The sequence below is a fragment of the Leptodactylus fuscus genome, chromosome 2 (assembly GCF_031893055.1).
Source record: "Leptodactylus fuscus isolate aLepFus1 chromosome 2, aLepFus1.hap2, whole genome shotgun sequence".
Taxonomy (NCBI): domain Eukaryota; kingdom Metazoa; phylum Chordata; class Amphibia; order Anura; family Leptodactylidae; genus Leptodactylus; species Leptodactylus fuscus.
The window spans coordinates 136759733-136817513 of record NC_134266.1 but is presented as its reverse complement, the minus strand read 5'-3'; the positions used below and the strand labels follow the sequence as shown (position 1 = coordinate 136817513).

Sequence of the window (57781 nt, the reverse complement as noted above, 5' to 3'; positions counted from 1 at the left end):
AATGCTTTTGTCACACAGACACACTGTACCTGGGTGGTTGTAAACGATCACCAGTTGTTCCATCAGGCTATAAATCTCTCTAAAAGCTAACATTACTGGAACAATACTGTATTATGCATCCATACTGTATCCGATATAGCAACTGCCCTTTTTACCACTCTTGGGCATCTATTAGGCAAGCTGAGCAGTCCTCTAAACCATGGGATGTATTCAAATACTACACCCATCTTGGCGAGTGCCTGATACTTCTGAAGCTCTCGGTCAGTATAAAACCAGCAGAGAGAAAAGTTCTCCTTGCAGGGTTTTTCTGTCCGTCCAATTTAAGTGTAATCTTCAGCTGAGTCTATTACAGAAACTCCAACGCAGATGTGAACCTAGCCTTAGCAGGGCTGCACCATTATCTCTTAAATCACATTCGAATCCAGCCAAGGACAATATCTTCAAGGAATTTGTATGTTCTCCACGTGTTTGCGTGCGTTTCCTTCAGGTACTCTAGTGTCTTCCCTTATTCCAAAGACCTACTGATAGGGTATTTAGATTGTGAGCCCTACAATATCAATTTCCCTGTAAAGTGCTGTGGAATTTGCTTGCGCTAAATAAATAAATTAATGATTAATTGAACACTTTACCTCGATGATTATTTTAAGACTCTCCCCCTTTTCAATGTCTTGCCACTATTTATATGCCAGTTTTTTTTTATTCACATATAGGCAGTCCTCTGACTCCCCACAACATGGCTACAGGTTCACCTTGCAAATGTCACTTGCTGCTTCAACCCAGATGATCATTTACGGCAGTAAACTGTGGAAAATTTATATTAAATCCACCACCAACTATAATGCCACTTTCTTGAAAGTGGTAAGGGAGGTGCAAAATCGCAAGTTGCAAAAATTATTTGCATTTAAAATTTTACAAACCTAAGTGTTTGACACTTTTTCACTCTAGATATGTGTAAAATTAATAAATATACCTCGAAGTATGGGTATCCTGTTAGCACGGTATGCACTTCAGCAGATTAACTGGTGGCACAATAAATATTTTTCAGTGCATCTTACCCTATGAATTCCAAGAAGCCAAGGCTGTTGTTAAAGGGGCTCTATCATCAAAATTATGCCCTATGAGCCCCACATATGCCTGAATAGCCTTTAAAAAGGCTATTCAGGCACCGCTAATGGTATTTTAAAGGCCCTCCCATTTTAAACTAATATTCAAATCATACTTACCGTGGGCGGTTCGTGCACTGGTGAACATCCTCTTCGGTCCTGCCTTCCTCTGGTGTCTTCTTCCAGCGTCCTCCTGGGATCGCTCTGCCACGCCTTCATCATCTTTTCTTCCGGTGGGTTGTGTTTAAATCCCTCACTACTGCGCGCGTTCCGGTGCCATTTTTGTCAATGGAAGTTCGCGACCGTACTGCACATGCACAGTACACTTGCGTAGTTCTAAGAGAACTGAGTATGCTCAGTTCCCCTTAGAACCACGACAAAAATGGCGCCGGAGCGTGCGCAGTAGGGCTCCTGAGGGAGCCCTACTGCGCACGTCCGGGATTTCAACATAATTTTGATGATCGAGCCCCTTTAAAATATATGCATATAATGATTATACTGCAGATTTCCAGATCCTTTTCAGTGAATATTTCAGCTGCATGTGACATGAGAAACTCCATCCACATGCTTTCTACTGCAAATTCTGGAATCCACTCTATAAATCCACAGCACTATCATGACATGTGAACCTGGTTTCACTGCCAATAAACTTTTAAGAAAATAACATTTTATGCCTCATCTTGAACTTGGCACATAAGACTTTGTCAATGTACTTGCCAACGCTCTTGTTCTTGGATTTTGTTTTTGTCTCCTTTACTTTAGGAGTAGTTCCAATACAGGATTGTCAAGTCCCCCTCTTGCTGCACAGACAGTGGTACCCCTGCGGCATTGCAAAATCCCTGAACTACCTGCAGATCGCCACCTTGTTTTTGAGCTGCAGTTATTTCTGTGTCACCTGATTGCCTTGTTTGTGCACTACATCAATATCTACAAGACTGTTTGGTGGTACCCACCATCCCACCCACCTTCACATACGTCTCTGGTGAGTAACCAACACTTAAAGGGTTTGTTCAGTTTCAGCAGGAAATTTTACTGTTTGTGTATAACAGCAACGTTTATTTTCTGATATCCTTTAACTAGAAGTAGTCTGTTCTGTTCTTTACAATATAGCCTTGTAGTCTCTAAGTAATTTTATTATTCTAAAATGCAGTTTATTTCGGTTTAAAGTTCCTTATGGTCTTCACTTCTAATTTTTCTTTTTTTTTTTTCAAAAATTAATAGTACTGGAGCAAATAAAAGAAACATATTTTTTGAAGGGAAAAACACTTCCTCCACATATCAGGCCTCCCCCAAATCTTAAACTGCTTAGTTCACTACTTAGATTCTTGTTCAGTTAAAACAGGCCCATAAAAACCTATAGAAAGAGTACTGAGTTTGACAAGTTTAGGTGATATGGGGAAAGGGGAGCCTGATAAGTATAGGAAGAAACATATATACTTTATAAGATATGTTAAAAAGTGTCTCATATTCTCTTGTCATTTTCTCATATCAATTTTAAAATGCTACACGCCTTATAGTGTACCTTTATTTATGAACCTATTATTTATACTGTTCTAACTTGATTTTTTCTTTATTTTTTTCTTCACATTTTTGTAGAACTTCCACCTGATAGATTTTAATGTTCTAACCCTCACAACAATTGTGCTTGCTCGAAGATTAATTGCAGCAATTGTGCGGGAGGTATGTCTTGTATATACCGTGATTCTAGTTCGTAAAAAGTTACATGTACTCAAACAATTGTTCAGATAACTTTTTTTTTGTCATTGTTTAGGCCTCACAGGGAGGTAAATCTTCTCTGCCACACTCATTACTGTTGGTGGCCACACGGTTTGCTGTACTAACAGGAACAGGATGGAGTTTATGTCGCTCCATAATCTTGTTGTTCAGAACACACTCGTTCCTCAACCTTCTTTTCTTATGTTATCCGTAAGTAAACAGTTTTAAAGTACACTAAATCTTTAAATACCCTTTTCTTGTATGTTTCAAACTTTATTGCATGTAGTAACACAGCACTTATTACCCAGATTAGAATTCGCTATATGTCAATAGGATTTTCAAAGCTAAAGATATATCGATAATTTTTTTTCTTAGAAGACTTCTTCAATAGCAAATTGGAGAGCCTCTGACCTTCGTGTAGTGGTCAGGGATCATATCGCTAAGCCCCCTTGCAGACGACAGTGGCTGTGCTCGGTGTGTGCTCATTTCACGGATAGCATACTGACCCATTCATTTCTATGGGCCCGTACACTTGACCATGACTTACATGGTCATGTTTGCGGGCTAACTGTCCGGCCACGAAATATAGAACAGGTCCTATTCCTGTCCTATTTTGCGGCCCTTGCTTCCATGGCACCTCTTCAGTTAATGAAAGGGGCTGCGGAAGGTGCCCGTGCCTTTTAATTCACAAGTGGCTTTCTTCACACAGTTGTTTGCAACCGGCCTAACTGATATGGTTGACCAATCCCTAGAACAGGCCCTCAGTACTTTTATTAGATGTAGGGGTTCAATAAGGAAACAGAAGGCTAATTCACTGTATAATGGCCATTCTGCAGCTCTCCTTCCCTTCATGTAAATCGGAGCAGAGTTTAAGTATTCTAACTTGGATGTTCTATTTTGTAGCCTTCTGCTTCGATTTTTGGGTGTGGGGCCCAGGTGTCTGACTGACACCATTGTGATACTGATGACATTGTTAGTCTTTGTATCATGAATTCAAAATATATATAAACATTTTCTCCTTTTTTTTTTTTTTTCCCCTTCTAGATTTGGTATGTATATCCCATTTCTACATCTGGGGTATGATTTTCGTCGGTCAAGCCTTTTTGCCCATGTACCCAACACACGTGTTGGTGGAGACCTGGGGTCTGTTGATAAAGCAGGTCGGGATTACTTGACAGTACTGCAGCACATGTGGAGGCCCAGCACAGATCCTCTTCCAACACATGCATGCTGCCTGTCGCCAGATTTAATTCGCAGTGAAGTGCACTACTTGAAGCTGGACTTCAATTGGCGTGTTCGGGAGGTGCTGCTTAGCTCTATGCTGTCTGCATACTATGTTGCATTTGTGCCTGTATGGTTTGTTAAGGTACAATTCTTATTATATCTTGTCTATGGAAATAAGTGTAGCATAAACACCAACATAACACCAACACTGTAGGGGATCAACACTGTAGGGCAGTCTTTCTCAAAGTGGGCGATAACGCCCCCTTGTGGGCGCTGGAGGCCTATAGGGGGGCAGTAAAGGGCACAGAGAAGATTGGGGGGCGTTGAAGCGGTTTAGGGGGGCGATGGCTAATTTAAAGGGGTGGTATCATAACAATGATCCTATCTATACTGCTTGTTAATGTGGATTTAAGACTTTTCCTAAATACACTGCTTCAGCAAAACTGCTTTGTTTGTCCACGGTCTTACTTTATTCACTTCATTGTGGACACTAGCACCTGGCCCCCTGCTCATTGCTGAGGGAGCCACATGACGTAGCTCCCTGCTGTGTGGGGGGAGAGAGGGCTGAGTGTACGAAGCCAGCCTGTGTCTGCACCAAACATACACATCACATACACATCACCTAGCTCCCTGCTGTGAGATAGAGGGGTGTGTGTGGAATAAGTGCTGCTTTCTTATATAAAGCAGTCTAAATCCTACTGGGCTAAAGGACCTGGTCTCTCTGTTCACTAGGATAAAGCTTTATTATATAGAGCAGGCTGCTAGTGGGCAGAGGAGCCAGGTCCTTTAGGAAACTCCGTACAAGGTAAATCCAAGTCTACAGGACCTTTTGATGACATCACAGGCCCTTCAGTCATCCCATAGGATCACGCTATGTGGTGGGCGGAGCTACATACTAATTTGGGGGCGGGGCTAATTGACGCACGCAAACAGGAACACCGCTTAGAAGGCAGATCAAGCTTCATGAGGCTACCCCTTTAAAATAGTTTTTTTTGCTTTTAACACAAACTTTACAGCTCCTTTACGCTTAACGCGCGTTTCCTCGTGTAACGCCATCTAGGGGACTAGACAGTAACTATTTCCTGTCCAAAAGTTGTCAAACTGTACCATAGATGGCGGTAAGCTCCAATGCGAAGCGAGAAGTTTCTAGTCCATTCTCGAAAGTACTAGGCCCGCCCGCTGCCTCATATAAAAGCGCACGCGCCATCATGTCACAGTCAGTCATGTCATTCGACGATATTACGAAAACAAGTGAATTTAGCGACTAGGTAAAGTGCTGTACGTGCGGTGGTGAATACTGTGAGTGGTGTCATTAGCAAGTTTTTAATACTTTACTTCGGCATTTTTGAAGACAAAATTATGTCGGAAGCAAAAAAGAAGAAACGGCAGTATAGCGCGGAATATATAAAATATGGATTTATTGAAAATCATCGTATTTGTGTGAACGTGGATTTAGTGCTGTGGCAACGTTGCTAACTAAAAAGAGAAATCGGTTGCAGATTACCGAACGCAGTAACTTACGGCTGTTTTTGAGTAAATTCGAGCCTGATATTAACAAACTTGTTAAAAATCATCAAATTCATCCTTCACATTAGATTAGTTTTAAAATTAAAATTGAAATGTTTGTTTTAATAACATGAATAAAAGTTTTCCTAATATTACAAAATGGTGTTTTACATTACCCTCATCAGAAAGTCTTATTTTCACATGACACACATAATTTAATTATTAACATAATGACTGCGATTGTGATTCTTAATATGTAGTAAAGTAAAAAAATTTTGGGGGGCGCTAGAAAATAATTAATTCTCGAAGTGGGCGGTAGACAAAATAAGTTTGAGAACCTCTGCTGTAGGGGATTATAGGGTTATAGGTTGGACTTGATGGACTGATGTCTTTATCCAACCTCATCTACTATGTAGCTATATATAAAAACACTACTGTACTCAACCACACCACAGCTACATTATTTGTGATATGTGTTTATATTTCATTCATTGTGTATTCTTTACACTTTGTTTGCATAGAGCACACAGTATTATGACAAGCGTTGGTCATGTGAACTATTTCTTCAAGTTTCCCTGAGCACTTCAGTCATCCTTACCCAGCACCTCCTGCCTGCACGGTACTGCGATCTGTTGCATAAAGCAGCTGCTCACCTTGGGTGCTGGCAAAAAGTAGACCCAGCACTATGCTCCAACATGCTTCAACACTCGTAAGTTTAGAGCCATATTAAGGCAAACATTTGCATGTTTTGTTTTGTTTTTTTTATTCTTGAAATGATCATTCAGAGGCCCAGAAGAACAGACAGACACAGACCTCTAAAATAACAGACCCCAACCGAGCCCATTTGAGTCCATTAACTGTAATGGTGTCTGTTGGGTGTCAATACCTTTTTAACTGAAATTGCTGAATGAAAAATATTTGCTTACAGGACTTTCAGCTTCAAATTTTAGATGGACATTGATGGAGACTCCAACACCAATCTGAATTTAGAAAAAGGGGTTTTCCGGCCCCAAAAGAAATTTTTATAGGCTTGACCTATCCAGCCTCTGGGTGTTGGAAGCTGCTTGTGGACATGCAAAACGTTCAGCATCGCTTCTATTCAACAGTATTGACTAACCAGTCCTGTCCACTGTATAATAGTGGTTCTGGTGAACTGCAGCACCACTTGTAAACTTTAATAGCAAGCAGGCACCACCTGTCCACTAGAAGTTTCTGGCTCCGGAGGATATTGGAGAGATGAGCTGTGTTGGTTCCAGACCTCAACAGGTCACATACGGATGACCTATCCTGTGTATAGTTTAACTGTATGAAACTTTGATTTGGGTCCAGACAAACCCTTTAATTAGGGGAAAGTTGAGAAGACGCTATATGATATAAAAAAAGGAATCCATGATATGAGGCATCAGATTGGAGAGTAAGTTTGCGGTCATACCTGCATTGAGTGACCATACGGGGCTCCATCCCCCTTTCTGCTTCAAATGTGAAGAGAGAAAGGTCTTGCAAGCAGGATTTTTCTCTCTGCCGATTTTGGGTGGAAACTCGTCGGGCACCATTGTAGTTTATGGAGTTGGTGGGTAACTGCTTTTTATGCAGATAGTTTTTGTTTTTCGTGACCCAAAGCGGACCTGAAGAACAGAAACCTGAACACTAATGTGAATCTAGCAGAAATATTTTAGTATAAAGATAGAATACCTCTTCATTTCCATTTAGTATGCACAAGATCATTCACACATTTGGGGCCTCTTTCAACCAAAGAAGATCTGAAGGACCCCATATTTGTGTATTGTGTTGTGCTACATGTAATGCTTCTCATGTTCTGCAAAGAAGACAAAATAGCCACTTGGTCATATTATTTGTAGGCCTAGAAATCCATTATTCCATTAATGTTTGTTTTGCAGGTGGATGGAGGAGTGCATGTGGCCCCAGGGAGTGTTGGTAAAACACAACAAGAATGTCTATAAAGCGGTTGGTCACTATAATGTGGCGATTCCCTCTGATATGTCTCATTTGCGGTTCCATGTAAGTGATATTAATATTAAACTTTTGGCTTTTGTTTAAAAGTAGTTTTCAGTTGTACACAGAAGAGCACCTGCTAAACACAGAAGGCACATTTGCCTGTCCTGTGATAGTGTACCTACAGCCAAATAGGAGACTTTAGAGCAGTCTGTGGGAGGCATCTTAGCAGTGTCTTGTATTGCCTTGCTCTGAAATCTCTTGCAATGACAGGAAATGAGTTTTGACCTCTCTTGTTTGGTTATAGTAACAGTCAGTTCTTATAGGTCTTGCAGTACTAATATCCCATGAATTTTCATTTCTACATCTGCTTCCTTGTCTTGCAGTCAGTTTCTGAATCTTCTATTGCCCAGTCCCTCAATTTGCTTGTGCACTGCATGCTCAGCAAGATGAGCTGGATGTTAACGCTAGGGCTGTTATATAGTGAAATCCCCACACAATACTTCTACCTCCCAGTATAATTGTAGATAGCCTGCAGAAAAAAAATCATTGAAAGCATTGCCCTGTTACAAGTGTTAGATAATAAATTTGTTGGCCGACTGCAAACTTTCATATACCTTACTAAATGTAAGAGAGTTTATTACAACTAACACAACATGCAGAAACAGACTAGATGATATCAGGGCTCTTTAGGAGCCATTTCATCTCTTTCACGACTCCTTGTTCTTCCTTCCACTATCCTGCTGCAGAGAGAGACTCCCTCATGTGTTTTTACTTTATTTTTATTAGTATCTCCTATTTTTGATGGCATTCTTGCACATTACTTCTTTTTAAAGGGATCCTATCATACAAACCCTTTTTTTTCCTGAGTAACACGTCGGAATAGCCTTAAGAAAGGCTATTCTTTTCCTACCTTTCGTTGTCTTCTCCATGCCGCCGTTACATAGGAATCCCGGTTCTTGTTGGTATGCAAATGAGTTCTCTCACAGCACTGGGGGCGGGCCCCACACTCAAACAGCACTGGGGGCGGGCCCCACACTCAAACAGCACTGGGGGCGGGCCCCACACTCAAACAGCACTGGGGGCGTCCCCAATGCTGCCAGAGAACTCTCTTCAGTGCTACCTCCATCTTCGTCAGCAGGGTCCTCTTCATCCTCTTCTTCCGGCGGTGGCTTGTAACTTCTAGGCCTCGGGCAGAGCAGACTGCGCATGCCCACAGGCCATGATAAAATGGCCACTTACAATACTGTGCAAGCGGGCATTTTCTCATGGCCTGTGGGCATGCGCAGTCTGCTCTGCCTGAGGCCTAGAAGTTACAAGCCACCGCCGGAAGAGGAGGATGCTGCTGACAAAGATGGAGGTGGCGCTGGAGATTTCTCTCGCAGCATTGGGGATGCCCCCAGTGCTGTTTGAGTGCTGGGGCTCGCCTCCAGTGCTGAAAGAGTTGGGGCCTTCCCCCAGTCCTGCGAGAGAACTCATTTGAATACCGACTCTTTTCAGCCTGCAAAAAAACTGTGTGCGAATATACCTTTAGAGATAAAGTTGCATAGATTATTAGGAGGCTAGATTCCTCCTGTAAGTACGGCTAATGTATCATCCCCAATGACAGGGGAAACCAACAAAAGTTTTGTTCTGCTTTCTAACAGTAACCTTTCAAATGAAAGATAGTTTTTCTATGCTTTATCTTAATGTTGTTTCACATTTTTTTCCCTCCTACCAGTTTTTCTTCAGTAATCCACTGCGAGTTCTGAACATTTTAACAACACTGGAAGGATTTCTCATCTTTTATCAATTATACTCCCTTCTGTCTTCAGAGAAGTGGCATCATACAATTTCTCTAGCCCTAATCCTTTTCAGTAATTACTACGCCTTTTTCAAGTTGCTGCGTGACCGGATTGTGCTGGGGAAAGCGTATTCATATACTGGCGCTTCAGACTCTGAACAGAAGCTGAATTGACTTTTGCTACACCAAAGCTCTGTATTTTTGTTACAATTGCTGTGTTTCTTTATGTAATTAAAAACAAGAGCATATTTTTTTACTCTGAAATGGTGTGGTGGTCAGAATAGATCTATTTTGGGCACGCCTGATTTATTACAGTTAAAGGGTCACTTGAGCCAAAGCTTGAATTAATTTAAATTAAAAAAAAAAACCTCTATGTTGTTTGTAAGACAAATCCCCTCATTAGTAATAGTCTTCTGCTCAGTGTCTTGTATCCCATTTCATTAAGTCGCATTGGTTGCTGTATAAACAGGAGATCACACTCTGCTCCCTGTAGCTAATATAGAGAACTACCATGTCACCTTCATTCAAGTTAAAGCCCCTTCCCACAGTTACCCCCCTCTCCCAGTCAGGTCACCCTTCTCCTATTACCTTCCCCATGGCTAGCATCAGGTGCTGCTTTACAAGAACCTGTGGTGACACAATCCAAACAGTCTCAGGTGCTATTGTAAACTCTGCAGCACTGTGCAGAAATGGGTAAAAGACATTTGAAGAGCAAATAGACATGGATGAGCATCAAAAATAGCAGATTCTGAATACACTTCAATGACCACCTTACGTAGCTTTTAAAGAAAGGGAAAAGGCTGGAGAGTCACTTTTTTATCAATGATAACTACTAGAATTGGGAAAAGGTGTAGAAAATTTGACAAACCACTTGTACCCACTTTTCCTCGGCTCCAGCGTGGCATATTAAGTAGCGACATCATGACATCCACACCTCCCATTTGTCCAACGAAACCCAATCACAGGCCTCATTGGTAGTCTCTCCCCTGTGCCATCAGCAGCCTTGGATTACGAAACCAGGTAAGGACCACATGCTGCAGTAAAATTGAGGAAACGTGAGAGTGCGTGACTTTTATCTCCATACCTTCTCTTGGCTTTAGATTATGTATAATCGGAGTTTATTGAAAATTTTTATAATAAAGAACACAAACAAAAAAGGAAAACCAGAAGCGAGACACGCAGGCCCCAATCAGCATATACACACATGGAGGGGGGAACCCCCAACCGATAGACTCAATAAGGTACAGTTGATGCTGAAACAATAAACAAAGAAGAAATAAACTGGCCACGAGAGCCATGTAATATGAACAACAAAACACAGGGAAGGGGGACAAAGCCCCGGAATTGGCTTCTGGTGACCCCCAAGTTTGTCCAAAATGAAACATACAGGCGAAACTTCCAAGGGTTGCCCATTACTAAGGATTACCTACAGGCACGATAATAAAAGGCATCAATGACAATAATACTTGGGTAATATACATAAATCTATTAATGATGCATCATTTCTATATGGCAGTTTTATATATTTATTACTACAAAAAGGCTAAGTTGTGAGCACAAATCTAACGTTTATGTAAGGAGTAGTTACTATAGGGCTGATTTCACTTTCTGGCCTTGGAGCCATGTAGATAGCCATCATCCTGTGCTATAATATGTTGTAAGAAGAAAATCAGTCTAAAGCCTAAACAATGTAAAAATGGAGTAATTGTACAGTACAGTCAAATGTTTGGACACGTGGTGGGTTTTTCAACATTGTTGATTCATATTGAAGGCTTAAATTCTGAAGAAACACATTATTGTTTATAGCACTATTAATTCCATGGTGCTTTACATTCGGGAATTAGTACTAAACAATATGTAGAAACCAGAGGTGTAGAGTCTTCAAAGTAGTCCTGTTTTGCTTTGTGCACTCTTGGCATTCTCTCAATCAACTTCATGACCTAGCCGCGTGGATTGCTTATCCAACAGTCTTAGGGCCCCTTCACACGGAGTATGCGCTGGCTGATTCTGAACGTTTAAAACGTTCCGAATCAGCATGCGCTCCCCATGGAAATGAATGGGCTGCTTTTTTCCCTATTGCTTTCAATGTGATACGCCCCAGTGGGGCTGAACACTTGTTGGCTTTTCTTTCACTCTGCGGTCCAGCTCATTCCTAAACTCTCAGTTGGTTTTAGTACAGGTGATAACAGAGGTCGTGTCATCTGGCAAAGTACTCCATTACTTGTCCTCTTGGTCAAATAACCCTTACAATAGTCTAAAGGTGCGTTTAAGGTCATTGTCACTGGCGTAACTACCAGGGTAGCGGCTGCCCCAGGGCCCGGGACAGCCGCTACCCCTGCTTTTTTTTTTTCTTAATAGGCCGTTACCGGCTAGATCTGTAAACAAGGGGTCGGGATCAGTAAGTAATGCCACCCCCCGGGTCAATGATTATTATACTCAGGGGTTTTTCAGACCCCAGAGTATAATAATCATGGATGTTTATTCTGGGGCATAATACTGTGTACTGGGGCCACTATGGGGAATAATACTGTGTGCAGGGGCCTCTATGGGGAATAATAGAGCGCGCAGGAATGGGGGGGGGCAGTTGGTCGAGGTCTTCGGTGCCAGTCAGAAGGGGGGGGCCATGTCAAAAGTTCGCCACGGGGCCCCACTATTTTGTAGTTACGCCAGTGGTCATTGTCCTTTTGAAAAACAAACAATGGTCCCATTAACCCTTACATACACCATGACGTGTACATGACTGACTGTAGCATTTGCTCTGAAGCGGAGGTAGACGTACTAGCTGCTGAATCCGTACTGTTTAACTCAGCAGAATTGCCATGATCAGAGATGACTTGGAAATGTAATCACTATGGTTATATGCACTGACTGCATCGGGTTACTTTTACTTTCCCTATCTTGTTTGGTAATACTTGTAGAAGACTTCAATAGTTACATAGCAAATCTGTCATAGAATACAATGCAATACAGTGTGTGGGGGGGGTTTGGACAGGATCTTGCCTGCTTATCCGACAATTCTGGCTGACAACACACCAGATGATTCAGCAGCTGCTGGACCAGGCAGCTCCTTTAACAGCGTTAGTCCTTCTACTAGGTCTAAAGCCACCGGTCTCCAATATGCTCCTTATGAAGTACTTCAGTATTTTCTGCTCTCCACTGGAATCCATGAAGCATCCTAGTGCAGGATACCGATCCCCTAAGTGTCAGAAGTTATTAGATCAGTGAACATTATGTTAGGGAGCGTTCACACTACCGTCGGTGTCCGCTGCTAATGTCCGTGCAAAATCTTGTGCGGACATTAGTATCGGACACTAGTTGTGTCCGTTAGATTTTGCATTGATTTAAATGGACATCGGGTGCGTTCTTTTACAGTCCGTGGGTGTCCTTAACTGTCCATTCCCAAAGATGTCCGACTTTTCAAGTGGACAGCTAAACCCGACATGTAGGTTTTTGCTCTCCACTTGAAAAGTCGGACATCTTTGGGAACGGACAGTTAAGGACACCCACGGACAGTAAAAGAACACACTCAATCTCCATTTAAATCAATGCAAAATGTCATGAATACAGCTAGTGTCCGCTGCTAATGTCCGCACAAGATTTTGCACGGATATTAGCAGCGGACACTAGCTGTCGGACACCCCCTGGTTCGAAAAGATTAATGCTACCATGTCTGATACCAGAATGCATAAAGTGTGGTCTCTCTGGGTTAATAGATCATATATCGCTGGCTTTCCTTTTTCTTGCAACTGTAACACCTGGATTGGGAGCCTCCCACACTGTACCCTTCCCCCCCCTTCCCTTAGAGTTGAGGTTTTAGTTTCCAGACTAGGGATAAATATCTACCATACCTGGGTATTAAGTTCTGAAAATCTGTAGATGCCCAAGGGGCCCATTTCAAATGGAACTATGTCACGATGATTTCAAAGCTTTTGAAGGATCTTGTTGCATGGCATTGCATCACCCTTTCTTGGAATGTAGAGTCCATTCCTTAGTCTAGATCAGCAGTCCTCAAACTTTTCAAACGGGACCAGTTCACTGTCGCTCAGACCATTGAAGGGCCGAAATATAGTTAATAAAAAAAAAATTAAGATTATATGCTCCACAGTAGCTCCCCCCCATAGTATTATATGCTACACAGCAAGCTTCCTCCCCCCACAGTATTATATGCTCTACATTATGCCCTCCACCATAGTATTATATGCTCCTCAGTACACCCCCCACATTGTATTATCTGCTCCTCAGTATGCCGTGCACACGGTATTATCTGCTCCTCAGTACACTGCGCCCCCCCCCCCACTGTATTATATGCTCATCAGTACACCCTGCCACACACATACACAATATTATCAGCTCTTCACTATGCACCTACACTCACTTATACTTGCCCATGAAGATCCGCCATGCGTTCTCCTTCACACTACAGGCGTCGGGGCAGAGGTCACGCTCTGCAGTCAGTGTAGGCCGCGGTTGCGTGGACCACGGCCTACACTGACTGCTTTCAGCTGTATTGTGCATTTGCACAAACAACTGGAAGCAGCAAAAGCTCACTAACAGGGAATCCTGTACCGGATTCCCCGTTAGTCAGCAATCCGGGTGACAGCGTGCGCGGGCCACATATGGCGGGCCGGACAAATGTCCTCAGTGGGCCGCATGTGGACTGCGGTCCGTAGTTTGAGGACCCCTGGTCTAGTTGGTTACCTTACCCTGCATACTCTTCTTCCTTTGCTATCCTTCAGAAGGAAATATTTAATTTTATTTCGGCATATAAGTTACTTCATATTCGCAGATGCATTATTTATTTCCATACAAGTGGACTGTCAGTCCCTCATCTTTATAAATACTGTGTTGTTGCTTGGCTCTCTCAACTTATTTCTACCTATAACGAAACAGAGTGCCCATAATTGGGTCACATTGGAATTGACACTGGTTGCTCCAACCTCTCTGTAAGCCCTACTTTGAACCCCAAGGTCAGCGTCTCATACAATTCCAGCAGCTTGCAAGATAACTAATTATATGCTGCAACCATAGCGGAGGGTCCATTTTAAATGTTGGTTGCAAAGTCTGGTTTCACCATTAATACCCTTGTTTCTTAACCCCCTCTTCTCTTCTGGCCTATCTCCTTACGTGTTCATTTAGTGGAGGCACGCTCCGTTTCGCCATCTCATTGACTTCCTCTGTGACTGTCAGGTTTTCACCAAGAATATTTTGTTAATGCATACTCCCTGCCTCCCTCAGAGGCTTTTAAGACTACACAGGTCTTTCATTTCCTCCATTCCCTCACCCCACTTAATCCAGAAATCTCCCCTACCGGCCTTGAAAGACTGTTTGTTCAGAGAAGCAGATAGGGGCTCTCTCTCTCTCTCTTTTATATACAGTTTACAGAATGCCCCACTCTGATACCAAACTGGACTTTATGGTGGTCTGGGAATGAGACCTTGATTCCACCTTAACTCCAGCTCAATGGATTGACTGTTGCACATCTATTAGTAAAGGAAGTTGGCAAGTCACCCTTATGGAACTTTATTTGAAGGTGCTTCATAAAACCCATTGATTGATTTACCCTACACCCCTTTGTTGTAATGCCTTAGGCACTACTCTCCATATTTGGTGGTGCTGCCCTCATGCCCGTCACTTTTGGGTAGCTATTTATAGAATGGCACAATGGTTTTTTGGGCAGTCACTCCCATTGTCAGTTACAATTTTATCTTTAGTCTTAAACCTTCTAGCCTCAGGTATACCCAATACAAATTACTTCAGTACATCCTGCTGGCTGCACTAATTCACAGTACCTTTAACTGGGAGGAGACCTTTCTCATTGACTGATGTTGTTTGACCAGTTGATCCTATAATGCTTCAAGGAAAAATTAATGCTCCCATCTCTGACACCCATCCAATCTTTGGTAGTGTTTGAACGCCATTAATACGCTCAATATCCAGGTCTGCCATACTGTTTTCAGTTATGATTAAGCAATGAGATTGAGTGTGGGGCTCATAGTCCTTCCCTCAGGCATGATCTCCCTTTAACCCAACTTCTGATGTTTTTAATATGATACTACTCATCTCCCCTCCACGACTTCCCCCATCAGTGATAGTTTTTGTTTTTTATACTTTTTTTAACCTCTTTTCTTGTTCTAAAGACATACTAAATTTGGATATGTAATTGTTTCCATGGTTTGTTTGCCTTGCATTTTTGAACTGATTTTATTTGCCCACATGGCAAAAAAGCTGTAGGATTTCTGCAAGCAGCTGCAGCAAAAAAACACATTTTTCTTCTTTTTTAACATGCAAGAATGCAGCCTTTCAGCAAATAACATAAGTACTGTTACCTAAGCTTGTCATAGTGTAGTTTAGTCAGTTCTATGAAACCTGATGGCATATATTAGTCGTCTGCTGAGGCAGGTACGGAAACCTGTTAGGGTCATATATAGGAGGCGAAAACTAGTAGATGCGAATCCTAAAGAACTAGAGTAACGCCTTCTGGTAAAACCATCTGACAGCCAGAACACAGAGCACAAAATGAACCGTCCATCGAGTTCACATCTGTAGAAGCAAATAAAACATCACTGTGCAGAGAAGGTTCTAAATAGAACCCTGTTGCTTTAAGAAATTGGAACGCACGTACAAGTCGCTGTGATACGCACGTACAGGGGGGGTTTCCTGACGTTCTCTTACGCAAATTTGCTCCGCGCCTTAGATTGTCTTTCAGAGGCTTCCGTTAGTCAGACATATTGTCCCAGAGGAGCCGGGAGAGGCCCTGACACACCGGGGGCAGCATGGGTGAGATTTCGGGATGAGATAGGATGTTGCAAATGGAAATGTGCTGATAAAACAATGTTATTTAGTAGGGCACTGCACTAACTACATGTCTATCCCCGGGAATGAGAGAAATGGGCTTAGCAATTCTACCCTGGTGCTAGAGGCTGCCTGACTAGGGGCTGTGCTATTACGTACATAAGTTTCCTGTGTGTGTTGATCCCTCGCGCCCTTGCATAGTGCAGGCAGCTTTGTACACTGTAGTGTGAAATTGGCAGCACTTCAGACCATCAGTGCCCATGATATCACTGCTCCTAAGCATACACGGGCGAATGTCAGGGCACCCTGTGTCTTCAATACATGATACGTGTTATCATAAAGCTACCCCCACCCCCTCCTTCATATTGTAGGAAGGCCCTGTCCTTAGATGTGTCATTACTGACTGGGTAATGCTAGTGTTAACAAGGGGGCAAGTTTGTGACTAGTCACCTGGATTGTCACTGCAGGTTATTGAGCTTTCTCTCTATTAAATTTTACTACCCTTTGGAACTGTTGTGGATTTCTGAGTAAGGTTTGAGGGAATAATGACAATGTTTTCTATAACAGTTCTATAGTCCTCCATAGAGCGTGCGTCACACGCCTTTGTGATTGGGAAAGGAGTTCGCCTTGAACTCCCCTTGTCAGTTTTTCATTGCAAAAAAGTACATTGTACCAAGTACTTTGAGTACTTGCTTTAGGTTAAGGACCACATGAGCTAAAGTGGTGCTAGAAAGTCACATGTCCAAGGACTACTCAATTGATCCTTGCAGGAATTTTCTCTCCACCAACTTTAAGCTGAATATTTGGCGTTTACTCGTACGGAGAACCCAACGCAGATATGAAATTAGCTGACAGCCAGCTTCGTAAATTGTATACTTTCTGCAGTGGAAAGTAAACTACATAGTGCCGGAGAAAAGTGATTTAAAGGTTTGCTTCAATGTCCCTTATAACTGTGTGTGGAACAAGTGAGCTATCTCTTGTGCTGTAGATGTCCCCTAAATGCTGCTTAGAGTTACAGTACTAACCTAGAATTCTATACATGTACAGGAATGTGATCTGTCAAGGTCACCCTCATGAAATAAAAGTAGAGTTCTACGCTTTACTAAACTTTAGGAAAAGTGAAATGCTTTTGTCACACAGACACACTGTACCTGGGTGGTTGTAAACTATGACCAGATGTTCCATCAGGCTATAAATCTCTCTAAAAGCGAACATCACTGGAACAATACTGTATTATGCGTCCATACCGTATTCGTTATATCTACTGCCCTTTTTACTACTTTTGGGCATCTATTAGGCAAACTGAGCAGTCCTCTAAACCATGGGATGTATTCAATTTCTACACCCGTCTTGGCCTACACTCATTTTGGCCTACACCCATTTTTGCTAAAAGTGTTGCAGGTTTTTTTTTTTGCCTCGCATTCATTTCAATGGGGTGTGCAAGGTACATTCTGTCTGAAGATAGGTCGTGACTAATGATGGTCGATCGAATACCCACTTGCCATAGGTATTCGTGTTATCGGGCGAACACCAAGGGGTTAAACGCAAAAACTGCTACAGCAATGAGTCACAATTTTTCCAATATGGAAACCACTGGCATTTCCGTGAATATAATTGACATGCTGCGATTTCCCAAACCGTGACTGTTTTGGAAATTGCAGCATATCTGTGTGTACTTTTTCACATTGTTTGGATGGGATTTTCTAGAATTCTATCCACGTTGCAGGGACTGTAAGACACTGCAGTTTTTGTCGTGGCCAAACCGCAGCATTTACGCTACATAGGGCCCCAGCCTAAATCTCCTTTTAATTTTCTCAAAAAAGCTAGTGGTTGAATTCCTATGAAAGTAAATATGCAGCAAGATATGTAACAAATTATGCAATATGAATAACTGTAACCTAGCTTTAAGAAATGTATTTGATTTTGAGGCTGGGCTCTGTAACCAGACTGAAAGCAAAATCTTTTAGCCACACGAAAACTCAGATATGGAGTCAAGCAGTATAAGATGATTGTACGATATCTCATGTTATTTCGATGTACCAGTTATTACCTCTTGTCAGAAACTGAGAGACAGAATCTTTAAACTGAGTGATATTTGAAAGGAGAAGTTCGCATCTCACCGAATCTCTAAATATATTTCTTTATTTCATCTTCATAAAAGGTATAGTATATAAACAAAATGTGAAAGTAGGAAAAACATACAAAAGGTGCTGATTAAAAGAATCGCTGACACGTTTCGGGGGTATTTCGCCCCTTAGTCATAGACTAAGCGATTCATTTAATCAGGATCTTTTGTATGTGTTTCCTACTTTCACATTTTGTTTGTATACTATACCTTTTATGAAGATGGAATAAAGAAATATATTTAGAAGATTCGGTGAGATGCGAACTTCTCCTTTCAAATACTACTATTTGTCTGCACTCTTCAAGTCTGGAGGCTTAGTTCTGCACCCCGAATGACTTCCTGAAGTATGTGGTAAGTGAAAGCCAAGTACCTTTTTGTATTGTTAAACTGAGTTACCTTGGTTTGTTCCTCTGGTAGATCGCTGTGTGCCTAGGCCAAGTGTTGTGTGTCCAGATGGTTGGTAGAACAGCAACAAACTTGAAAGACAAAAGATGCATGGATGTAAATCTCTGCAGAAACGGATCAACTGATTGGAAGAATGGCACCTAGTGCTCTGCAAATGGAATTGGACGTCAAATCCTGAGCCAAGGATGGTTGACATAAACTATCAGAATATGTCTGGGCGATTAATTGGAAAATAACCAAATATCAAGCAGGATAATCAATGTGCTTTTGTTCACATTGGTTATTTTGGTTTAGGTATTACAATATTTGCAGTTTCGTTCTGACCAAACATATCCGAACTGAAACTGCTATTATTATACTTTGGTGTCTTCTCACACCCCTGAGTATAATGATCGGAGCCCCGGGGAGATGATAAAACATAAAAAAAAATCACTGCTGCCTGTTGTCTGGGGGCCACTAAGGCCTGTCATTGGGCCTCAGTGGTCACGCAGCATCACAATGCTTGCGTCTATGCATCACAAAACCATGTAACACTGTGGCTCAATCGGAGGACTCGGCAGTCCTTGATGTCAGTCAGAAGCTCCGAAGACTGTAGTTAAACCTGAGTGCAGGAGAGGTGAGTAATACTGGGTCCAGTGACCTCACTCCACCACTTTCTAAGGTTTTCATGATGCATCGCAACATGGCACTAGAGGCTTGAATGGAGGTGTATCCTCTTTAGCAATGAATCCCACTTTTGCCTTGGATGCCTTGTTAGCCGGAGATTGTCCTGAAGACGCCATGAAGAAGGGAATGTTACACAAGTCCTACTCCCAGAATTTTGGTGTGGTGACATAATTACTGTAGCAGGACCTTGAGTCCTCATTTTCAGGCTAAGTTAAAAGCTTGGAGTTACACTGAAATACTCATGAAATAATGGTACTGTCATTTCTCCTGTGTCCTAGGAACTGGTTTTCAACAGGACAGCGCCAGGCTGCACTTTGCAGACTGCATGTCCTAAACGTACTGCCATGTCCTGTAGCATCTCTGGACTTGTCTCCCATCAAACACATCTGGGATGTCATTGGTTGGCATTTGTAAAGGGAGCTTCCGGCAGACTATCTTGATTATTTCCATGACCAAGTGCATTCAGCATGACATAGTAGTCATAAGAAATATATATTTTTGCATATTTCTAGTAATCCTGTGATGTTCATAATTTGAAATCTTCGCCTTTTTGGTGTTGTAATTTCAATGTTGAGGAGTCTTTGTCACATAACCACTTCTATCATTCATATCTTGTGATCACTGGGTTGTATATAGCAACAGGGATAAGACCTATATTGTTTCATTTTACTTTTCTGAAAAACTTCTAATATATCAGTATATAATGTGTGTTGTGTAATTTTGGCAAAATGGCTAACTGACAAAGGAAGTGGCCATACCATATTTAGTATTACAGTGAGAAATTGTTGAATTAATTAAAAGTATAAGATGCTGATAACTGTAACTTCTGACTTCAGATTCCATAGCGAGCCCCGGGAAGGACAACAGTCGCATGAAAAGCTATAAAAACAAAGCTCTCAACCCTGAGGAGATGCGCAGACGACGTGAAGAAGAAGGAATCCAACTACGCAAACAGAAACGTGAACAACAAGTTAGAATTTTTGTTTTTAATATTCACTGCCATAGACTAAAATGTACTTGACAGTATATGGGCCTCCCTTAAATTTGCGTGAAATGGTAGCATGTATGGTTGCCCATCCCCCTGTACAGTTCTTGTTTGGAAGGATAAGAGTCCTTTGTTTTGGTGAATGGTAGGCGTTCCCTACAAACATTTATCATCTATCCTCTGGATAGTGACAAATGTTACAGATTGGTACAAACCATTACATGCACTGTGAAATTTCAAACATATAACAAGCTCTGTGACAAATATTTTTCACTGATTCCAGAAGGATGACATTTGTTATTCAAGATGGATTTTGATGGGTTTAACTGACCATCTGGAATTTTTTTTTCTGTTGCTTTCAGTTTTAAAACAACAAACACCCATTATAGGCTTTGTATGTTACTGCTATTTTAGCAATTCACCTTGCCATTGTTCTGGTTCTCCAACAGACAAGAACAATGGTGTTTCAGCACTAGTGTAAACCTATCATCATGTGTATGGGGGCCTGACACATCTGAGAATGTTGAGCAAAATACCTGTCTTCATCCTCTGTCCAGAACTTTCTTCTCCGCTGTTTTCAGTTTCAAAACAACGGACACCTGGCAGATCCCATTATAGACAATGGGGGTTTTCCAGGCGTCCTGCCTCTCCTTTGTTCAGGTCTCCTGATGGACACTGAAGAGCTACGGTAATGCCACCGATAGCTCTTCAGTGGGGGCACAGAACGGGAAAGCCGATAGTGCGCTGAAATCAGCGCGCTGTCAGCTTTCTAGCAGTGTATTACACCGCATGTTGCCTGAGGACGTGAGAGTTCCTCTTTACATGTATAGTCTAAATTAGAAGAGGCAATTTACTGATCATCTGAGTATGTGAAGTATCTGTTTCTGTTCACCTTTTTCAAGGGAAATTGTTGGAACATGTCCCACAGATTGCTGGTCAAGAACAATCTAAGAGATTGACTAGTATTATAAAAGCTTGGTTGCTTTCTTCCACAAACAGCGCAACATCTGTCTACAGTTTGTGCCTATTGCATCTCAGCTCGTTGAACTTAATGTTTCTGAACTGCAGTACTACACCTAACCTGTGGACAAAAGTGGCTGTTTGTGGAAAGAAATTTGACCTTTGTAGGCGTTGTCTCATAAATAAAACCCTGTTTAAAAAAGATGATGACCCAGCGATCATTGCATGCTTAACAGGCTATGTAATGCATTTATGAGCTGGGCTGACAGAACGGCACTTTGTTCGAATCGGAGGTGGGGTCCTGAGCTGGGGAATGAATTTGTCCTTACAGGGCATATGAATAAAGGTTGTAGTCGTGAGGTGTCATGCCTTGTTGTTTCTTAAACATAAAAGCAAGTGGTTGCTATGTGAGAATATTACAAATTTAGGAATTCTTAGAGGGTGAACCACATTGTTATTGTTCAGAACCTTGTTTTTCTCCAGTAGTAAAAGTATTAGGTGGAGAGAGATGCAGAGTTAACCATTCACTAACAGTTTTATTTATTAGAATAAATATAGATGCTCATGTACTATTCAGAGTATTACAATAAAATGTGTGTTTAGCTCAAGTATAGTTTATAGATGAAACTTTGTTTTTGTATTTTTTTTTTTCTTCTTTGTAGCTTTTCAAGCGGCGCAATGTGGAGTTGGTTTCAGAAGATGCGTCCATGTTTGATGGTCCTTTGATGGACTCTTATGTGAGCTCCACCAATGTTGGGGTATGTTTAATACAAGGAATATTCATGGATGAAATACAGTAAAATTACTTCAGCCTAGAAATCTGTAATTGGGCCATTGCCGCCAGTTAACATAGTCTGTCATGACTGTAGCCTATTTTTTTTTTTTTTTTTAAACTAATAACCCATAGTTATCTTGAATATGTGCCTAATCCAGTACTTTCCAGATTATACTGTAAATTTCATTATATCCATTCATAGGATGGAGTAATTACTCGTGAAATGGTTGGCCTATTACTTTCTGATGATCCTGACCTACAGTTGGCTACAACACAGAAATTTCGAAAACTTCTATCTAAAGGTATGTTAGAATTTACTGAAGGCATTGTTTCAGGATGTAAACTTCTGTCTGCCTCGTCTATATAGGATTCTTGTAATTTGTAGATGATTATCCTGGTAGCGTTATCTAATTTGTCACTACTTTGTTTTAGAGCCAAACCCCCCAATAGATGAAGTGATCAATGCTCCTGGTGTGGTAGAGCGGTTTGTGGAATTCCTCAAAAGGAGTGACAACTATACACTACAAGTATGTATGTTACTAGAGAAAAGCTGATTGTTGGATAGTAAGCCTCTCAGAACTGATATTTACCATCTTATGTAACAGTTTGAAGCAGCTTGGGCATTGACAAACATTGCCTCAGGCACTTCACAACAAACGAAGATTGTGATTGAAGCCGGAGCCGTGCCAATCTTTATCCAGTTGCTAAATTCTGACTATGAAGATGTTCAGGAGCAGGTTTGAACACCATTCCTAGATTTTCTCTCCATGTTTTTCTGTGCCTTGTTTAGTTTTACTGCTTGTAAGTTTCGGCAAAAAGCTGTAACATATTGTGGGTTCCTGCAGGCGGTGTGGGCCCTAGGTAACATTGCTGGTGACAGCTCAGTGTGCCGAGACTTTGTGCTGAGCTGTGACATCCTCCCTCCCCTTCTTAAGTAAGTATTTTACACAGCTAAGTCAGAAGTGACTCCTGTATATAAGAACGCTGTTGATAATCTGCAAATGTTACTACAATTACTAAGTAAAATTACATGGTAATATTATTTGGATGGCAATATTTACTACATCGTTGTTTTTTTGTTTTTTTTTCCTCCAGTCTTCTCACCAAGTCAAGCCGCCTCACCATGACCAGAAATGCTGTGTGGGCCTTGTCTAACCTTTGTCGTGGAAAGAACCCACCTCCAGACTTTGACAAGGTTTTTATTCATTGTTGTTTTAAAAAATGGGAGTATATTTTAAAGTGGCTTCCTTTAGACTTTTAAATTAATGACCTTATCCCATTATCAATTGAAGATCAGTGTAGGTCGACACCTGAGACATTTGCAGACCAGCTGTGTAAAGCGGCGCTCCTTCACGTTCATCAGTCATATGGTCTTATCTCAGTGCTGTCGCATTCAAGTGAATGGGTTGAGCTATGATAACAAGCACAGACATTGTACAAATGTAACCTCTTCAAACAGCTGATTGGTCAGGGGCCTATGGTGGTGATGAAATTCGGCATCCAGTCAGTCTTACAGTAACTTATATAATGACTTGCGTATATTTTATTCTGGTGTACACCGCCTTTTAATATTGCTGGTGCTGCCAGCGCTTACCAATCTTATAGAGAATCTTCTACCACCAAATTACTTCTAATATGCTTATATGCTATTGTATGGCTAGGTAATGGCAAACAAACATACCTTTTTTTTCAAAGTGCAGTCTTGCTGCAGAGAAAATCAAATGTTTAATTTTTAAGCAAATTAGCTGTTTGTGCTTCTGGGACGTGACCAAGGTTATTTTTGCTAGTAGGCACCATCCAGTACTATCCTGTAAAATAAAGATGGCCAGGGCCCAGTATATGGCAACCACAGGTGCTCTAGTGGAGACAGCCAAACCCCCAGTGCACCAAATAGGTTGGTTGCATGCAGATTAAATGTTGATGATATTGGCAGCAAGATTGTACTTTGACATATAAAGGTGTGTTCACTATATGACGAAAGTCCCCCTACAAAACCATATATGCGGTTTAAAGCAATTTCTGTGGTAATAGACTCCTTTTAAGACCATCTCACGATTCCCCAGCATTAAGAAATTCCACCTATGTTTCTGACACGTCTCACAATATTTCATGCATATGTTTTTTGTTGTCTCATCATTCTGTTCTTTGCAGGTGTCTCAGTGTCTTCCTGTGCTATCACGGCTTCTGTTCACCAGTGACTCAGACTTGTTGGCAGATGCTTGCTGGGCACTCTCATATCTCTCTGATGGTCCTAATGAGAAGATCCAAGCTGTGATTGATTCAGGGGTCTGCCGCAGGCTGGTGGAACTCCTCATGTTAGTATCAAATCGTTTGCAATAACAGTCTGGAACAGCTGGTTCTTTTTAGGCACTAACCTAAAAGAAATATTAATTATTGGTTGGTGGCTAATGTTGTGAAGCATTTTTGTTGTACTGTAGTGTTGTTTAACTGCTTTTCAACTACCCATGTGTTATTCAGCTGAGGGCTACCATCACTGTCTCATGGCCCAGGAAATTGTGATCTATTTATATATATATACTCATGTATCCTCAGTGTGTTTATTGCCTGTTGGGTTACTTTTGCACTTCCTGTGAATTACCATTTTATCCTATCAGCAGGTTATTAGTTATTAAAACCTTATGAATCGTCAAAAAAAAAAGTCATGGCATTTTTTAATTATTGAAATAATTGTTGTAGTTTTTTTGAAACCATGTGTGCTAAAAAAAACCTGAAGATGTGTCTGGTTATGAATCCGGGAAAATGGCCTGGTCATGAAGTGGTTAGCCACTACATTACCTACAAAAATAGCTTATGTGAGTTTGTACTCTAGTGTCACTCATTGAAAATATATATATATATATATATATATATATATATATATATATATATATATATATATATATATATATATATATATATATATATATATATGTGTGAGACCAGACCAAATTCATCTTTTTTTTGTCATGTCTGATAGTGTTGTGTAGAGACCACCTTCATGCCTTACGTGAAGGAATGGGCCTGCTTAGGTCTCTCACTTTTGTACTGTTTGTTAGGTGTATGGGTGTACTGGTATCAAACTGTAACTCTTAACCTTTAATAACTTGTAATATTATTTTCAGTGACATTTTACCCACCTATTTTTCCTTTAATATCTACTTTCTCTATTTTATTTATTTATTTTTTTCTAAGGCACAACGATTACAAAGTAGCTTCACCTGCCCTGAGAGCTGTAGGAAACATTGTCACAGGAGATGACATTCAGACACAGGTAACAGACTGGGGACACATTTGTTAAAAGTATCTTGAGTGAAAGTAGGTCAGTTAGATCTAAATTACTGTATATACTTGAGTATAAGCCGAGTTTTTCAGCAAAGTTTTTGTGCTGAAAAAGTGCTCCTCGGCTTATGCTAGAGTCATTACAGTAGGAACACAGACCCTGCCCCCCCCCACAGCTCCAGCACACGCCTGGTGACGTGGCCATGTAAGCTCAGGTCGCACCGGCGTGCTAGCAGAAGTACCGTAAGTACCGCAGTTTGAAATGTACAGTATCGCCAGGCTCCTGCGGGCTCCGGCACCTGCCCCAATGTCTGTATGCCGGATCCGGATGCCGGGTCTGTAAGTGTAATGGCAGTGCTCTGCGGAGCGGTCGCCATAGCAGCCGGCACCTCCGCTGTAACGCTTACAGCGGTAATACTGAAACTTATGCGTGCAAACAGAGATCGCAGGCACGAGCTTCAGCATCTCCGCTGTAAGAGTTAACAGCCGAGATGCCCTCAGGAGATGTCGCCTCCTTCCCCAAAAAAGTTTAAAGTTATCCCCGGGGCCGGTCCCCACTGGCCCCATACCTTTAAAGTTGCAGGCCGGCTCCTGCGTGACGAGCTCACAGGAGCCGACCTGTTCCGATTACAGCCAGGAGCCTCTATGACCCTCCGCAATAGTAATGTATAGAATCTCCCATAGACTGCAATACACTTGTATTGCAGTCTATGGGACTTGCAACCAAATGATTGCAGGTTCAAGTCCCCTAGGGGGGGGGCTAATAAAATAGTGAAAAAAAATAGTTTTAAAAAAATGTAATAAAAATAAAATAAATGTTGTAAATCACTCCTCTCCCTAGAATACATATAAGGGTGGGTTCACAGCAGCCGATCTCTGTTATGCAGGTTTCTGTTTTCTGTCAGCAGAAGACGGAAACCGTCAGTGTCCGCTGGTGAGCGCCCATGACCATCTTCTGCTCTCCGCGGTGAAACCATTTTTTTTTTTACCGGAAACAAAGTCCTGCATGTCCAACTTTGTGTCTGGTTTAAAAAAAACAAAAAAACGTTTTGCTGCGGGGAGAGTAGAAGACTCTCACCAGCGGACACTTTTGAAACCTGCATAACGGAGATTGGGCGCTGGTGTGAACCTGCCCTCAAAGTAGAAAATTACTGTGAAACACATACACATTAGGTAACCCTGTGTTTGAAAGTGCCCAGTCTACTGAATATAGGGTATCTGCAGTGCTCCTATTCCGTCGGGAAGGGGTTAATAGGAGCAATTCAGATACCCTATATTCAGCCAGGCTGAGTTCCAATTGGGGGGGAACCCCCCCAGTCCTCAAGCTCAGGGAAGGGGCAGACACACAACCAAAACACCCCTTCCCCTTTCCCAGCACCCAGCAACTACTGCACCCAAAAACTTCAACCACTTTAATTTTTTAAATTTTCCAGTAGCTGCTGCATCCCCCCCCCTCCCCTTCGGCTTATACTTGTCAATAAGTTTTCCCAGTTTTTTGTGGTAAAATTAGGGGTCTCTGCTTATATTCGGGTCGGCTTATAATCGAGCATATACGGTACATCAGATTTATCAAGATAGCAAGATTGCATATGTGGCATAACTTACATCAATGGAGTACTTAGAAGAGAGGGGACTTAAAAAAAAATAAAAATTAATTGGGCCTACAATAACTTTTATCACCTAATACATAAGAATGCGGTGTCTATTCCATAAGATAAAGCCTTATGTTTTCATGACCCTTTTCCCAATATTCTATCTCTTTGCTTGCTAAAAGTGCAGTTCTACATTATTTCCAGTGTACTAGAAGCACTTCTTTTCTTTTCCTAACACCTCCACTGATCGTAGTCCATTCCATTTCTTTTTTCTGTCTCGCCTTCTGATTCTTTATGACCTCTGCTGGCCACAATTTAGCTTTGTGGTATTGTTGTCCTGGTTTATCCTTCTCCATGGCAATTTTTACGCTCCTACCCTTGTGTGGTTGCAATGTCCAATCTGAATAGGTGTTATGCTTTTAAGTGACCCTGGATTATTGCATTTTTTTTCTGCAGGTTATCTTAAACTGCTCTGCTCTACCTTGTCTATTACACCTTCTGAGTAGCCCAAAGGAGTCTATCCGCAAAGAGGCTTGCTGGACCATCTCTAATATCACTGCTGGGAATAGAGCCCAAATACAGGTAATGTCCGTAAGTGATATTGTAAAATTCTTGAGTTGATCTTCAATTCTTTTTCCCTTTTAATAAGATTATTCTGTAAAATAATGCCACACAGGGCACTAATGCAATTATTGAAGCCTTCATTAACACTGACTGCTGTGGTTTTGTTTGCATCTGTTGGGTTTTTACTCTTCTCGCCTGTTCTGATTTTTAGCAGTTATTCACCAATCATTTTGTCTTTGCGTATAGACTTGCAGTTCATCATATTAGTACTACAAAAATAGCTTTGTTTATACTACAGAGAATTCCCATTCTATCCACTGTTGATGTCAGAGAGAGAATTATTTCACGACATAGTTGGAAAAAAGTAATTCCATTTAGATTGTTTCCCTCCAACCTTTTGTAGCAACTGGCAATAAAGATGGCCACATCTATTTTCAGCAGGACTGGCCAACTATCAGATGTGTATGGGGTGTCCCATTTTACTTTTTACACCAGATGTGTTTATGTTCAAAATGCTTAGTCTGTAGTTCCCGTGGGAGAGAAACTACTGCCAGAGTTATCTGGTGATAGTTTATACCCCTACCCTGTTCGGGTCTGTCCACACAGAGTTTTTTGCCAGTGGATTTTGACGTGGAATCCGCCTCAAAATCCGCCTGCAAAAAAGGCTCCTATTCACTTCAATGGGATCTGCTAGCTTTTTTTCCCACTAGCTAGCGGGAAAAAGAAGCGACATTCCCTATCTATCCACGGATTCCACGGCTCAAGACACACTCCCAATTAGGCCCATTCATTTGGGCCTAATCAGGAGCAGGATGCTACGACAGAATGCCAGTACGCTGCATCGGCATCCCACCACGGCTAGCCGCACGGAAGGTTCACATGGCGAAAAAAGTTTCCGACATGTGAACATACCCTAAAGAGTATATGCACGCTTGGCTCTGCATTCATGTGTATGGGTGGATCAGAGGGAAAGTAGATTTTGTCACGTGATATGCAACGCTTTCTCTATCAGAATTTTATGGCCATCCCAAGGGCACATAGGTGTGAGTTAGCCTGTGCTCAATATTGAACTTGCACAAACTTTTGCTTGTTTGCTGCGTGGGAAAATAACTTTGTTGTCTTCATTCTTATTCATAGAAAATTATATTTTTGTTTCCAGGCTGTTGCCGATGCCAATATATTTCCAGTTTTGATTGAGATCTTACAAAAAGCTGAATTTCGTACACGAAAAGAAGCTGCGTGGGCCATCACAAATGCCACCTCTGGGGGTACATCAGAGCAAATTAGGTGATTATAGAAATTGTATATACATGTCTGATCATGAATACAACATGTACACGTTTTTTTTAAGTTTGTCTAAATAGGGATAATTTCTTTTAGATACCTGGTGGACCTGGGCTGCATTAAACCACTGTGTGATCTCCTGACTGTAATGGATTCAAAAATCGTACAAGTTGCTCTGAATGGACTAGAAAATATTCTCCGGCTTGGGGAACAAGAGGCAAAACAAGGGGGTTCTGGCATAAACAATTACTGTGGACTGATTGAGGAGGCTTATGGTGAGATTGAAGTTTTAGTTTTTTACCTTTTATGTAGTTGATGATGTAGCCAATTTACAAATTCTATGGAAAATGGAGAGGGATCTAAGGGGGATGTCTGTCACAATTTACTCTATATTTTCCACCATTTGATCATAGCCTAACGATACATGTGAAATAGCAATTCTACTAAAGGGCTATTTCTATGGTAAAACATTTCCCTACTCCTTTATCTGAGAATAACTATTCAGATTTGCCTTTCCAATCTCAGGGAAAGTTGGGGGGCAAATTTTGTAATGTTAGTTATATATGTAATACGTGTGCTATACACAGTCACATCCTGAGATATCAATGGTTTGTCAATGTGCAAATGAACTCTTTAAATCTACTGTTTATCTAAAAAGGAGTGGCAATGCCCTTGTTGCTTCAAATGGTTCATTTGCATGTTTACAAAAATGGCAATATCTCAGCAACAGAGGTACCAAATGACAAGTGGAAAACACAGTTTGATTCCGATGACCCTAACCTATCTGTCTGCAGGTCTAGGTTGATATGCTGGATTCTGTTGACAGACTTCCTTCATATAATGTATGCATGTTACAAAATGAGCAGAAATTATCATTTATTTTCTTTTTAATGTGGATGTTTTTTTTCACTATAGGTTTGGATAAAATCGAGTTCCTGCAGAGCCATGAGAATCAGGAAATTTATCAGAAAGCTTTTGAATTGATTGAACATTACTTTGGAGTGGAGGAGGAGGACCCTCAACTTGTTCCATCTGTGGATAATTCTCAGCAACAGTACATATTCCAGCAAACAGAAGCTCCTATGGAGGGATTTCAGCTGTGAGCTCGAATCCTTAGGACAATCGGAGAATCCCATCTCCACGACTTTGTTCCATTTGTGGAGAAGGGATAATAGGGAAGCAGCAATTCATGAGGAAGTCAAATTATTCATGGTTTATTAGAAACGTTTCTCTCCCTCTCCTCTTAAACTTATGCTTTGTTCATGCAGAGAAAGCTGTGGTTTAAACCCATGTTCAACCTTATGCTGCTTTTTGCGAGGTCTGTATGTAAAGCTCATACTTTCCTCTGCCACTGATCTTTCTCTAGTTCATAAGGTATAAAAATATATATTTTTCTTTTTGTTTTCGATTTAAAATGGACTTTTGGTATGTGAAATGCATTTGGATTGAATGCGTTGAACATCTGTTCCTTTTGTGCAGGGGGAAGAGGAGCAGAGTCAGTTGTATATCTATTTTTTTTTCCTGTTTGATGAAAAATTTAGTGCTATTTAAAGTTATAAAAAAAAAAAAAGAATAAATAAGTGAAATGGCTAAAGGCAGTGGATAGTGGTGATGAGGCTGAAGCCGTCATTTGTGCTACTTTCATAGATCTCTCAGCAGTAACTGTGATATTTTTGAAACATGGCTTTTACTTTTTGCTCCTGTGGACATTGTTTTATCAGGAGCTATGTGCCAGATCTCAACCATTTGTTCTTGTTGAAGTTGGGTACTTGGTACTGGCAGCACAAGCTCCTGAGTGCCTTATAGCATTACCTGCCTCTTGAAATATTTTATTATCTTAAATTTCCTAGCCAATAACTCATGCAAAACATGTTGCATTTCAAGTGGATTTAAGAGGCAGGTTTGGACCAGTATTCATGGAAAGGCAGAATGGCCACTTGATATTCAACTTTCCTTAAGCACTTTGATACTAACTCCTAGTGAATTATGGTCTGTACTTTCAGGAATACTATGTAAGATTGAATTATTGCTACCCAAAGAGTGTGCAAGCAACCTTAAAGTGAATCTGTCACCAAGTAGAAAATGCTAAACAAAATACATTGATTCTTACCGTTCTACTGATCAGTGTGGTTTTTTTACTTTTAAAATCCGTCCACCCATTCAAAAGATATGGACTCTTGAAGATTGTATGTAAATCAATTCTGATTCTCCAAGTAGGTGGGAATTCTGTCTTTCTATGAAAAGACAAAAGGTTCACTTGGAGAATCAGAGCTGGTTTACATATAACCTTCTAGGAGTTATATCTCTTGAATGGGTGGGCGGATTGCAAAATGAAAAACACAAAGTTCATCAGGGGAACAGCAAGAATCATATTGTGTATGTTATTGTGCATTTTCTACTTGACAAATCCTCTTTAAGGGTATGCATGTGCCTCTTTGTGGTAGCCTGAATAATCTCATTTTACCACTATAGGATGGTGGTGCAATTCTGCATCTGGTTTCCACTTTCTCACCAGTAACACTAATAATCTCTTGGTCATTCATTATCTTTAATAAATTGTGACTGTCACCTGTGCTGGTGTGAAATGCAGGATATATTTACTTGAATTAAACTAATACTTAGTTGGCTTTTAGTTCATTTTTCTCTGTAAATCCAGAAGTTTGGTGTATAAACATTTATCGTACATACAGTTATCATGGGTTCATGTAGTTATTATAGATTACCCCATCCACAGTGCTGCAGCTACGCCAAATTCTTCAGTGTTTTTATTTTTTTCATTTGCACCCCGTGTTCCTGAGGTATTGGAGCTCTTGTTTTCAGCAGTGACGCTGAACTAGGCCTTGGGCACTGAAGACAGTCACCTTGACCCTTGAAATGGTAGCTGGAAATAATAGCAGAATACCTCTGCAACGTTCAGTGGTAGCAAAAAAAACACACACACTTGGGATTTAGTGCCATAGTGGTGGTCTAAAGATATTTAAGGCTGAAACTATTAGAGGACATGGCAAGCCCACTATAAGAGTCAAGCTATGTACATATGACCCATATTAGGGCTCCAGATGAAAGACTTCTATTAAATGACTTTGAGGGTCACATCCAGTATAATTATTGTCTTTTATATAGTATTATAATTACTATCATCCATTTCAAGCATGAATGCCCATATTTTCAGTAACTTGTCCATGATTTCAAATTTAATGGGGCTGTACCATTAAATGAATTTTCCCACATACATAACCATTTTTAGATTTGTAGACAAAACTTAGACATTACAAAAATCTAAAAAATTTAAGATTTTGCAGAGTTTTAAAGCGGTATTCCCATAACTCTTGTTATGCAGCCTCCAGGCTCTGTGCTCTCTTGACTTCCTGGATTTCTCGGCACATTGGTGGTCGGGGTTTCACTTGCTCTGCCATCTATGTTTGCAGTCAGTAATGAGGGAATGGTTGTAAATACATTACCACAGTATAAAGCTGATGTAGCAGAGCTGGATTTGAGTCAACTTGCATTACATACAGAGGTAAAGGACCTCTTATCTCAGCCAAATTCATTTAAACCGGCTGATAAGTGGAAAAGCTGAAGATAGCACAGTAATCCCCGAGCTCTCAACTCCCCCATATGAGGAACTCCGTTGCTTGTCAGACACATACAGCTCCCAGCACTCAGCCACTCCCTCCCCCTCTGAGAGCAGGGAGCTCACTTGGGAACTGAGCAGATAAGCCCAGTGGCCATAGAAACGCAGTGTCAACAATGAAGTGAAAAAATTAAGATAGCGGCCAAACAAAGCAGTTTTGATAAAGTAATGTATTTAGGAAATGTCTTAAATCCACACAAACTAGCAGTATAGATAGGATGCTTTTCATGGGACAACCCCTTTAAAGATTTTCTCTAATCTTCATTGTGGTGAGTCTATTGTCAGTGGTTGCCAGTGGATACAGCACGGTGGCTCAGTGGTTAGCACTGCAGCCTTGCAGCGCTGGAGTCCTAGGTTCAAATCCTGCCAAGGTCAACATCTGCAAGGAGTTTCTATGAGGTTTCCTCCGGTTATCTCCCACACACCAAAGATATACTGATAGGGAATGTAGATTGTGAGCCCTATATGGGACAGTGACTGACAATATCTGTAAAGCGCTGCGGAATATGATGGCACTATAGAAGTAAGCATAATAAATAAACAAACTTTCGATGGTCTGAAACTTGTCAAAAAAACAGCCATGATCTCCTTATTGTTGATGGCTTATCAAAAAGAGATACTACAATGAATAAGATGATTTCCCAGCCACAATAAATAAACCATGGCTGGGTTTCTAACAAGCACCAGATCATAGAAAGTTCCTGTATTTATGGATGTATCCATCTGTCACCACTAAGATGGTTGAAGAAAATCTTTAAATCTCTGCAACATGTTAAATTTGTAAACATTAATACATTTTAAAAAATATATATATAGCTCAAAAAAGCAATTGTAACAACACCAGGAAATCTGGGTATAATCCTATAAATTGCACGGCAGAAAGCCCTCTCCAGCCAAAAGGGTTCCCAATAGAAAAAGTTATCCGGTCTGCTAGCAACTTGTATAGATGGAAAATATCCTTTTATTGGAAAAGCAGTACACCACATATCAGTCCAAAACGCTGTGATTTTTCCTGTGGCGCTTCTGCTACAGGCAAATCGCAGCGTTTCCGTACCGTGAGGCCCCGGCCTTAAGGACACTTATTTCCTATCCTACAATCTTCAGAAGCCCCAGAGCAGTGAATGGAGCGCCAATCTGATCAAACAGGTGACATGGGGGACATTTGTCCCTCATTTTCCTCCTCATTGGGGATCCTAGTGGATGGACCCTCAATGATCTGCCAATTATCCCCTATCCTGTATCCATAATGGCACTACCCCTTTATTTCACACCTGAAAGTATAAATCTAAGAAATCCAGAATAGCCCCTTTTATAATGCCTCTGGATGTATTCAGCCTAGTTATCACTACTAAAGTTAAAGCTCACCATAGTGCCTTTTGCACAGTTATCTTTGTGGTTCCTGACTTGCTCATATTTTTGCGTGTGCGATTGGTCAGTATCATAATAATTTTTAGTTTTGTTACCCCTCAGTATTTGTTCTTCTGGGGGACTCATCAGGAACATTCCTTTTTCAATTCTCATGTCTTAACTAGAGTAAGATCTAGAAGGAAATGAAATGGAAGTCATCATTTGGTTAAATCACTTATCGAGAATATTTATCAAAAATTTACAACTAGAATTATGTGTAAAATGTAGATGATATAAGGGCATTTGACAAATTTAATGCAGTATATTATTCTGTGCTGTTGGTTTGTAGCTTTCTTATTTCAAATCCACTGTGAAAGTTTACACCATTAAAAAGGAAATAAAATTATTCTTTACATAGGTATTGACCAGACCTAACCTCATCGACCTGAATATTGTTGAGAACTTTGTCCATCGGTTAGAAGAAAACGGCAGACTGTATTCTTTTGTGATCTCTTATGCTTCATTCAGATGGTGTACAAATGGTCCATGTGGCTATTATACTGTTTTCTGTGACTGCAAATCTTTACAGTCTGCAACATAATTCATTTAGGTATTTCTGATGATAAAAAAAAGAGGCCACAATGCATGTAATTGTTTGTTATTTTATATGGGCCTTCATCGCTGGAAAAAGTTTTCTTCAGGTTATGTAGGAGTGTTAGGGTGACCTGTACCACCAGCACAGCGCTGCACGTATCCTAAGGTCAGTGCTTGGTATTGTAGCTCACTTGAATGAGACTCCGCTATTGCTGTACCATGTGACTAATGGAAGTGATGATGATCAACACTGGGAAGAGTGTCTTCAAACAACTAAGGATGGGTCATCAATATATAACTCACAGAATTATTAGTAAGAAATATATCATCTTAAAGAGGTTATGTCACAAATTATTTATCTTCCATCCAAATTGCTGATCGTGGAGGATGATCCTGATAATGATGGGGTGTTTTAATCCCTTTCAAACTTTAGATGTGGTGGGCACAGATGCATCTCCACTTTATTTCAAGGTGAGTTACCGAAGAACAGCACTTGGCGGTCTCCAGCGCTGCCAATGATAGGAATAAGTTGGTGGGGGTCTCAGCGTTTGGAGCCCCCACTGACCAGCAATTTAAAGAAATATATATATATCCTATTAATATTATAAAGTTTGGATGTTCGGATGTTTGTTCCTCAATCACGGAAAAAACGCTCGACCAATTTGGCTGAAATTTTCCACAAACATAGTTAATACACCCGATTGCGCAATAGGCTACTTTTCGTCACAATAGTGCACATACGTTTGTGCCAGGACCCCCACAAAACCCACGTCCGAAATCGCCCACTCTACAAAGCTATACAAATATTTTTCCTGTTCGGTAAACGCCGTAGCGGGAAAAGTGGTCAAAAGTGCCAAACCGCCATTTTTTCACTGTTTTGATTCTGATAAAAATTTGAATAAAAAGTAATCAAAGCAATAACATTTCCCAAAAATGGTAGAACTACAAAGTACACCCGGTCCCGCAAAAAAAGACGCCCTATACATCCCCGTACACACACGTATAAAAAAGTTACGGCTGTCGGAATATGGTGACTTTTCAAAAAATAATTTTTTTTAAACAGTTTTGGATTTTTTTTAAGGGGTCAAAATGTAAATAAAACCATATAAATTTGGTATCCCCGGAATCGTAACGAAACACAGAATACAGGGGACATGTCATTTTGGTTGCACAGTGAACGCCGTAAAACCAAAGCCCGTAAGAAAGTCGCAGAAATGCATTTTTTCTTCAAATCCACCCCATTCTGAATTTTTTCCCTGCTTCCCAGTACATTATATAGAATAAATAATGGTGGCATCATGAAGAAAAATTTGTCCCAGGAAAAATTAAGACCTCATATGGCTCTGGGAGTGGAGAAATAAAAAAGATATGGGGTTTAGAAGGAGGGGAGTCAAAAACGAAAATCAAAAAATGCCACCGGCGGGAAAGGGTTAATTTCAAATACTTCTGTCCCAAAGTCACTATGTAAAGTTTCTCACAACACCGTATATATAGCAGCTCAAATACAAAGTAACTTCAACACAAAAGTCTCACGTATTCTCTGAATTACAGAAAAAACAAGATACAAAGTTACATTTCATATCCCATACCTTATACACACTACGAAAACCTTACCCGCGCCTGTATATACCCACTTCTACAATCACCGCAGACGAAGTCGCGGGTACCAGCTAGTATAGATAGATAGATAGATAGATAGATAGATAGATAGATAGATAGATAGATAGATAGATAGATAGATACACAGTATATATATTTATATATATTTTGTACACACACACTTATAGAGATAGATAAAATATATACAACAAACAAAATGACTGCAGCAAACAGTACTAAAGATGTATTCTGAGTGCTACGCAATTATTGTAAGGCTGACGACCCCTATACTAAAGTCATGTAGCACAAACTGTAACATAGGGGTGCTGTCATACTTTAAAATTTAACTTTTAATCAGCCATTTAAAATCCAGTGTGTATTACAAACAAAAGAAAAAAAGTCAGAAAAAACATATACAAGGTGAATAAAAACACCGCCAAGCATGCAAAATATGTGCTACGGCAGTCAGTACAACGGAGATCACATGTAGTAACTCGGATTTTAAAAGTGAGATACAAGGACATATTAATTGTAACACTGAATCAGTTATACTGTATATTGCATCAGATGCATAGAATGCAATATGGATTATGTAGGATGTACCAGCAGAAAAATGTGTGTAAGAATTTCAGAACACATACGAGATAGCAAGAAAGAACCAACTGAAAATATGGCGGGTGCTTCACGGCACTTTTCTAGCATACATAGAGGTAGTGTGCACACATTGCGTTTTTTTTTTTTTGTATAGAAAGGGTTAATAAAACAATCAGGGGAGGGGATCTAAAAGAAAAACTGTTAAGAAGAGAAGCTTTTTACATTCTAAAGTTTAATTGTAGATACCCGGAAGGTATGAACGTGAAGACTGATTTGAGTTACATCTATTAGATTTTTAGAAGGTATATTATGACCTTACATTGTCAAGTTTATTTACAGAGAGGTGGTCAGTTACTTACCTTGTCTGTGGAGCGTCTATGACAACTAGAGTATATACGATAAGACGGGTTGTTGATTGGAGGAAAGACATCACGTGACCGCTGCTCTATTGGTCATAGTAATTTTACTATGACAGTGGAGGGATTTCATTGAGAAAAAGAAGATTCCTAATAGATACTATAAATTTAGTAGGCAAATGATATAGGAAGTTTAAACTCCATATTTATAGAAAATATATGTTATATTAATTAGAAGAAGAAATAAACAAATAAATCTTTCTATAGAAGTAAAAAAAACTTTATTGAGTTCCTAGAGGAGCAGCAGCTCATTAAAAAGTAAAGGGCAACACCTGATAGTAAAGGAGTGTCCAGCTATAAAAAGAGGCTTATTCAATATAGCAAACACGCCATGACTAGGCGGTGGTTTTATTCACTTTGTAGCTGGGGTTTTGACTTTTTTTCTTTTGTTTGTAATGCACACTGGATTTTAAATGGCTGATTAAAAGTAAAATTTTAAAGAAACCCGTGGAGCAGTGCGGACCCAAACATTTTTGTGTTTTCTTGGATGGAAGTATACCTCGCAAGTCCAGAGGAATGGCGTCGTGCACCCTACTGAGGTTCTGACTTGGACTATATGGTGAGCTACAGTTTTCTATATATTGTTTACATTGGCTGTCATTCTACTCCCAACCACAAGTGTTTCCCATTAGAAGCAATTAAGTACATGTGCAACCCAGAATTAGTGGTAAAAATGTGTGACTGGGAGCAAAGTAATGTAATCCCTGTAGAGTGGTGACACTACGCACCTGGATGCGCCTATTGCTGCAGCCAGTCCCCGACTTCCAATACTTTCACTTTTCTGTAAGAGATGCAGATTAATTTCACCTGCATTTAATTCCTTAAATCCTTCCTTAAAACCTCAGCCAGGATTTAATGAGTGTCACACACCAAATTGAAAACACTGGTGCCCGGGGACTGGATTTGACTATAGCCACATCTGGGTACATAGTGTGTCACCACCCTAATAGAAGCATCCTTAGGCCTCCTGCATACAAATGGTATGGATGTGGTTTTTCACCTACTCATTACATCATAACATACATCATTAGCCTATGATGCTCTGACTCACAACTTAGGGTTGGTTCACACTAGCGCTTGTATTCCGTCTGCATGGAGAACACCCACCCCCCCATGGAATGCAATTGCAAGCGATGTGCTTGCAAAGCACATGGAGCCCATAGACTATAATGGGCTCCGTGTGCTTGCTTCGCACTGCCCGCACGAATGAACTGTGTGGGCAGTGTGCGGCAAGCACACGGAGCTCGTTATAGTCTATGGGCTCCGTGTGCTTAACTGCATAGCATTAGCGTTGTTCTGTTCGGGGGAGTCTTTGTGTGGACAGAATACAAGTGCTAGTGTGAACCAACCCTAAGTAGTGTAGTTAACCCAGACAGGACTCAGTAAAGCTAGCAGTCCCCTGATGATTCCTGTTTAAGGCCCTGTTCACATGGGGAGTGGATGGCGGATTTTGGTCCTGGGAAGCCGCGTCAGAATATGGCCAAAATCCGCCTGCCGCGACTTCCGACAGTCGCGACACTCCGGTCCGGTGTAGACCCAAATGAATGAGCCTAGGCCGGAGCGTGCTGCCACGAGGCGGATGCCGTGGCTGAATCAGCAGCGGAATCCGCCTGAAGAAAGGGCAGCTCGCTTCATTTTTCCGTGAGCAGCATATAGACCACTATTGTGACGTGACATTATTTAGTCTTGGTATAGTGGTAATATTTGATAACTCTGTATGTATAAATATTTGTTAGTGTGGGGAATGGCATTAGCCTTGTTGCTTTTGCACTTGATCTTTAAAGATAAGGCACAGAAGCAACTAGTTTGCCTAGGCAAAAAAAACCTTACAAATTTACAAGAAACCACTTAAAAGACATTAAGAACACCCCTGTAAGTACCAGTGAGAGGCACTGCGGCACATCGAATTAACAGAATATGACTATAGGCGGGTTCAAATCTGCACGCTTTAGCCAATCCAGCTGGGTTTTCGTCTTCTGCCCCAAGAAACTGGACAGGGGACAGAAACCCGGCAGTCAGTTTTCAAACCCATTCAAGTGAATGGGTATGAAAAGTGAGCGCCCGTGAACGTTTTGTACCTGTCCATGGCGAAACTGGATTTGTTTTAACCAGACACAAAGTCGGACTTACAGGACTTTGTGTCTGGCTAAAAAAAAAAAAAAAAAAAAAAGTGTTGCCGCTGAGAAGTACAAAACGCTCACGGGCGCTCACTTTTCAAACCCATTCACTTGATTGGGTTTGAAAACTGACTTTCGGGTTTCCGTCCCCTGTTCAGTTTCTTGGGGCAGAAGACGGAAACCCAGCTGGATTGCCTAAAGCGCGCACGTGTGCTGTTGTGAACCCGCCCTATGTTGTATGTACAAGTGGGGACCCACTTTTAATTTTGCCCAGGGCCCCATTTTGTCTAAAACCAGCCTTGAGCACATGCAAGGTGTGCCGATTGCTACTTCTACACCTTGTCTGTATTTAGCAGCATCCTGTGCCGCCCCTCCCCCTCCTCACATGCAGTGTGACTTATCCTGCACATTGTAGTGTGAAGGAGGAAGTCTGCCCGACATAAGAGCCAGACTACCAGACAGAGCTGCACATGAGCTTACTCCGGTACTATTCCGTTATCGGGCCAGCAGCAGCGCAGTTCAGCAGCAGCTTTCGGGACAGCAGTTCAGCAGCGGGAATTACAATGACATCCGAGGACTGCTGGCCCGATGCTTGTGCCCAGTAACCAGTACATCGATGACCCCCCTCCCCCATCCTTCTCCTCCTGCCAGTGCTGCCCCCCAGCTCTCCTTACATCTTCCCCGTACCCTCTCCCCGCCACACGACTAGGCCTCACCTCAGCGCTAGTACCGAGACCGAAAGGAAAGACACCGGGGCTCAATCCAGGCCCTGACAAGAAACACGCCGACTATAGGAACGGTGAGCTACAGCGAGCCGGAGGGACAAACTTTCTGCAGCGTCCGGCGGCTATCTAGTAGCATTCATTGCTCAAGATTTACGGTGAGGCCTATTACAGGGAGAGGGTACGGGGCAGATGTAAGAAGAGCTGGGGGGCAGCACTGGAAGGAAGAGGAGGATGAGGGCATCGATCGATGTACTGCCTACTACACACAAGCACGGCCTCTATCATCGGGCCAGCATCGGCTTAGTCATGTGGCGGGGAGAGGGTACGGGGTAGATGTAAGGAGAGCTGGGGGGCAGCACTGGAAGGAGGAGGAGATGGAGGGGGGGTCATTGATGTACTGGCTACTGGGCACAAGCATCGGGCCAGCAGTCCTCGGATGTCATTGTAATTCCCGCTGCTGAACTGAACTGCTGTCCCGAAAGCTGGTGCTGAAATGCGCTGCTGCTGGCCCGATAACGGAATAGTACCCTTACTCCCTCTCCAATGCTCTCAGCAATTCAGCCAAATGTGAGTATATTTTGGGGGTAAAATGTATATTATGAATAGATGGGACATACTAAAAAGAATGAAGAAAAAGAATGAACATTATTACCAATGGGGAAAGATGTAAAATAAAGATTTTCTGAGCTTTCTAGGTTAAAAAGAACTGGAATGAACAGGATATATCTGTAGTGTATTGTGCAATGAACATATATTCCATAGAAACAGATGTATAAAACTTTTCCTGTGCTAGATAGACCTGGAATGAACAGGATATATCTGTAGTTTATAATGGAATGAGCATCTATTCCATAGAAACTGATGAATAATACTTTTCCTGTGCTAGATAGAGCAGGGATGAACAGGATATATCTGTAGTATCTAGTGGAATGAACATATATTCCATAGAAACAGATGTATAATACTTTTCCAGTGCTAGGTACACTAGGAATGAACAGGATATATCTGTAGTCTGTAGTGGAATGAGAATATATTCCATAGAAATAGATTTATTATACTTTTTCTGTGGTAGATACATCAGGATTGAACAGGATACGTCTGAATTTTTTTTTTCAATATGGCCAGCTAGATCCCAGGTGAAAACAAAAACATCCACTCCCCCCGTGGTTTCAGCACTGACTCCTAGAGTCTGCCGCTGTGGTCTTCATCATTTCCTGGTCTGGGACCAGGCATGTTACACAGCAGTTCTACTCTGGCAGTCATTAGCAGAGGTCGGACACCACTACAACCGTTTTAAGACATGCCCAGTCCTGAGTTCCCCTTTAGATTATGTTCTCACTTGGGAACATTTCCGTGAAAGGCGGTTGTCTCATTATAGACAGCCACAAATAGTGATCATTATTTGTGGTCGTCCATATAAAAACATAAATAACAAAAAAAACATGCCATAATTTAGAAAATAGGGGAAAAAATCCTCTATAGCCACATGTGGCTATAGATATATACAGATATATCCTATTCATTCCTACTCTATTTAGCACAGGAAAAGTATTATACATCTGTTTCTATGGAATATACGCTCATTCCACTATAGACTACAGATATATCCTGTTCATTCCTTGCCTATTTACCACATGAAAAGTATTATACTTCAGTTTCTATGAAATATACACTCATTCTACTATAGACTACTGATATATCCTGTTCATTCCTGGTCTATCTACCACAGAAAAAGTGTTATACATCTGTTTCTATGGAATATATGTTCATTCCACTATAGACTACAGATATATCCTGTTCAATCCTGGTGTATCTAACACAGGAAAAGTGTTATACATCTGTTTCTATGGAATATATGTTCATTCCACTATAGACTACAGATTTTTCCTGTTCATTCCTGGTGTATCTAGCACAGGAAAAGTATACATCTGTTTCCATGGAATATATGTTCATTGCACAATACACTACAGATGTCCTGTTCATTCCTGGTGTATCTAGCACAGGAAAAGTGTTATACATCTGTTTCTATGGAATATATGTTCATTCCAGCAGAGACTACAGATATATCCTGTTCATTCCAGGTGTATCTAGCACAGGAAAGGTATTATACAATTGTTTCTATGGAATATACACTCACCGGCCTCTTTATTAGGTACACCATGCTAGTAACGGGTTGGACCCCCTTTTGCCTTCAGAGCTGCCTCAATTCTTCGTGGCATAGATTCAACAAGGTGCTGGAAGCATTCCTCAGAGATTTTGGTCCATATTGACATGATGGCATCACACAGTTGCCGCAGATTTGTCGGCTGCACATCCATGATGCGAATCTCCCGTTCCACCACATCCCAAAGATGCTCTATTGGATTGAGATCTGGTGACTGTGGAGGCCATTGGAGTACAGTGAACTCATTGTCATGTTCAAGAAACCAGTCTGAGATGATTCCAGCTTTGACATGGCGCATTATCCTGCTGAAAGTAGCCATCAGATGTTGGGTACATTGTGGTCATAAAGGGATGGACATGGTCAGCAACAATACTCAGGTAGGCTTTGGCGTTGCAACGATGCTCAATTGGTACCAAGGGGCCCAAAGAGTGCCAAGAAAATATTCCCCACACCATGACACCACCACCACCAGCCTGAACCGTTGATACAAGGCAGGATGGATCCATGCTTTCATGTTGTTGACGCCAAATTCTGACCCTACCATCCGAATGTCGCAGCAGAAATCGAGACTCATCAGACCAGGCAACGTTTTTCCAATCTTCAATTGTCCAATTTCGATGAGCTTGTGCAAATTGTAGCCTCAGTTTCCTGTTCTTAGCTGAAAGGAGTGGCACCCGGTGTGGTCTTCTGCTGCTGTAGCCCATCTGCCTCAAAGTTCGACGTACTGTGCGTTCAGAGATGCTCTTCTGGCTACCTTGGTTGTAACGGGTGGCTATTTGAGTCACTGTTGCCTTTCTATCAGCTCAAACCAGTCTGGCCATTCTCCTCTGACCTCCGGCATCAACAACGCATTTCCGCCCACAGAACTGCCGCTCACTGGATGTTTTTTCTTTTTCGGACCATTCTCTGTAAACCCTAGAGATGGTTGTGCGTGAAAATCCCAGTAGATCAGCAGTTTCTGAAAAACTCAGACCAGCCCTTCTGGCACCAACAACCATGCCACATTCAAAGGCACTCAAATCACCTTTCTTCCCCATACTGATGCTCGGTTTGAACTGCAGGAGATTGTCTTGACCATGTCTACATGCCTAAATGCACTGAGTTGCCGCCGTGTGATTGGCTGATTAGAAATTAAGTGTTAACGAGCAGTTGGACAGGTGTACCTAATAAAGTGGCCGGTGAGTGTATGTTCATTCCACTATAGACTACAGATATATCCTGTTCATTCCTAGTGTACCTAGCACAGGAAAAGTGTTATACATCTGTTTCTATGGAATATATGTTCATTCCACTATAGACTACAGATATATCCTGTTCATTCCTGGTGTATCTAGCACAGGAAAAGTGTTATACATCTGTTTCTATGGAATATATGTTCATTGCACAATACACTACAGATTTTTCCTGTTCATTCCTGGTGTATCTAGCACAGGAAAAGTGTTATACATCTGTTTCCATGGAATATATGTTCATTGCACAATACACTACAGATGTCCTGTTCATTCCTGGTGTATCTAGCACAGGAAAAGTCTTACAAATCTGTTTCTATGGAATATATGTTCATTCCACTAGAGACTACATATATATCCTGTTCATTCCAGTTCTTTTAAACCTAGAAAGCTCACTAAATCTTTATTTTGCATCTTTCCCCATTGGTAATAATGTTCATTCTTTTTCTTTATTCTTTTTCTTCATTCTTTTTAGTATGTCCTTGAATAGATGTATATTTGTTTAGTGTCATACTGTGAGTCCTGTATGTTTGTAGACAGGTGTATGTATATGTCTTGTGTGAGTAGATGGATATATGTGTAAGTATGTACAGCATATGTCTGTCTATCTGTGTTTTCTTCTGTTTACGTCTACCATTATACATACTAGAAAGGTATTTTATTATGCAATGCTTAGTATATTGAGATGTTAAAGGGGTTATCCAAGTATTAGGGGGCATTCACACTACCGTCGGTGTCCGACAGCTAGTGTCCGCTGCTAATGTCCATTCAAAATCTTGTGCAGACATTAGCAGCGGACACTAGCTGTGTCCGTGACATTTTGCATTGATTTAAATGGACATCGGGTGCGTTCTTTTACTGTCCTTAACTGTCCGTTCCTAAAGATGTCCGACTTTTCAAGCGGACGGCAAAAACCTACATGTTGGGTTTTGCTGTCCGCTTGAAGTTGGACATCTTTAGGAATGGACAGAAATGGACAGTAAAAGAACGCACCCGATGTCCATTTAAATCAATGCAAAATGTCAGCTGTGTGTCTCCCACAGCTGTCCAGTCCAGCGCGCGTGGGGGCTTATTCTGGCTTTGTCATTGCCACACGTGACTGCTGAGGCCAATCGGTGCCCTTAGGAAAGGACACGGGGGAATCGCAGGTGATTTATGTGAGTGATGTCCCGGTTCCTTTCCTTAGGCTGCTGAGGTCACTGATTGGCCTCAGTGGTTACGTGTGGCGAGAATTGCTGCTAGAATAAGCCCCAGGGCACTGCTTGACCAGACAGATGAGAGGATCAGAGACAGGTGAGTGTGGATTTTTTCACCTACCCCATCCTCCTGCAGAAACCTATAATTCCTGGACCAACCCCTTCTCGCCGATGGCATTTTTTGATTTTCGTTTTTGACTCCCCTCCTACCAAACCCCATAACTTTTTTTTTTTTTTTTTTTTTTTTTTTTATTATTATAATTTCTCTGCTCTCAGAGCCATATGAGGTCTTAATGTTTGCAGGACAATTTTTTTTTTCATAATGCTACCATTATTTATTCTGTACAATGTGCTGGGAAAAAATTCAGAATGGGGGGGATTTCAAGAAAAAGTGCATTTGTGCGATTTTTTTTTTTTTTTTTCTTATGGGTTTCGTTTTTACGGCGTTCACTGTGCAGCCAAAATGACTTATTAAATAAAAATAACTTTATAATTCTGTTATAGGCACTTCCGTGAGGAAGGGCGTTCCTGACTGACTGTCAGGAATTCCTTTCTGACGGTGAAGAGCTATGTACCGGAACTGATAGCTCTTCACCTGGGGCACAGATCGTGAAAGCCGACAGTGCGCTGAATTCAGCGCACTGTTGGCTTTCTAGCGGAATATAAAACCGCATGTGCCCCAAGTGATGAAAGGTCCTCTTTAAGGCTGGCGGTAAGTGGCTGATGTGACACTTAGTCCTGGTATAGCGATCAGTAGGTGACGTGACAGTATTTAGTCCTGGTATAGCAGTCAGTGGGACCCCATTATAACAGACTTCCAACAGTAGTGTGAACCTAGCCTTACACATTTGTAGCAGTGGTGTAAGGCTGTGTTCACACTACCATTGTTAATTTTCGTTGCTGTCATCCAACATAGGAAGCACCAAACATTACCTGTGGCAGAGTAATGGACATTGATGAAGCCCCCTCCAACATTAACAGCATGGCGGACACTTTCTATTGTCATGTTTGTTTACTTTGGTAATGGAAGACTGCATGTGTGACACTTTCTTCCATCAGAGATGGGTTTTTTTTTTGTTTTTTTGTTTTTTTACATTGGAGTGAATGTTGACAGACACCAAACAGAGGGGGCTCCCATCTGCTACTGTTATTTAATGTCTGTTGTTATTATCTTGTAATGTAGGACCTCAATGAACATTAACAACGGTAGTATTACAAATGCACATTCTCAACGTATGGCCAGCTACATGGAAAGGGATAACTCCCTGCCTAGTTTGCCTCCCGTTAGTGATGCTCAGTGCAATTGTCTGTACGATGGTGTTGTATTATCGGCTTATGTCACTTTATGTGGTAATAAGTGTTTTCACACATTGGGTCGTACACTGACTTACACAGTTGTTTGCTGATTCCCCATGGTAAGACCCATTGATGAGCGTTACCCAGGTGGTGAATGGACCAGTTTGAAGGTCACCTAGAGAGTAGGACTGCTCCTAGGCAAGGTGGACTGCTTGGGACCTTGTATAGTGATGCCACCTCTTAGGGCAATCAACTCTATGAACCAAAGCACTTTAGAGGCACTTGTGAGTTGCAGAACCTGTTCATGGCTGCACCAGTGGAAGTGAGTTGATAACCCCCGCCACCTGTAATCTTATCTGTCTACTTGTCAACTGTATTCCTCTCAAGTATCTGTGACTGTGGAGTCTGGATTGAGACAAGTTTTAGGTGGAGTCAGTCTGAAAAAAAGTTACCAATAGAGATGAGCGAGTAGTATTCGATCGAATACCTCCCCTGCATAGTTATTGGTTTAATCAGTCGAATACCACGTGGTAAATGCAGTAAAAATTTTATTCCCCTCCCACTCTCCCTGGCTTTTTTTTTTTAATACACCAATAACTATGCAGGGGAGGTATTCGATCAAATACTATTCGCTCATCTCTAGTTACTAACTCTGACCCAGCTTTCAAATGGTTATTTTTAATGATGATATTATAGGATTATTAATATTATGTCTTTAATTCTGGGTATCCCATTAGCTGTATTTGCCACCTCTAACTCACTGAGGCTTTATGAACATGACTGTGTGTACTAGCCGTGTATGGACCCATTTGTCTCTATGCCCCCATATATGTACCTGTGTATTATCATGGGTCTGTGTATGCAGCAGCGAGCCTGAGGCAAAACCCTATACCTGTCCATTTTCTGGCCTGGACTCACTAGATCAGTGATGGCAAACCTTTTAGAGACAGAGTGCCCAAACTGAAACCCAAAAGCCACTAAATTATCACAAAGTGCCGACACGGCAATTTAACCTTAATACTCTGTGGATCCACAATTGCAGACAGATAAGGTCCCGCAAAATACGGTTGTGTGAAAGGGACTTTACAGAACTTTCAATGATACAAACAACTTTGTACTGAAAGGTAAAGGTCTCTGCATTTGGTACTTTTGAACAATTAATGTTCACTATTTTCATCGCACAGGATCTGTTTTATAGTGACCGTTCTACAGATGGGTGTTCACAGAGAGGGCTCGGAGTGCCAACTTTGGCACACGTGCCTGTTCCTGTGATTGTTTTGGCAGCTCGCTGGGACGGCATATAATGAGCCTACTGTTGGCATCAAAGATCCACCTGCTCCAGTGTTTCGGCAGCTCTCAAGTTGGCCTGTCGCTGAACTTGTTCCTCGTGCCATGCCTTTGATTGTTCCGGCTTCTCAGCAGCTCAATGGGACGCCATATAATGAGCATGTTGTTGGTGCCAATGATCCGTCTGCTCCAGCATTTTGTCAGCTCTAATAGCCGCTTGATGCCTAGATTGCTCAATCCTCCCCAGCTTGAGGAGAACTATGTTGACTTCTGGCTGCCGTCATAGCTCTAGTTTTTCGCAAATGTTGTGACAAGATTGATTTTTGTTTTCTCGACATGTTTAAAATTGGTAAACTGGCAATTTGGATGAAAGAGGTTTTCCCAGGTCAGTGTCTGAATATGCTGCCTTCAGTGTCTGCTACTCACTTCCTGTATGTCTTCCCTCCCTCCTCCCTCTGGCTGAACAGGACACAGAAGACTTCTGTAGATCAGAGAATGATCAGTGTTATCTATGTGCTTACATAGAGAGATAACCGAGCACAAAGTGCAAACAGCTGAAATCTCCTGCAGTGTAATATAGTACTGTATATGAACATAAATTCATAAGTCATGAAGCCATGTAATTTACTGGGATAAAAAGTAGCCTATGTGTTAATCGAGGTTACAAACTATCTATGCCAAATTTCATTCAAATCCGTTCAGCAGTTTTTGAGTGATTGGGTAACAATCATCCAAACACATCTTTCACATTTATAATATTAGTAGGATACTATATATAACCAGAAATACGGTAATAATGTCTTCCCTACTAATTCTAGTATCTATAATCTTTCATAATCTATTGTGATACTGTATCAAATCCTTAGGACTGTACTAAAAAAGGACAATAACATAATAAAATATATTCTCTCCTCTTGTGTTTTCAGGATTACTGTAATCTGTCCTTTGTGCTACAAAGTCCAAAGAAATCTTCTCGGTCAGCTGCAAAAAAGATGTGCAAATAATTCCTCTAATGTTGAGATTGGGCGCCTTGTAAAAGAGGATGAAGAGAGCCTGAAAAAATTCAAAAAACATGATAGAATTGTAGACTACGACCAAATAACCGATCTACGGAATTCTAATAGCTTAATCCACTTTCTGGAGAACAGAGGATTGATCATCAGAAATAAACCTGCTGGGACAGTAAGGTATGTCTCTACAATTATTTAAGGTTAAGGTCATGGAATGGGCAAAGACAAAGCTCAAAAACAAAGGTTTTATTTGTTTCCCAGTAAAATGTATTTTTACAAGACATGGGGGGAATGTACTATCTCATCTACGCCAGAGAACGGGTGTAGATTTAGTGCACAGCTCAAATTTGTTTGAAAGAGTCACCACTTTGTTCTTTCTGGGCCTCGTTGGGTACCTAGATGTGCCAAGGTGTTAGATTTACTATAAGGGTAAGTTCACGTGGGTTTTGTTTGGTCAGGATTTTGAGGCCATATCCGCCTCAAAATCCTGACCAAAAAATGGCTCCCATCGAAATCAATGGGAGTCGGTCAGGTCTCTTTTTTTCCGGGAGCAGTTTTGTTGCGGCTTCCAGGAAAAGAAGCGAGATCCTCATTCTTGAGGCGAATCGGCCTGAAGATGCTCCCTCCTAGGCCCATTCATTGGGCCTAATCCGGAGCAGAGTGCTCAATTGGATGTCGGTGCAATGCATCCACTAGTGAGGAATAAAATTGTCAAACAAGTAAGTTATATTTCTTAGAGGGAAACTGTAAGGGCAATTTGGGACAGTAAACCACCCACAAGTCCTTAGACTGGGGAGTTGACCATCTCAAATTGGCCTGTTGTAAAGCCACCCATGTCCACACTGAGAATAAATACCCATATTTTTCAGACTAAGAAGCTCCAGACCTAAGACACACCTAGGATTTAGAGGAGTAAAATAAAGAAATTTATGGTGGAGAGCTGCTGCTGGAGGGCCACAGGTTGTGTGAGGACAGCAGTTTTGCACAACCTGTGTGGCTCTGCATCTGTTGCCAAACTACAGCTCATATCATTCTAACCTTTCCAAGCATGATGGGAGTTGTAGTTCTGCAACAGATGCCGGGCTATATTGACAGGTGACCCTGCAGTGGAATTTGCATATGTTAATGTGAGATAGACCAGTCACGTAACAGAGGCACATATGGCTATACAGGCTTTCCTCTACTAGCGTGCCTGTACTGCCTGGCCCCCACACAGTATTTGCTTCACAGTGGCCCCCACGTAGTATAATATCCTCTCCACAGTGACCCCAACACACACTACCATATACTCCCCACAGTGGCCCCACACACAGTGTAATATGCTCCACAGTGGCCCCCCACACAGTATAATATGCTCCACAGTGGCGTTCACTGTGTGTGTTGCTTCACAGTGTAGTATACTCCTCAGTGGTCCCCCACACACTATATAATAAGCTCCACAGTGACACACAGTATAATATGCCCTATGATATTATTATACTCTGGTGTACCTGTGATTTTGCAGTCTCGCTACACTTTTCTTGCAAAGTAATTATTGAAAATGTGTATATAGATATATGGGTATTTATATGATATACAACATATGTATGACATATAACTCGGTATGTCTATACGTTGGGATACATTGCAGGAATATTTTGTATTGAGGTATCCTCCTGATGTATAGTGCCTTGCGAAAGTATTCAGCCCCTTGAACTTTTCAACCTTTTGCCACATTTCAGGCTTCAAACATAAAGATATCAAATTTAAAATTTTGGTGGAAGAATTTACAAGTGGAGCACAATTGTGAAGTGGAACGAAATTTATTGGATACTTTAAACCTCTTTTAACAAATAAAAAAAAAAAACTGAAAAATTGAGTGTGCAAAATTATTCGGCCCCCTTGCGTTAATACTTTGTAGCGCCACCTTTTGCTGCGATTACAGCTGCAAGTCGCTTGGGGTATGTCTATCAGTTATGCAAATCAAGAGGCTGAAATTCTTGCCCATTCTTCCTTGCAGAAGAGCTGGAGCTCAGTGAGGTTGGATGGAGAGCGTTTGTGAACAGCAGTTTTCAGCTCTTTCCACAGAGTCTCAAATGGATTCAGGTTTGGACTTTGCCATTCTAACACCTGAATACGTTTATTTGTGAACCATTCCATCGTGGATTTTGCTTTGTTTTGGATCATTGTCTTGTTGGAAGAAAAATCTCTGTCCCAGTCTCGGGTCTTTTGCAGACTCCAACAGGTTTTCTTCCAGAATGGTCCAGTATTTGGCTCCATCCATCTTCCCATCAATTTTAACCATCTTCCCTGTCCCGGCTGAAGAAAAGCAGGCCTGAGCCATGATGCTGCCACCACCATGTTTGACAGTGGGGATGCTGTGTTTAGGGTGATGAGCTGTTGCTTTTACACCAAACATTGTTTTGCATTGTGGCCAAAAAGTTGGATTTTTGTTTCATCTGACCAGAGCACCTTCTTCCACATGTTTGGGTCTCCCAGATGGCTTGTGGCAAACTTTAAACAAGGCTTTTTATGGATATCTGTGAGAAATGGCTTTCTTCTTGCCACTCTTCCATAAAGGCCAGATTTGTGCAGTTTGACTGGTTGTTGTCCTATGGACAGACTCTCCCACCTCAGCTATAGATCTCTGCAGTTCATCCAGAGTGATCATGGGCCTCTTGGCTGCATTTCTGATCAGTTTTCTCCTTGTTTGAGATGAAGGTTTAGAGGGATGGTCAGGTCTTGGTAGATTTGCAGTGGTCTGATACTCCTATTTCAATATGATTGCTTGCACAGGCTCCTTGGGAAATCTTTTTGTATCCAAATTCGGCTTTAAACTTCTCCACAACAGTATCTCGGACCTACCTGGTGTGTTCCTTGGTCTTCATGATGCTCTCTGCGCTTTAAACAGAACCCTGAGACTATCACAGAGCAGGTGCATTTATACGGAGACTTGATTACACACAGGTGGATTCTATTTATCATAATCAGTCATTTAGGACAACATTGGATCATTCAGAGATCTGAACTGAACCGGGTGAGTTTGCTGCACTGACAGTAAAGGGGCCAAATAATATTGCACGCCCCATTTTTTCATTTAAAAAAAAAGTTTAATATATCCAATAAATTTCATTCCACTTCACAATTGTGTCCCACTTGTTCCCCAAAAAATTTAAATTTGATACTTTTGTGTTTGAAGCCTGAAATGTGGCAAAAGGTTGAAAAGTTCAAGGGGGCCAAATAATTTTTCAAAGCAATGTACATCTGTTATACTGGGTTCTAAATGTGATGTGAAAAGATGAGCCTGGAACTCTACGTAATAGTGTGTCAGAGCCCAAAATGTGCAAATTGGTTTCTATTATTTTAACTGGTCAAGTTCACAGGAGGAAGATGCTGGATTAGAAGAATCCTCAGAGGTGTCGGACCGCACCGAAGACCCCAGGTTCTCTCATCTATGCCCTTGTTTGGCTAGTTGGTCAGAAGTTGGGGGGGGGGGGGGGGGTTGTGTTTTTTTTTTTTTTTTTTTTTTTATTTTATAATGTATGAGTATTCATAAAAATCTGGGCATCATTTTCTAACTCTTGAACATTTGGTCCATCTAAGTGTCCATCGCTGGTTCCCCAATGTCCCCCAAAGGCCTCCTTGTGAATGGATCACCAGTGAGCTTGTCACCATCTCTCCATTCACTTCTAGGGGGCTGCGGGCACTGCTGGAGATTACCGCATCATACGCTGGTTACCCAAATGCTCTGGATCTCCAATCACAAGAAGGCCTTTGGAGGGGATTTGGATTGGATACTTATCCCCAAAAATGACAATGTATAGGTGTATAAGCAGATATGTATGAATTCCCCAACTAGAATAAATACCTTCAAGAACTTGTCTGCTTTGCTAGGTAGCATATAATGGACCCTGTTTATACTGGGTAAATAAAATGCATTACTAGCAGGGATAACCCAGTGTGTGTGTGTGTCCAGACTCCTCTGATAGCAGCATATTTACCCTGAGAACAAAAGCATTGGGCATGTCTTAATCCTCATTACTTCATTTTCCCATCATCTGCAACTGGGGGAAAGTCACAACCATAGTAGATGGTTGGATGGTCCTCCAAATTTGGCAAGCTTAGATGATACTGCTGTAATCTGTATGGCCAACCAAATGGTATAAAAGGTTCAAAGTAAAGTGAATAGATAATGAAAAATAAAAGGTTCAAGGAACTCTTGTTATGTTTTTGGCAAACAGACTCTACCTCAGAAATTGGAAACTTCTACCAAAAAAGAGGATGCAAGAGGCCGGTCTGTACAGAAGACATTGCAAAAAATCTACCCTATTAAAACACTTTGGCCTCTATCTTCGGAAGACCCTGAGGGTCCACAAATATAAATAGGAGGTAAACTTTAATCTGCTTCTAGACCAGGGGTACTCAGCTATTTTTCATAAAGGTCCAGTGGCCAGAGTCCACCATCGGGTTAAGGTCCGAACTGAACCACAGCTGAACATGTCCTGTATTTGCTGTATTTTTAGACAATAAGACGTGTCTGTCTTTAAGACAACACTCCAGGTTTAGACATGAAATATTTTTTACAAATTTTTCTTTAACATTCCCTAGCATCCAAATTGAATAGAGGGGTCAATATCATTAACCAGTGAGGGGGCACTAATAAGCTTAATACTGTTTGGGGGGCATTAAAGAGTATTACAATGTGTGGGGCATTATACTGTATGGGGGCAGTGATGTAGCATTATACTATATATGGGATACACTAGAGAACATTATCCTGTGTGTGGGGCACTAATGTGGCATTATACTGTGTATGGGACCACTGACATGACATTATATCACCAAAGCCTTGACTTCTTACAATAACGACAGCAGGGATTGGCAATTGTCCTTGCCGCCTGTGCAAGATCAATCACCATTGTAGGCATTAGTGATGATTGCTGATCCCTGCTGCTGTTGTAAGATTTCAGGGGTTCTGTGACAGTGGTCAAGAGTGCTGCCGTCATAATGAAAGGGCCGGGAGGCAGGGGTCCGGACAGATTGTGGCTGCGCTCTGGGTTCATATACCGGTCCCCCAGTTGAGTATCCCTGTTCTAGACTGTGTTTCACAGTTGACATATGGTGTGGTTTACTTTTCAAGGTTGAATCCAATTATTTTTCTCTTTTAGGTGGAGAATGTTTCATGATTTTTATTTATTAAGAAAGTGAGCTTAAATTTTGTAACGCAGTTGGAGAAGACAAATCAGTTTTTCAGCAAAGCCAAACTGTCCTTAAATATCTAAAAACTATTAGGAGGTTTGTGAAATATAATTTGATGGCTACAAACTTATCAATCTACAGGCCAAAACTTTTCAAACATTGTCTATTTTCTACGAGTATTAGAAGATGCGCAGAAGATCTTAAGCAAAGATGTATGTAAATAAGATTGCTAAAAGGTTAATAACATCATTTAATGTTTAACCCTTTCATGCCTCTGTCAATTTTTGTTTTTGCATTTTTTTCCCCTCCCCCTCCATTCAAAGAGCCATAATTTTAATTTTTCAGTTCAGAGTCACATGGCTTATTGTTTGCGGGACAAATTGTACTTTGTAATGGCGCTGTTCAATAGCCTGTACAATGTACTGGAAAGCTGAAGAAAAAAAAAAAATTCTGAATGAGGTAGAATTGGAAAAAAATGCATTTGCTCTGATTTCTTCTGTTTAATTTTTACCTGGTGAAAATGACATGTTACCTGTATTCTGCGGGTCAGTACGATCCTGGTGATAACAAATGTATTTAGTATTTATGATGGTTTTTATACCTTTTTTAAATTTCAAACTTTGCAAAATAGAGAAATTTTATTGCCATGTTCTGACACCTGTAAACTTTCTATATTTATGTGTATGGAGCTGGTTATGGCGTCCTCTTATGCGGGACAAGATGGCATGTGTGTGGTGTTTTTGTGTTTTTTTTTTTGGTTTTTTTTTAATACCGTGTTGGGGAACTTCTGATTTTGTTTTTTTTTTTTTTTTTTTAATTCAAATTTTTGTTATGAGGCAAAGTGGTGAAGAAAAATCAACATTTTTCCCAATTCTACGTATGGGATAAATATTTTTTATATCTTAATAGTTTGGACACTTTTGTTTATTTTTATAACTGATCTAGGGAAAGGGGGCAGGATTAGAACTTTTTTTTTTTTTTTTTTTTTTTTTTTGGTCCCCCTAAGAACCTTGAACCCTAGGGCAGTGATGGCCAACCTTTTGAGCTCGGTGTGTCAAAATTCATTAAAAAAAATTGGCATAACTCAGGTGGTGTCACTTCTAGAAATATCTGTAATTTTGTGATATTTGTAGCTCGAATAACATGGTTGTATTTTCAATATATGTACTGTATTTATTAATAAAGCAAAACAAATCTTTACTACTTAGTAACTTTTTTTTTTTTTTTGTTGCTGAATTTCATTTGCTAACTCTTCATTTGAAGGCTGGCATTTCGTACACTTCAATACCAGTGAGGTTTTGACAGTTAACTGTCTCTGATGGGGTGTTCTCTTCCCCAGTATTGCTGAGCAGTAACTTTGGTGGGTACACTAGCAGGAGGATGAGATTTTGGTAGCTACTTTAAGATAATGGCCGAGCTGTAAGGAGTAGAGATGAGCGAACACTATTCAAAACAGCCGTTTCGAATAGCACGCTCCCATAAAAGCGGCCGGCATGCAGACTTTGCCGCCGGCCGCTTAACGCAACCCCCCCCCCCCCCGCGTGCCTGCTACTTCCATTCATTTCTATGGGAGCGTGCTATTCGAAACTGCTGTTTTGAATAGTGTTCGCTCATCTCTAGTAAGGAGAGCACACGCCCGAGATGACTCTTCTGTCCCCCTGCAGTCATCTGTCACTGACAGGGCAACTGTGAGACACAGTTCTAGTGTCCCCAGCTTTCAGGGAGCTCTGGATTCACTGCCTAACCCTAACACCAACTTCACTAACGGAGGTAAGATGGCCACCGCTCGCGCAGTGTTGTCAGCAGGAAGCGAGAGTCTTGCCATGCCCCTGGATGCTGTCGGCTTGCTGCGTGTCAGCAAAAACACCTCATTGTGTCACCTGTGGCACGCGTGTCATAGGTTAGCCATCAGGGCCCTAAGGGGTCTGATCGCTCATGCTATTCACTACAATACTAATAGATTGCAGTGAATAGTAAAATACATTGCCTTCTAATACACACTGGTCTCTGACAACCCTGGGAGCCTTCAAAAGGCTCTGTTGTCATGGCAACCAATCGCTGCCCTCTGACGATCTGGAGGGCAGCGATAGTTCAAAGATGGTGGTGCCCATGGTGGCTGAGCACTTTTAGATGCCGTGGTCAAACGCGACCACAACATCTAAAGTGTTAATAAGATAATCCTTTAATAGTCCCACAATGGGGAAATTTCAGTGATAGTTTCATAGATGGTACAGTAGTATATAACAAGAGAGGAAAAAACACATACAAGCTCATGGCAGATAGAGAAATCCTAGGAATCATAGCAACTAAAGAGAGAAACACACACTGCAGGATCATTTAGTCCTCTATGTGAAGTGATGTTGATAATACGGCCTGACCGTGGTTGGAGGACACGAGGAGGATTCATAGCATGTAGATAAAACAGGCAGAAATGTGTTTTTTTTTTTTTTTTTTTTTTTTTTTTTTTTGCAGAGGTGGGGGGACATATGCAGCTATCATGATAACATGTGGTATCAAACACGTGATGAATGGGTTAGTCATGCGCCTGCGTGAAATGTGCGGCTTTTCCGTTACGACGTGGCACATTACCCTTCTGATCTAAAAAAAAAAAAAGTGGTAGCTCACTACCTACCAAAGGAACTAACAGCTGATAGTTCGGTATCTTGCATCAGCACTATTGTCCATTAACCACAAAAAAATGCCCCAAATGTCCATCACAAGCCCTCCTCCTTTCTTCTTACCACTGTGTTCTACTGCCCAAGAAGTCTGAAGCCATCCAGGTATGCATGGTGCTGCTCTCTTGCCAAGCTTCCATAAACTCATGGGTTAGGTGGGTGATGGTAGGTTCCCATGCTGTAACAGAGTCCCACGTGTCCACAGTAAAAGAAATACCAGTCAACTGTAGCATCTACACACACCAGCAATAGATGCCAAACTTCATCTCCTTGAAAGAAGTCCACACTTCCATGCAGGTTTCTCCTCCATGCCACAGGGTGAGACATGCTGTCCTTAGCTCGTGGGGGGATGGTAACAGGCACATGTGCAAACATGAAAACTCCAGCTGATTCAGGTCCTGAGTCTTGTCCATGGTTAACAAAAGAAAAAAAATACTCCACAGGGTCTTCCATTTGATTTATAGTTGCTAATTCATAGTGCTAGTTTGCTTGGTTAGAGGATTCTTGAAGATACAGACAAAAAGAGTGAAGAAGGAAGATAAAGGTTGCTCCCAGCTTGGAGCTCTGTATCGAGGCAGCCACTCAGTGCGGTGCCATCTTTAGAGACCTCTTTAATCCTACTATTATAAGTGTGAAAGTTTGTGTGTTTGTTCCTCAATCACGCTAAAACGCCTGGACGGATTTGCGTGCAATTTTCCACAAACATAGTTTTCCCTTAGGATTGAGTCACAGGCTACTTTTGGTGCCACTAAACAACATGGCTTCCTAGCAGGAGACTCACAAAAGCAGGACTCCTAGCCCCAGCTATAGACTCACACACACTGCCTGGCATTTCCTGCCTCAACCTGCCTGCACACTCCTTACTGCCACCTCAGGAGTAGCCCTCACTCTACTCACTCACATTTAGCTTTCCACTATATAACACATCACATTGTCTGTATCACTACATACACAATATAACACATCACATCACATTTGCTAGCCCACCAAACTTTTTAAAGCACTTTTACAGTTTCACACGTCTGTGTCCGCCCAATTCTCAAATCACCGCAGACGAAGTTGCGGGTAAAAGCTAGTATCTGCAATAAGTGTTGGCACTAGTCACAGCACCCTGGCTGTATTAAGCTGAGTTCACACTGAGGTGGTTTTTTTTTTTTTGTTTTTTTTTAACTGGATTTTGATATGGAATTCGCCTCAGACTCTGGCTCCAAAAAAACCCCTCCCATTGACTTCAATGGGAGCCATTCACTTTTTTCCGCTAGCATTTTTTTTTCCCGAAAAAAAGTGAGCTGTAATATCTTGATGTGGATTCCGCAGCTGAATCTGCTGTGGCGTCTGCGGTGCGAGTCTCTGCTCCATCCAGACCAAAAAACTCAGTGTGAACTCAGCCTTATACAGCTGGGATCCACTGGGTTTACCCTTGGTTCACATCTGCGTTTGGTAATCTGTTCAGTGGGGGTCCGCATGGGGACCCCCTGAACGGACTACCAAACTCATTTGCAAGTGGTGTGCGGTGAAAGCACACAGACCCCATAGACTATAATGGGGTCTATGTGCTCGCCACGAGATCTCTGCACGACTCATGTGGAGTGGAAAGTAGATTGTGAACTACTATCCTGTCTGCATGTTCCCTGCGGAGATCTCGCGGCAAGCACACAGACCCCATTATAGTCTATGGGGATACATGTGCTTTCAATGCACACAGCTAACAAATGCGTTTGGTAGTCTGTTTAGGGGGGTCCCCATGTGGATTCCCCCAAACGGAATACTGACACAGATGTGAACGAGGCCTTAGAGAGGGTTCAGCTTCTTCTCTCCATACATCAATTTGCGCATAATGATGTAAATGAACTTGATTTTGCGCAAAAGGGTTGAGACCTTTTGTTCTTGCCTTTTTTTTTTTTTTTTTTAATATGCCCTGCTTTCCAAAAGCAATACTTTCTAAGATTTTCCACTCATGTTTCTGTATGAGGGCTTATTTTTTGCAGGACAAATAGGCACAATTTAA

At 41.3% G+C, this 57781-nt stretch overlaps 2 protein-coding genes and 1 non-coding gene across 5 annotated transcripts in view; all 3 read left to right on the top strand.

The window, feature by feature from the left end:
* The window catches only part of TMEM39B (transmembrane protein 39B), a 16154-nt gene extending 6605 nt beyond the window's left edge, over positions 1–9549 (top strand). For both annotated transcript variants that reach the window (XM_075264689.1, XM_075264691.1), the window contains exons 3-9: positions 1866–2085; positions 2700–2783; positions 2875–3029; positions 3864–4185; positions 6071–6258; positions 7448–7568; positions 9223–9549. In XM_075264689.1, coding sequence (XP_075120790.1) covers positions 1866–2085; positions 2700–2783; positions 2875–3029; positions 3864–4185; positions 6071–6258; positions 7448–7568; positions 9223–9459 — 1327 coding nt within the window. In that variant the 3' untranslated portion in view covers positions 9460–9549. The remainder of the gene's footprint in view (positions 1–1865; positions 2086–2699; positions 2784–2874; positions 3030–3863; positions 4186–6070; positions 6259–7447; positions 7569–9222) is intronic.
* Positions 9550–15980: 6431 nt separating this feature from the next.
* Positions 15981–31338, top strand: KPNA6 (karyopherin subunit alpha 6). Of its 2 annotated transcripts, none has more exons than XM_075264648.1 (14): positions 15981–16062; positions 20110–20243; positions 21881–21955; positions 22196–22295; positions 22426–22520; positions 22599–22730; positions 22839–22927; positions 23089–23188; positions 24145–24308; positions 25186–25264; positions 27321–27446; positions 28588–28715; positions 28809–28987; positions 29628–31338. In XM_075264648.1, the coding sequence occupies exons 1-14, from the start codon at positions 16059–16061 to the stop codon at positions 29813–29815; spliced, it is 1593 nt and encodes a 530-aa protein (XP_075120749.1). In that variant the 5' UTR covers positions 15981–16058; the 3' UTR covers positions 29816–31338. The 2 variants fall into 2 exon arrangements, with proteins under 2 accessions (XP_075120749.1, XP_075120748.1); XM_075264647.1 differs by having other exon boundaries at positions 21881–21976.
* Positions 31339–55600: 24262 nt separating this feature from the next.
* On the top strand, positions 55601–55697 carry LOC142196425 (small nucleolar RNA U13). The gene has a single exon (XR_012715239.1). It is a non-coding gene; the product is annotated as a small nucleolar RNA U13 (small nucleolar RNA).
* The last annotated feature ends 2084 nt before the right edge of the window (positions 55698–57781 follow it).

Bases quoted from the DNA above. Each gene is read 5' to 3' on its own strand.
- KPNA6 (XM_075264647.1), top strand. The intron at 22,521-22,598 runs GTATGTATGTTA...CTTATGTAACAG, and splicing joins GTGACAACTATACACTACAA to TTTGAAGCAGCTTGGGCATT. The intron at 23,189-24,144 runs GTTTTTATTCAT...TGTTCTTTGCAG, and splicing joins CACCTCCAGACTTTGACAAG to GTGTCTCAGTGTCTTCCTGT.